This window comes from Seriola dumerili, unplaced genomic scaffold (assembly GCF_002260705.1).
Source record: "Seriola dumerili isolate Sdu_G_001 unplaced genomic scaffold, Sdu_1.0 BDQW01000533.1, whole genome shotgun sequence".
Lineage (NCBI taxonomy): Eukaryota > Metazoa > Chordata > Actinopteri > Carangiformes > Carangidae > Seriola > Seriola dumerili.
The window spans coordinates 1,038,186-1,108,907 of NW_019174788.1; the positions used below are offsets into that span (position 1 = coordinate 1,038,186).

At 40.4% G+C, this 70,722-nt stretch overlaps 4 protein-coding genes across 8 annotated transcripts; all 4 read left to right on the top strand.

The window, feature by feature from the left end:
* The first annotated feature begins 3,399 nt into the window (after positions 1 to 3,399).
* csf3r (colony stimulating factor 3 receptor) lies at positions 3,400 to 13,251 on the top strand. Of its 2 annotated transcripts, none has more exons than XM_022764362.1 (17): positions 3,400 to 3,549; positions 5,660 to 5,764; positions 6,615 to 6,689; positions 7,352 to 7,648; positions 8,108 to 8,240; positions 8,381 to 8,547; positions 9,252 to 9,421; positions 9,583 to 9,733; positions 10,026 to 10,108; positions 10,232 to 10,439; positions 10,527 to 10,715; positions 10,948 to 11,049; positions 11,293 to 11,439; positions 11,529 to 11,669; positions 11,781 to 11,877; positions 11,965 to 12,043; positions 12,541 to 13,251. In XM_022764362.1, exons 3-17 carry the CDS (start codon positions 6,626 to 6,628, stop codon positions 13,021 to 13,023), a joined length of 2,511 nt encoding a protein of 836 aa, XP_022620083.1. In that variant the 5' UTR covers positions 3,400 to 3,549; positions 5,660 to 5,764; positions 6,615 to 6,625; the 3' UTR covers positions 13,024 to 13,251. The 2 variants fall into 2 exon arrangements, with proteins under 2 accessions (XP_022620083.1, XP_022620084.1); XM_022764363.1 differs by having other exon boundaries at positions 7,512 to 7,648.
* Positions 13,252 to 15,169: 1,918 nt separating this feature from the next.
* Positions 15,170 to 20,432, top strand: mrps15 (mitochondrial ribosomal protein S15). Its single transcript, XM_022764336.1, has 8 exons — positions 15,170 to 15,419; positions 18,390 to 18,458; positions 18,550 to 18,625; positions 18,751 to 18,799; positions 18,979 to 19,063; positions 19,175 to 19,233; positions 19,746 to 19,937; positions 20,050 to 20,432. The coding sequence occupies exons 1-8, from the start codon at positions 15,287 to 15,289 to the stop codon at positions 20,143 to 20,145; spliced, it is 759 nt and encodes a 252-aa protein (XP_022620057.1). The 5' UTR covers positions 15,170 to 15,286; the 3' UTR covers positions 20,146 to 20,432.
* A 2,863-nt stretch (positions 20,433 to 23,295) lies between these two features.
* Positions 23,296 to 31,309, top strand: oscp1 (organic solute carrier partner 1). 3 transcript variants are annotated; one of them, XM_022764319.1, is made up of 11 exons: positions 23,296 to 24,252; positions 25,082 to 25,123; positions 25,761 to 25,915; positions 26,337 to 26,504; positions 27,212 to 27,292; positions 27,415 to 27,518; positions 27,897 to 28,025; positions 28,698 to 28,767; positions 29,001 to 29,140; positions 29,279 to 29,342; positions 30,226 to 31,309. In XM_022764319.1, exons 1-11 carry the CDS (start codon positions 24,141 to 24,143, stop codon positions 30,334 to 30,336), a joined length of 1,176 nt encoding a protein of 391 aa, XP_022620040.1. In that variant the 5' UTR covers positions 23,296 to 24,140; the 3' UTR covers positions 30,337 to 31,309. The 3 variants fall into 3 exon arrangements, with proteins under 3 accessions (XP_022620040.1, XP_022620041.1, XP_022620042.1); XM_022764320.1 differs by lacking the exon at positions 25,082 to 25,123; XM_022764321.1 differs by lacking the exons at positions 23,296 to 24,252; positions 25,082 to 25,123 and adding an exon at positions 25,392 to 25,398.
* Positions 31,310 to 33,566: 2,257 nt separating this feature from the next.
* Positions 33,567 to 51,039, top strand: stk40 (serine/threonine kinase 40). 2 transcript variants are annotated; one of them, XM_022764263.1, is made up of 11 exons: positions 33,567 to 33,772; positions 37,278 to 37,404; positions 37,900 to 37,985; positions 38,637 to 38,780; positions 39,862 to 40,086; positions 40,377 to 40,429; positions 44,402 to 44,517; positions 46,001 to 46,145; positions 46,622 to 46,741; positions 46,993 to 47,077; positions 47,327 to 51,039. In XM_022764263.1, exons 2-11 carry the CDS (start codon positions 37,287 to 37,289, stop codon positions 47,543 to 47,545), a joined length of 1,311 nt encoding a protein of 436 aa, XP_022619984.1. In that variant the 5' UTR covers positions 33,567 to 33,772; positions 37,278 to 37,286; the 3' UTR covers positions 47,546 to 51,039. The 2 variants fall into 2 exon arrangements, with proteins under 2 accessions (XP_022619984.1, XP_022619985.1); XM_022764264.1 differs by having other exon boundaries at positions 47,255 to 47,414.
* Positions 51,040 to 70,722: the final 19,683 nt, after the last annotated feature.

Here is a 70,722-nt window from a genome sequence, read left to right on the forward strand (position 1 = left end):
CCTCTTGGTAGAAGCAGAAGAAGTGAAGTGCAAGAGGCCATACTCCTTGGTGTACAACAGCTCAGGGGTATGTAGACGTATTAAGCATCATCCAGTGTGAAAGTTAAATATGACCAATGATTGTGATTATAACTGAATCAGAATCGATCTCAAATGCCAAGTACCATGAGTGCACAGGGAAACTAACTGATGCAGACACTTTACAAAAGAGATTCAAAGCAACATTGACAAAATTCTCTCATATTTTCATACATTTGTGTGAAATAAATGCATATGTCTGGACACCGTTCAGTACATATACGAACAGCCTCCATACATGTTATTACTGTTAGGATTATAACAGCGATAAAGGGAACACATAAACACATAAGATAAACACATACACCTTCCACATTGCCACTTTTTAGGACATATGGTTCCTCCATCTGGGAGTTCTGATAGTGTGGGCAGCTGGTACAGCACACACGCTGCAGGCTACATGTCCGTTTCAGAAGTAGATATACATTTTTAGCCATGTGAGCTGTTGCGGCTCAAGGGATTCACTTGTCTGTCTGTCTGTCTGTCTGTCTGTCTGTCTGTCAGATGGTTCACCACTTTGGTCCCGACTGAGATGTCTCAACAACACCTGACTTGCTTCCTCCCTGACATGTTTGGTTTTAAGTAAAAACATCTCCCCAACTATCACACGGATAGCCACATTGGTAGGCCACACACATTCATGTCCCTCTCAGTATGAATTGTACAAACACTGTTGTGTGGCGCTTTTTGATTTTTCTGCCACTAATGACATTCTCATCAGCCTCAGCTGTGTTTTGTGTTTAGTGCTAATCTGCAAATTTTAGCATGTTGAGTAGCTAAATACAGATTAACATCATTATATCTGCTAAACATCTGCATGTTAGCATTGTAATTGTGACATTAGCATTGTAATGCTGAGAGCAGCATTATTTAGCTCAAGTTCAGCCAGCTAGTACAGCCTCTCAGAGCCGCTAGTATGGCTGTAGACTCTTGTTTAAAGTGTTTATATAGAGTTTGAACAAAAAAAAAGAAAATCGTAACTCAAGGTCCACTTACTATTTTCTCCTTTGCTTTCAACCGCATTGCTTTTTCAGCAATATATAATTCCCTCAGTTGTCCTGGAGATGGATGATTTCAAGGTTTGAAATAGATAAAATCAAGTAAATGGACACATTTGTCATGATGTTGTTCATACCTTTTTAATACCTATTAATTCTACTATAATTTTTACTTTACATGCTAGTCCTGAAACTACATGACCCAGTTTTAACAGGCTGTTGTATAAATTCTTTGTTTGTTCGTTTGTGTGTAAATTTTATAAGTGGTTCATTGAAGTGTACATTCGAAGATAAACACTGGTCCAGTAGCTGGCCTTGCATCAGTACTGACATTTCAATTGCACATAGATATCTGTGAGTCATAGCGCTGTGGTTATAGGGCTGATTTCACAACACTTTCAGGCACTATGAGAAAAATATGGTTTATCCAGGATACAGTGTATTCATTTTGATGTAGTAGGGTTGAGTGGAGTAGTGGGAATGGCAATTGTTCAACAAAAGGGTGCAGTTAAAGAGTTGGCCCTAAATATTTTTAGATGTGAATGTAGGCATCCATGATTAGCAGAAGCCATAATTACTGCAGTTGTGATTGCAGTTAACTACTGTAATTTTCTGTATAACATTAGATAGATATGAGAGGTTATTTCCAGCAGTGACTAATTTGGGGTTAGTCACATCTCTAATGCGAATAAGAATCTAAAGAGGAGACAGCGTTATATTAAGTACAGAACAAGAACCGTAATCAAACCTAGTAAAGCTTCATCAGTTCAACTTAGCTTCGGGGCCCTCAGCTAATTTTACTGCTCACTGAAACGTAGCATGTAATACCCAGTGGATGGAAAACACTTTGTTCATTACTGCTGATTAGGAAAAAAGATCAAGCAAAATATGTCAATGCATGATAACCAGTTAATATATTTTTAATTGGTGCTTGCTTTTTCCCTTTCTCCTGTTGCTACCTATTCAGAAACCTACTACTGTGCACCTCTTGATTAACAGTTAGCTTCCATTATCTGTTTGAGGGCAGCAGAGTGACCAGGCAGGGATACAGCTGTTAGATTAAAAGTTGAGTGGGTGAGCTCACTGACTCGCCTCGCACACCATTTGAATGGAAGCCTCAGCCAGAGAATCATTTTACAATTTAATAAGCTAATAAACGTGATATGGCAAGTAGTTTCAAGTGCCCTTGGGGGGTCAAAGCACAGTTTACAATCCCATTTAAAGGCTTGTCCTATTACCGTGCTGACAAAGGCTTGGACAGGCGCAGAGAGGGAGATGACTGCTTTTTGAGGCAGTCTCTGTGATACGGCAGATCTGCTACTTCAAACGTCACACTCAACACAGAGGGGTCAGGCCGAACTAGACTTATCGCATTCCTCTGGGCAGTTCCCTGGAGTCATAATGTAGGGCATTTGACAGCCGCCATATTAACACCTTGTGGGGAAGGATGATCCAATGAAGTATAAATTCCTCTGTACTCTCATACAAGCAACGATCAGTAATCTGTAGATCAAGGACTGGTCTTATTACTCCATCAGCAATCACAATCACTGTCCTACAAAGCCAAAATCTAACTGTATATTTGGTCAAAACTGACTGTTTGACATCTGTTTTACCATGAATATAAAATATATTTTCATATATAAAATTTTGAGCTTGAATATTGAGACTTTGAGTTTTGCATTTTGCACTTTGAGTGCTCTCCAGCTATCCTTAACTATCATACTCACTGCTAACCTTATAGCTAAAGCTAATTCAATTTTTTTTTTAACACCAATTTATTCACCACTTCTACTATAATTGAAAGATCTTTTTCTGATGATCCAGAATCTTAAACTGGGTTTGAATATACCACTTAAATAAGGCAATAACAAAATGTAACTGTAATGGAGAAAAACAAAAAAAGCCATCAGATACACTGGTCCTGCTAAAAGCAAAAAGTTCATGCTAACTAGCCAAGATTAGATACACTTTACATTTCCCAAAAATAAATTGGCTAAGAAACCCTAAAACTTCAAACCCATTTTTTTTTTCTCAATTTTGCAATTTTATTGTTTCTGTAGTTACAGCTGTGAGCCTTTGTGAGGCAAAATACCTGTAGAAGGTGACAGTAAATAAATATCACCTAAAGAATTATGGAATTTCATCCAGATTTTTTTTTTTTTTTTTTTTTTTACCTGAACTATTCAGCTATCTTCTTTCGAGAAAACCCTGAATTCAAACGACTCATGTTTCTCTCCTGTAGCTGGGCCCCATCAGTCATGTGTTCCTTCCTGGAAAATAGTGAAGTTTCACAAATTCAAAACAAGGATGTTGCCGCTGGTGGTGCTGCTGCTGTTGCTGCTGTTGCTGCTTGGCTAACACACACATATGTCCTCCAATCTGAACTTCTTTGAGCCACACCGTTTCATTTGGTGCTATCAGGGCTGATGAGAGCCACTCGTCCTTCTGGGTCTGCTGCAGCTGCTGTGTGGTGAGTGGCAGCCCTCTATGATGGCTCTCCTTTATCTTCACATCAAGCTATTTGCTGCTCCTTTCATTTGGATACTTGGGCAGATTGAAAAAGGAAACTTTGCAAAACTTATTTCTCGATGACACTGGTTCAGGTTGGAGAGTTGTATCCTGATCCAGCTGAAGGACTGATCAACTTAATTTAATTTAAAGCGCTCGCTTAATCTGATTGAATAGCCATTCTCTATTTTACTTGTGCCATTTATCATCCTTTGTAGTTTCCTGTCAAATGATGCCAGTGTTTTCTTTTTTTAACAATCATGAAATACTAAAGCAGAGGATCCTCAGATAATTAGGATTTAAAAGATAAGACAATCCTTTTTTAAAAAAAGGATACTTTATGTTTAATGGTAAAAAAAAAGAAAAAAAAAGAAGAAGTGTCACATTAAAACTTACTAACTTACTAAAAGCATTTTGGATTTACAAAAAAAAAATAAATAAATGTGTTAGCTTGATTTTTATGCAGAGTGATTTCGTTTTTTTCGTTTTTTTTCTGCTGTTTTGTTGTTGTGAAATTCTTCTTCACATTGTCACTATAGAAGTAATATTAGCATGTTAAGGTACTGAAAACATGTTTATGCTCTAGCCGTCCATTTAAAAAGCGGATGTGAAACAGATTTCTTTCCTCCTCTTCAGATGTTGGGAGTTTTACAACTGCTGACACAAAAGGTCACTGTGTCTTAGCTTCAAGGAACTGTTCTTTCATTGAAAACTGTCTTTATACAAACAAATTTAGCGTTCTTTTACACTTTTTAAAAGGCTTCTTTAAACACACAGTGTATAGTGTGAGAAATATGACCAAAAAAAGGGGAAACCATGGCAAGTTTGTCATTGCGCTCTGTGTCAAGGATATTGCCAAATCCTGATAGTGGGTGTTTTGTAACCCCAAACGGGAAAGGAAACAGTGGCTATAGCAAAATACATGTACTGTATGTCTTTTCACATGGTGACATGACTCACTGAGACAAGAAAAATGAATCTAGACAACATGTTTATATCAATATATCTGGAACATGTTTGGCCAATACACTGAAAATGGCCACTCTTAATTCACACAGTCTTTATTTTAAGCAAGCCAAATTTTGTCTGTTGACAAAATGCACTCCAAATTTATTCTCCCAGTTGCCTTTTGTCCGAGCCACAGGCAATTACCTATTAGTAGTAAGCAGAAACTGCAACAAAAAAAAAAAAGGACAGCAAGGGAAAATGGAAGCCTTTATGCACACCGCTGATAAGAAACAAGCAGAAATTCCATTTCCCCCACATCGCTAAACGCAGACTTCACCAAATAGTTGGCTATTGTGGACTGAGGGCAGCAATCCGTCTGTGAGTTTGAGTGATAGTTACAAATTATTTAAGTAATACCTCCTCGTCTCATGGGTTCACTTGCAATTCGACAGTCCAGACATAAAATTTCTGCTCAAAAGTGGAAGGTTGTTCTATACCAGAAATAAGCTGAATTGAACTCTCAAGAGTCTGTTGACAATACGAATTTAGATGTGGCCCACATGTTTTAGCCTGAGGAATACATAACGTCCTTTAGGTTCTTCAGTTTCTCATCAGCATCAGAAAAGGAGACCAAGATCACAGGAAGTTTCTTTCTCATTGCTGGGGTCTCACTTACTGACTCTGTGCTCAAATGTGCTGCTGCTGAGAAGCAGGAACTAGCAGTTTTTTTTGTTTTTTTGCTTGATAAATCACTGCAATGATTCATAAATCTTACAAAAAACAACTTGTTTTCATATGGATGTAATGATGTAATATATACATGTATATGTAATATATTGCAAAAAGTTGTATAGCCACATGTGCGTATGTGTGGTCCATTATGAGATATGCTGTTACATGTGAAATCTTCCTTTTCACATGTAATGTCTTGCTTGTGAAATACCTAAAAACCACATGTTCCCATATGTGAAATTTTCGCTTTGTGTTCCACATGTCAAACGCTTTTGCTTTTTGTTGTTCGCACAACATCGTCCATTAATTTTCTGTTGCTCAACTCACCAGTGAATTGTTCCAGCTCTACTTCAGACTATTAACTGCTACTTCTTTCCTCTTGTGCGACACAGAGAGACACAGTCGAGCCGTGAAGGCATGTCTTTGTCCTGTTGGCGTCGCTTTGTTAACCAGCGACCAGAGTCCAGTGAATTTTAAACGTTCATGCTTGTGTAATGGTGAGTATTCCAAAAACAACACAGACCTCAAAATTCATTTCAACTTCCCTCACACCTGTGTACTTGCAATTTGATGGTTCCACCTTATTCTCAAATTTAAGAAGCAGGTTGTTGACTTTATGTCAGACGTACAATATGCCAGAAGATTGCCTCCATCTGCTTAGCTTACAAGCTCCCATCTTCTAATCATTATACATGACCAGTCAGCTATAGAGCGCATGCCCAACAAGGATGATTACCTTCTAACAACTGGCAGTTACAATGTTCCTGTCTGTTCAGAGGTTTTATCCCTGTAATAGAAAAGTATAAGAGGAAAGATTCACTGTGCATGAACAGCATACTTATTTATTCTGTCTGCAGAGAATTTAAATTTCATTTTGTCACAAGTAGGGAAGCAACATCCTTTGTGTAATCATGCTACATAATTGTGGACCCAAGCTGCCATGAATGTTGATTTTTTTTTATTATTATTATTATTATTCATGAGTGTGTCACGTATCATTGTATGTGTTTGTTGTGATTCTGCTCTGCAAATAGCTCACACAGGCAGCACTGCAGATTTTTCTTCACTGTTTCAGGGAAGCAGCGAATGCATTCTCCAGGTGTCTGTTTATACTGAGATATTATACATTATGGAGATCACATACTTGCTCACATCAGCCCGTCATACCAAGCAGTTGAAACATTGCGCTGATGATGTCTTTTGAAACGAGAGACGTTATCACTCTCAATTCCTCCTTCACACAATGTAGCGTGTCGCTGGGAAGGAACAGCAATTGAAATATTTTTTTGATAGGGCATGAAAGTTTGTAATTTAAGAATAATGCATTTAATTTTTGCTCCCTAACAGGTTATATCAACATGATATCCATATGGATGTCAGTGATTGTCATGCTGGTGGCATTTGTGAATGGAGCGAGGAATGGTGAGTGTTGCTCTCAGGATGAAATAACAAATCTAAATGGAAATACCCAAGCAGCGGTTACAAGGACAATTGTTATTACACCTGCTCTTCCTCTGACTTGGATTCTATCAAACTTCAATATAAAGCTGTTGAATTGTTCATAACAGTAATAATTTATAAAAGGCATTTACCAGAGGTGGGAGACTTGAGTCACATGACTTGACTCAAGTCAGACAAATATGAGAACTTCAGACTTGCTTGACTAACACAGATAAAAGACTGAACTTGACTTTGACTTGGTATTCATGACTTTATGACTTAAGACAGAGGACTCGAAAGGACTTTTAATTAAAGATTTGCATATTTGTAGATATTTTTTGAGGTAAATTAGTGCCACATTTTAATAGTAATAACTGGAATTGCACTCAGTAGAGTGCATACCTCCGCCAAGGCCAAAAAATCCTACACATTAAGGTAGGTGATGAAAAAAAAAACTTGTTTACTTGACTTACAGCAGTGATTCGACTTGACTTGCTTGATTGTCACCACAGTAACTTGGGGCCTTGTTTGAAACTTGACGGTTAAGACTTGAGATTTGCTGCTGACTTGCACTCCCGCCTCTGGCATTTACAGTTTAGACCATCTTCAACATGGCACCTTCAAATGAATTTTCTCATTGTCAGAGGATGTCATACAACCATGTGCGAACATCCGGACGTCCAGCTCAGTGGTGCCTTTGGGGTCACCTGTCACAGCCACCTGTGTCATCAGAGAAGACTGCCTTCCCGTCAGTGGACAAGCTGTTCATATAGAGTGGCGCCTTGACGATCGCTTTATTCCCAGCAGCCCTGTGGCCAGCGAGAGCGGCGGGATTTCTGAGGTTGTTATACCAAGCTTCAATCACACCAGGGCTTTCCTCACCTGCTGTTTACAGGCCTCTCCCGTTCAAGTAGCAGGAGGAGTGGAGATCAGAGCTGGATGTGAGAAAGATTTCTTCTTTCACATGTTTGTTCATTGCTGATCAAATTAAGCTGCCTGTATCGCTAGTGAACAAACAAAACAGAAAAAATTGGGAACATGTAAATTTTTTGTTTTTGAGGGACACACAGTTAATTGTTGAGTTGAGGTAAACATAAGAAAAAAAAACATTGTATCAGAGATTGTATCAAAAAGAAGCCGCACTGTTTAATTTGGAATAATTCTACTCTTAATTGGCATTCTTTACCCAGATATACAGTGTATTACAGAAACTGCATTTGCAAAAAAAAATATAATACAAAAACATGCATAGAATCAAAAGATTTTTAGTTTTATCTACATTTATTTGTAAGAGACCAAGTACAAAAAATGGGGATGTAGAAATACAGGAATATGAATACCACCTTCCTTAACAACTCCATTGAAGAAAAACATGTTCACCTTGTTTTTTCCATCTATAGATCCACCAGAATCACCAAAAAACCTCAGCTGTCAGACAAACCTCACTACCTCTAACACCCTGACCTGTAGCTGGGACGCTGGGCAGCTGGAGACGCACCTCCTCACACAGTACACCCTCCACACCAAGATATGGTAATATTCAGGAATACACTGAGACAATTACCAGAAAGCACACATCATTTTGGTGTCATGGATGTTTAAAGTGTCATTTACAAAATATGTCTTCGAGGTTGCACAACTGTGTTTCCCTAAATAGGATTTCTTCATTTCAGGGATTCAAACAGGAACTATACTTACAAGCTACCAACAGGAGTCCACCATTATACCATCCCTCGTTCTGACTTTGTCCTGTTCTCTGAAATGGAAATATATGTGGAGGCGGTGAATGAACTTGGAGAGGCAGTTTCAGTACCCATCATTTTGGAACCTGTCAGTGCAAGTGAGAATTGTAGAATATTTATTTATTGAATCTTTTCACAGATTTGTATATTGCATGCAAGCAGTAACCTCCATCGAAATGTCAAAGAGGTGATCACTGAAAAACCCAAAAGGTTGTTCAACAACACTTGGAGGTATTTTCAGAATCCTCAAAAGACACTTCTAACCATCTGGATGAACAAAAATATTCCATCTGTTGCATATAAAAAAAATATTTGTAACCCAACTTGCAACATATATTCATGTGTATTTCCTTTTCTAAAACATAAAACTAGTATTTTGCATGAAAATATAAAATAACATTTTTATAGAGAAAAATGTAACAGAAAAGAAAGCGTGCTGATTTTATATACCTTTGTTCTCATGTCGTACAAATTGAATAAGAAGATCTGTCGCTTCCAGCAACCATCTTTCTTTGGGTTAAAAATCTTTTTTCAGTTGACAGAATATTTTTTCATCCAGATGGTTAGAAGTGTCTCTGGGGACTCTGGAAATACCTTCGGAACAGCTGTAAGTGCTGTTGAATGACCTTTTGGATTTTTCAAAGTTTCCACAGGTATTTATTTTTTGGAAAAACTGATTAGTAGATAGTAATACATAAAACAGGCCAAATCTAATGTAAAAATGCTCAGATTAGAACTAAACTAAAAGTTTCCAAAATCCAAATTACATGGAGTAATTGCTTTGTTGACTGTTTTATTTCAGCCAAGTTTGACCCACCAAAGATTCTAAAGGTTGAAGCTGTGCCCAAAAGGTACGGCTGCCTAAAGCTGAGCTGGAGCTTATCGCATCACCAGGCCTGGATACGTAACTTCCGCCTGAACCTGGAGGTCCAATTTAAGACTGCTGACAGTAGTCAATGGAGTGAGCAACCAGTGAGTGCAAATCAATCCGGTGTCGATATCAACTGAAGGCTCAGTTGATTAACTTTGGATGCAGTAGCTATAAGCACCCATATGGTACTAGTATAAACTCTCATAATGTGTGTGCCTGGAGTCATATATGTATGGTTTGTGTGCTCTTGGATGTATGTTAGATCCTGGTGAGCCGGATTAAACCAACCAGACCTGTGGACCAGTGTCGCCTGCTCCATGGGACTCAGTATTTTGCCCAGATTAGAGTCAGATACCAGCAGAGTCCCTGGAGTGAATGGAGCAGCAGCCAGTCTGGAGTCACCTTGGAGAGTGGTAGGCGTCAGATCAATTCAGAGTGACACAATCAGTCACTCTAACATTTTCCAATCTATTGCCTTTTCTTCCATTTTCTGCTCTTTTCAATATATGCTAATGTCATGTTCTACATCACCCATTGCTTTGCTCTATAGCCCAAGCTGAATTGATGTATTGAGTTTTTCCACACACTCTGGCAGTGAATCCATAGACCTGTCTTGTATGGAAAAGTTTTACTTTCTAAAGAGTGAGGAAAGAAATGCAGGCTTTTGACGAGATGCGAAGCTGACAGCCGTCTCTTTGTTTTCAGCTCCCACTGGACGCCTAGACTCGTGGGTGAAACTATCGGGGGATCACATGCACAAACAAATCAACATACACTTGTTTTGGAAGGTGCACACATCACACACGCTGCTTGACACCTGTCACAAGTTGATGGTATTTTCTGTTACAGCTCTGGTTGAGTCCATGAGGTCTGCCTTTAAAATGTCTTCTCACTTTTTTTTTCTGTTTTAGCCATCAAAACAATTCCGCCCCAACAGCCGAAATGTGTCATATATCGTCTCAGTGCAAAAACTGCCAGGTGTAAAGGGAAAGGTGTGCTCTTCAATGGGGAATTACTGTACTTTCCAACTTCCCAGGAAAGCAAAGAAAGTGTATCTGAGTGCTGTAAATGCAGCAGGGAAATCCTCCCCCAATGAAGTTCGGATTTACCAACCCAAAGGTAAAACTGACATTTTTGAATGTGCTTCAACTGGTTTAGAAATAGTATCATGTAATTTTCCCGTAATATGTTTTTTGTGCTTGTAAGCTCTTAAGGTGATATCAGACATCACAGCTACTCCTCGCGATGACCGAGCCCTTCTGGTCCAGTGGAAAAGCGTGGATACATCAAGCATCATTGGTTATGTGGTTGAATGGAGACCTTTGTTAAAAACAGACCTCTCCCTCACCCGGTTCGAATTTGCAAACAGAAACGAATCCAGCATCATTATAACAGGTACGTTTTATAGTATTTGTATTGCAGGTTTCAAAGTCCATGTGCTCCTTATTTTACCCACCTTTTATTTGGTTTTCCTACTCTGGAGCTCATCCTTTACAACAAAAATTCAAACAATCACTCCTACACTCACATCCTAAGATCCTCCTTTTCCTGTGCACGACCTGCCTGTACACACTGTTTGGAGTTTATGAGCACAGATCCACTCTAACTTCTTCACCCTCATCAATAGGAAGCTTTGAGCCCTACAAGCCCTATGGAATCTCTGTGTATCCCAGGTTTAAGGATGGGATAGGCCTTCCTCAGACTGTTAATGCCTACTCAAGACAAAAGGGTAAGTCACCAAAGATACCAAGAGAAATCACACAAAGAGCAAGCAGGGGTGTGAGAGTCAGGCTGCCTCAACTTTGAAAAAGTGAGAGAAGAGTTTGCCACATGAGTAAAAACTATATGTATTATGATGTCTATCAGAGACATCTCATATGTGATGGAATAATGCCCTCTTGTGGATATAAATGAATTACGTAGTCACTGTAACTGTAATAATCACTCAGAATGAATATATTTCTTTTTAAAGCTCCATCCGTGGTTCCGAAAATACGGATTAAAAAGACTTGGAAGTCACATATTGAGCTTACCTGGGATGAAATACCATTAGACCAAAGAAATGGGATTATCCAGGGCTACAAAGTCTTCTACTGGGATGAGAAGGGTCCCATTAATGGTAGGTGAAACATCTAAATGATGCTTTTCTTTCTTTTCTTTTCTTTTTTTGTGAACGTGGTGCTATCTGATGTCTGACTTCTCTTTCAGTTGTGAGTGCTCACCCAAAAGAGAGAAGGGTGGTCCTGAAAGACCTCAACACTGTGTCTCTGTACGAAGCTTTCATGATGGTTAGCACGTTCGGTGGGAGCATCAATGGGTCAACAATTCATTTCGAAATAGAGCCATTTGGTTGGTATCATTATTATTTTCCAATGGCTTTCTAGAAACATTGCTGGGGGAAAAAGGAGTGTATTCTCATATCAGATATTTAATTGATAACATGTATTTCTCTCTTCTCAGATGCCGTTACTGTTGTGATGATTGTAATCGCGTCTGGTGTTGGAATGTCATTGTTGGTCATTTTCATAGTCATGACTTGTTTCTCCAACCACAAGAGGTGAGATCATTGCCGTACTGCATTAAGGTGTGAAGCTGCAATGTCCTTTATTCTCAACAAATTTCTTTTCTGTTGTTCTATTTCCAGGCTGAAGGGACGCTTTTGGCCAGATGTTCCTGATCCAGCTAACAGCAGCATCAAGAGATGGACATCAGAGTCAACACAGGTGCAGAAAATTAACCTGTGCAAGATAAAATGGTTTTATGCAACAAGGCCCTAATTTGCACTACTCTGTATTTTTAATGGATAACGTTATTCTGTGTCATATGAACAGTGTTGCTAGTAGTGACAAACCCACCAAGAGTTATCACCTGACTCTGCGGTTACCTTCAGTTCTGTGGAGCTTCCTTTTACATCCTGTAACTGTAATGTTTTGGTTCAGTCTCACTGCTCTCATCAGCCTCATTTCTAGCTGCAACAGGCAGCTGCTTTCAGCAAAAAGGCTCTGATACTTCCAGTGCACACTCCCTGCCCAGCACCAAATGGCAGACAGCACGCCATTACTCCACTATATCTCAACGTATAAAATAGTTGTTTGCTGCTATATTATTGTTTAAAGTCTAATTTTACAGAATCTTTAACTAGCAGACTGTATATTCCTGAAAATGTCAGGTAATATATGAGATGTAAAACACTGATGACTAATTCATTTTCCATTGGTAGGATACACATCCTTCCTGGGACAATGATGAGCCCAATCCAATATACCTGTCCCACCTCAGCTTCCTTGACCTCCCAATGAAACTAAGCAAACAAGAGGATGATCTTTGGTTAAACAGTGCAGAGGACACCAGTGACCTGGGAGATTCCATTTGTGGTTCACCGTTCATCCCTGGATACTCTGGTTCAAACAGCTACTCTGTTCCTTATGCCACTGTGATCTTCTCCGGCCCATGCAGAAGCCCTCCACCCAAAGAGCCTCATGTCTACCTCCGCTCTGAGTCCACACAGCCGCTCCTGGAGGCTCAAGAATCCTTCAGTCCAAAGTGCTACCATAATATGGCAACTGATGGGATGCCGAGGGAGCAGTGTTTTTTTGGACCGTGCGATGACTGTATAGCAGAAGAAGGGGCAGACCCAGTCGTTCTTTGGGATGACTTCCCTTTTCTACAAGCATTAGCCTTGAATGATACTCAGAATGACTAAAAGTTCTTCCCTGATTATAAGAATAACTGCTTTGCAAGATTTTCATGTAGATCTGAGTTTGTGATAAGTTGATCCAGCGTAGCACACAGCTGTAAATACATACTAGGTATGCTAGGTTTGATGCTAAAAATCATGTTGATATTTAATGATTATAATGTCCATTTTTTATCTGTACCAAACTTTGTATAAATGATATTGTTGTGTGTTATAAACTCATCAAGCACTTAATAAGAAACAGCAGTGCTACTGCTTATTCATTCAGCAGTGCAGTGCATAAAATCATCATCATCTTCAGTTAGCATTCACATCAAACATCAGAATGTGGAAACAAAATCTTTGTGACTTTGACCATAGGATGCTTGTTGTTGTGCCAGACAGGCTGGACAGAATGGTGTGAAAAACACCAGTAAGTGGCAGTTGTGAAAACAGAAACACCTTGTTCATGAGAGAGGTCAGAGGAGAATGTCCAGACTGGTTGGAGCTGACAGAAAAGCTACGGTAACTCAGATAATCTCTCTTTACAGCTGTGGTGGACAGAAGAAGTATTTCAGAATGCACAACACGTTGAACCTTGAGTCCAAATGGGCTACAACAGAAGACCATGTCAGGTTTCACTCCTGTCTGCCAAGAACAGAAATCTGAGGCCGCAGTGGGAACAGACTCATCGAAAATGGACGGCCGAAGACTGAAAAAACGTGGCCTGGTCAGATGAATCTCAATTTCTGCTGAGGCAGCAGATGGTAGGGTCAGAATTTAATGTCAACAGCATAAATCCATGGACCCAACCTGCCTTGTGTCAGTAGTCTAGGCTTGTATGAGGAATGTTTTCTTAAGAAACACCGTATCTGAGTATTGTTTCTGACCATGTCGTCTTAAACTGGTTTGAAGAACATGACAATGAGTTCAGTGAACTTAAGTGGCCTCGGCAGTCACCACATCTGAATCCAATTGAAGACTTTTTAGATGTGGTAGAATAAATTGTGGGATGAAATCATATACACATGCAGCAGAATCTCAAAGTAATGCTTCCAACATCTTGTGGAATCCACAAAAGTACTTTTATGCTAGAAAGACATGGTCTAAACAGTTTCTTTGAATAAAAAATATTAAACCCTATGAAGACAGAAAGATGTTTTTCCCACTGACTGATGATTCACCACTTTACCTCGACATTTGATGTTTACCAACCATTCTTATCCAAAATGTTGTTCTCTGTAGCGAATGGATGTGATTTAAAATGGAAGCAGAGTAGCCTACAGTTTCCAAAACACAGTGAAGTAAACTAAAATCATCAATCAACAAAGCAACCTTATTAAACCCGGGGTGATTTCAGGTAAACTGAGGCCCTTTTTGGCAAATGGTTTCTAGACTAAATAAATCCAACTAAGGTTTTGTTGTTTTTGTGGGTTTGTTTTTTCATTGAAATGGGTCTAAAAAGTATCAACTTTATCCTGACTTAGGATAACTCTGAGGTTAACTCTGAGGTTAGTGAGACACTTAATTTTATGACTATATTTGCTCATTCATTTCAGTGAAGCCCAAACAGCTTTATAAATCAATTTAGTTGTAAAAGATGGAGGAAATGGATGTTACACTGCATAAAGGGATTAACATTCATTCAATTAGAAACTGGGAAGTTTTATTTATTATTATAAGATCATAAGATTTTTTGAAACCTCCACCCTTGAATATATTCTGCTTTTGACTGTAATTTAGAAATATATAACATAGCTACCAGAGCAATTTGGTATTGTAAATGTCCATATTCATATTAATATGGACAGATACAATACTATTTAGTTTATTTACAATAATATATAAACCATTACTGTTGAGTATTTTTGATTAATTCCCTTATTGTTCGTGTTTTTTACACTAGCTAAAACACATCATTCAACCTTAAACCTACTTGTTTCTAATTAAAGCCACTACAAACCTTCTCAAATACAGTAAATAGAATGATTTAGTTGTTTAACTAACAATCTATAATGCTAAAAATAAATTAAAAGTGAACAAGGAGGCTACAAATCTAAATTCACAGTTGTTTTTGTGAGAGAAATCGAAACTGATCGCTCTAATTTAACCCATCGATGTGTTCTGGGATCGTTATCTTAGCCTAGGACAAACATTCCTCCGTCCTCACTCGGCTAGTTTGGTCTAGTAAAAATGGCGAACCTCATGTAGGGGTCGAATACAACTACCTGTCACATTTCCTTCACTTTCAGTGAATTTATTTTCTACCTTGTTAGCTCTCCTGTGAGCCATGTTCACAAACATAGCTCTGCGGTCCGTCCTGAAATCCTCAACTGGTGTTTTGCGAGAGCTGTCCTCTGCTACGCCAGTGAAACCGTGGACATGCAACTCGGCTTTATTAACGGGACCGAGAGTCAGCTGCGGTAAGTCCGAGCGAGCTAGAAGGAAAAACACACGGAACCGGAGCAGATTTGTGGAGCAAACAGCTGGCTAATGTATCTCAATACACCAGGTTGTTTACTGCTATTCTGTCGACACTTTAGCTAGGGCACCATCAGTCACCTAATATCAACAGTAGTGGGCACTGCAGAGAGCTGCAGTGGCGAAAAGCGCCTCACTACTTGTGAAACAACATTCAAGGCAGCACTTCTAAATTAAAATGCTTAATAGTGTATGACTTTCATTGAGGCACATTCAATAATTGTGTATATTGTGAGATTTTTTTCCTTCCGAGTGCCAGTTTTCATTCTTAACCTAGCTTAAACTAAACATATAACAACAAACATGTAGCCAGTGTTTGACGCGTGATCTTGCTTGTACTCCTTGAGTCATGCAGTTTAAACTTGTAGATGAGTTGTATTATCGTCCTGTAAACATGCTTCCCTCACTTCGAAGCTTGCTTTGGAGACAACATGCCCTTCATGCTAACTAGCAGAAAAGCTTCTCCACGGGCAGGAAAGTAAAAAAAAAAAAAATCAAAATGGTTGTAGCTCGAGATTATATAGATTAATTACCCTAAAAATGCCCATAGTCACTCAATTTAATTAAACTAAACTGAAATTAAACTTATACTATTGAGAAAAGTGAATGTTATGGAAACAAGGCCTTAAAATTTCAAGGTCTTGATTTTAACAGACAAAAGTTGTCAGTATTTACTCTTGCCTTCCATAGACAGTGATGTAAACTGTAAAATGTCTTTAATCCGATTATAGGTAGTTGGGAGACATTGCACGCCTGTAAACTACAAGTGGTATTAGTGCAACAGTGGGTTGTGTCCACTGTTCAACCCATAACAATGCAAACTGAAAGAGGCTAGAATTTGAGGTCAAACTAAAAAAAAAAGACATTGTTATAGGTGGGCTGCTTTTAGTAACAGTACTGTTAAAGAGGTCTGACAAACAGCATTTATAATGTAAAAAGGAAACGGCCAAATCATCTGCGTTGCAGGTTAATTGCTCAAAAAACAAAACAGCCCACCTCAAACCCATCTCTGCTGCAGAGCTTGCATTGATGTTTTGGTTGCTTCAAAGTCCCTTCTCACTCAATGCTTGTGTGTGGTTACCTACCGCTCAGTGTTCCTTTGTCTGGTTAATCTAATGCAACATCTAGCTTTATTATGATCATATCAAGTGCATCTACAGCAGCTATAGTTTCATTTCCCCCTCAAGTCTACTACAATGCCAAAACCTATTTTCCCATTGTGACACCTTATTTTTGTCATCTTGACGGTCATCGATGTATCTGAACTCCATTAACAGGCTCGACTGTCAACCAGTTGGTTTCCTTTTGCTGACCACTTCTTGCCACAACTCTGTGACAAGTTCAGAGAAGTCAGGGGTCATAGAGTCAATAAATAAATCATTTTGCTATACATATGCTAATTATGACGACATTTCACACAAATGTCTAATAGGATAAAAATGATGAAGTGATTAATTTTATATCCAAAAGGTCAAAGGTCATCTTTTGCATAATTGGAGAAAAGTTTACATTTTATGTAATTTTGACAAATGGGCAGAGAGCACTGAGACACCAGAACAGGTTCAGTGCACCATGATGTTAATTTTACATGTATCTGGATTTCTGATGTAGGGGTCAACCACCAGTATTTCACAGGAAACAACATCATTTGGTGTTTTATGATATTGAAAACCACAGTCTTCTCATCATCTGATATGTGCCTGGTTGTGTTATCAGAGGGGGGGGAGTTGCCAAGTTTTACATATTATCTTGTTTGTGTTCTGAGTCCTGCAGCTTAAACTAGATCAGTTATCAGCCTGTAAAAAAAATCTCACACAACAGAGTAGAAATGCTTCTCTCACTAAGAAGCTTGTAATGCAAACAATATCCCCTTCATGCTAAGTAGCATGCAATAAAATATATTCTGATGCTGCGTTTGGTAACTAGCAGAAAGGCCTTCCACATGCAGGAGTGATCACACTTAAAGGGTCTTTTAGAGCTTACTTTCAACAGAATTAAAAGAGGGCTCTGTACAAAGAACATGGAACTCCTCAGACATACTTTTGTCATCCTTGGTATGCATTAATTCACAACTTGAAGGGCTGGTGAACATGTCGCTATACACAGTTAATGTTAGAATCTTGCTATATATGAATATATGAAACTCAGTTACAAAGAGCAAGGCTATCTTTTTTTCCTTTTAGATCAGCTTTGATCCTACTTGCAATGATGTCAAATTTAAGATAAAAATCAGATTTTTAGAATAGATCAGGATGTCTACAAAGGGTATTAACATCTTGGTTTATGTAAACATGAGATAACTATGTTTGCATTTATGGTCCGGGTCCTAAAAATGGGCTGTTTGCCTAATTAATTGGACTTAATAAAAAGAGATATAAACCCACCACTTTATTTCATCACATGTAAACTATATTTGGCTTTTTTTGAACAAAAAGATGTGTGGTTTAAAAGGGAAAAGGCTGATCATCAGACCATACTCCATTATTGAATTGCCCTTCAGCTATTGTGCTTCTTATTAAGTGTTGTTGCGGTAGTCTTGACATACAAACCAGCTTGTGACACTCATGCATCTTTGTTGAAACTGTCACTGATGCCTTGAGTCATCCCTGTAGTAGCAGTAGCAGTAGTAGTAGTTCCTTTGCCTTATTTGAAGTTTCCGTATAGTTGAGTCATGTTTGACTGGCAATCGCTAATCGTTCACTGAGTAATGTTTTTGTGTCTGGCCAGTGTCATGTATTAGTTTGTCCTGCAACATTGGAACACATTGCAGTTTTTCTTATGGATTCCCCTGTTCTTCAGGCAGCTGTTGTGCGTCTTCTGAGCTCATATTAGCCGTCATCAAGTTGTGTTTGGTTGTTTCCATCATTCTGTCCACTCACTACACATTTATTATTTTTCTCCTCTCTCTTCAGTTCCAGGGAGCTTTGCCATTCCACTAGCAGTGAGACATTATGCTCGGGGTGCAAAGAAAAAGAAGACAGGTATCTTATGAGGCTGCTTCGACACTAATTTCACCATATTCCAACACTTTTTAAATGTTCATCTTTCAACCAAATCTTTTGTTTCTTCCAGGCCCTCCAAGCCAGCTCAGCGATCTTCCTCCAACAATGCTGAGGATGGATTATGCGGCTGTACCCCTCGCTCAAACGTACATATATACCTTACCTTCCATAAAATGAGTTAAAAAAAAAAAAGTATATTTATGATTCATTATATTGATATATTTATTACATGAATCCACTACTTTTCTAACAAGGTTTTTTCTGTTAACAGGACTGATGATCTTGTCAAAAGACTTCTTTCATTGGAGTTAGCGTGTCATGTAAGTTGTCGTGTCTCAACAGATTGCCTTGCCATGTTTTTATTCTGTTTTCTTTTTCTCCAGTAATTTTGATGCTATTAATTGATTTTTTTTTTTTTTTTGAAATGTACACTCACATGCCTCTTTGAAAAAGTAGAGTCATAAACAGGTAATTGATTACTGTGTGTTCATGTCCTCAGAGTGACAAGCTACAGCTGAAAAAGGAGCAACTGGTTGCAAAAGTCCAGAGGGATGAGAATGACCGAGACTCCGTGGAAGTCCGGGGTGAGTTCCTTTGCTTCAGTGTTGTACAAAATGTTCTCACTGAAGTACAAAGAGAGGATCTAGCCTATTTTAATTGTATGCTGATTCCCCTTTTATTGTCTTTCCCTTCAGTGGCTAGTTTGACAGCAAGAATCCGAAACTATCAGGAGCACTTGCAGAAACATCACAAGGTGAGCGAGGGAGTAGAGTCGGCATCATTTTAGCATCATTTTTCTCCCTTGCATTCTAAGCGGCGAAACTTGTTCTATGGGCAGTCTTTATAAAAAAAAAAAAAAAATCTTTTGTTGACGTAACATGTATTATTGGTGTTGACTTGCACCACTAAAACTGTTCACGTATATGTCCCCACATTTCCTCTCTGCCTTCCTCTGGTGTCATGCGTGCATGAACTACAGGATATCCTGTATATACTCCCCCACATGAAATAAAAACATGCGTAGCACAGTCATGGTTGGAAATTTCCATGTTACATCATACATTGAACATTTTTGTTAAAACTGACATAGATAGGGAATAGAGGTTATGTAACCTTTTGGACTGTTTCTCTCTTAGATTTGTAATTAAGCATCTCCTCATAAGCAGAAATTTTGCTTCACTTGAGGTCCTCATTTCTTCCTATTTGAGCCTCTTTGCATCATATTTGATTTCCAACTCCAATCATTCATGTTTTTTTTCATTCCAGGACAAAGCTAACAAGAGGCGGATGCTCATGGCCATTGACCGAAGAAAAAAGCTTTTGAAACACCTTAGGTTGGTTCGCTATGATGCCTTTGAGAGAGTGTGTGAGCAGCTGGGCATCACTTACACTTTCCCCCCAGAGTACTACAGACGGGCCACCCGTCGCTGGGTGGCCAAGAAGGCGCTCTGCATTAAGGTAGCAAAGAAATGACCCTGTTATTCTAGTGTGGTGATGAACATGTTGAATGTGTTGGGTATTGTGAAGGTGTTGTGCCTCCTCTGACACTTTTTCGTGTGTCTTTTCACAGGTCTTCAAAGAGGTGCAGAAGCAGAAAGCAGAGAAGAGACTACAGATGAAGCAAAGTATAGCCTCCACGGGGACAGAGGCAGCCAAGGCCCAATAAAAGACAACATATACTGTATATTACAACGCTTGATTCTACATGTTTGTCTTGACCAGTGTCTTTACTTTTACACCTTTAGATGTGGTAATGCGGCATTCTGATAACCAACTCCCTTTTTTCACATGGTACCATCATAAAATATTATTTGTTTTTGCTTTCAGGTTGATGTCAGAGTTGTCTGAAAATGTCAGAATTAAATTGAATAAAGTGACCTAGAAAGTGATGTTAAAATGAGCTTTGAAATTTTGTTTGTGCTGAAATATATTGCCATCAATTAAAGATGTATCTGCACAAAACAAGTGAACTGGCCATTGCTCATTTGTGCAAAGTGTTTCCTTAAGTAGCTAACTCAACTAGATTGTACACAGATCTGTCAAAAGCAAACTTCCTGTAGTTTTATCAAAAACTACTAAAAGTTAGATATGTCTCCAGAAAGATGTTGCATAATATTAGATATTAAGTAACCACAGTATTAATACTAAACTTCTCATTGTTTCAGTACTGTTTAGGCATTTCTCTGCAGGCTTTGTGCAAAATTATTTAAATCTGCATTCTGCTCACACTCACTCACTCACACATGACAGTATGATGCTTGAGGCGAAGTGCATAAGGTGAAAAGGCTATTAAATACAACACAGGAGCCAGAAACAATAACAGGAACAGCTGTACAATATGATGAATCCACTGCAAAATTCCTGCAATGAGTAAAACATTTGTCACATAGAGAGATGTTGATGAAACTGGTCGTTTTAGAGGCTGTACAGGTGGGGTTGCTGTCTTATATTTCAATGTTTCTCTTAATTTGTCCAAATACTAAAAGGTTCTCACTTCATCATCACCATAAGTTATGGCCTCAGAAATAAACCTCATGGTCAACATTTCATATCCAATATGCTGGATGACAAAATAAATTCCAGAGATATCACCATCACTACGCAAATTTCCATTAATCTATCAAATCATTTCAGATCTTAGTTTTGGAATACTAACAAATGAAACCATGTGTGAGTGTAACAAGGCCAAACATATGAACATCTCCGTTCCCTGACAGGGTTTTAATTAATTATTTTTTAAAAAAAGTTCTTGGAGTCTTGTGCTGATTCAAATCTTGAGTAAATGCAACCCTTCCTTTACAAACTGCAGTGGTGACACAGGTTGACTAAAACCTCAAGCCAAGTGACAAAAAGGACGTGATGCATTTGCGGGAGTTCTGTTAAAGTGTGGTCTACAAGACGCTTGAATGCTGCATGAGTTCTCTGAACTGTTCTGATCACATGTGAGATTAAAAAACCATTGAAATCCAACAACCTAACAGACACACCTGTACCAATGATCTGTTGCTGTTCTGTTTTATACCCAAGATTATTCTCTTTTAAGGTCCAAGGTTGCCAGTGAATTACCACAGATCTTTCTCATCTTCAAACACAGCAGTTTGTTAGCAAAACAGCTTTTCACAGCTCAAGCTCGTCACAGTTTCCTGTGTGGTGTGCAGTTTGTCAGTTTGATCAGGAGGAGTGCAGACTGACAGATTCTTCTGGTAAGTGACACCTCTCTTTCCTCTCAGCAGATTAACGTTAGAATTCACTATTAATTTACTTTAAATGATACTCATTCAATCTCAAATACTATATTTGTACTTGTATTTTAAAAGTTGTGCATTCACATTAAACTCCTTTTGACAGCATTGATATAAGATAACATGGACCCTTGCATGTTCTTTTGTACTTCGGGTCGATCATTAGCTTCATATTCATTTTACATCCCTTTGTATGTAATAGTTTGTATTCATGGCTCATAGTATGACCATTTATACTTTACTATGGTGACATTTACCAGTCAAGATGGTTAATAATACTTTTTATATACCAGTATTATGATCTAGTTCAGACCTAATTAATTTTAGACCATGTACAGACAAACAACCCCTAAAGGAGAAACTCTAAAATGATGTAAACAATGTTATTCTTGAAATATTTAACATTTTTCAAGTCAAGTCTTTCAAGACTGAAATACAAATATCGTAGCAAAATATTTTCTGAGCAACCTTAGTGGATGAGAAGCTGAAGTGTTGCACACTGACTGTGTTGAGGAAGACTTCCAAGTCCATGAAATGTCTGTTGATAAATTACGTGCTTTGAAAGGAGGCTTCATTAATACTGACTGAGATGTGGAGTCTGAATAACACATGGAATCTGTATTAGGCTTAGAGCATGACGTCTCATACTCTGGAAATTAATAGCATCATATATAAGTGGATATGACCAAATGTGAAACAGCTGTGGTAGATGGAAAGATTGGTTGAGTTCATTTCTCCCACAGCTTTTCTACACTTTTACTCTGTTCCAGTCCTAACAGCTCAATTTGTTCTCAATTAAGCAGCTTAATCAAAACCAACCAGCCGATCCAGCAATCCAAAATGTCAAACCCAGTGATCACCCATCAGCCAGGAGCAGGCAGCTTCGGGACAAATGTCCAAACAGGAGAGTGGAGCACAGGCTTGTGCTCCTGCTGTAGTGACTGCTTAATCTGTGAGTAAAATTCAAGATGCTTCATTTTGACATTATTTTATTTTTGTCATACATGTCAGACACATTTTGGCATCACTTAACTTTTTTTCTGAGACACTAAAAACATTTTGCTTCACATATTCACAATGTAATTTATTTTGTGCAGGTGCTCTTGGTTTCTTCTGTCCAATTGCTTTGAGCTGCTACACAGCAAATAAGTATGGAGAAAACTGCTGCTTGGGTTGTGTGCCAGGAGGCTTAACAGCCATGAGGACTCATATGAGACTGACCTATGGTATTCAGGTATGTCACTTATATGAACAATTTAGTTATTATATATTCCAAACTTGTCAGAAGCCTTTTTCTCATGCTTTGGCTAGTGCCACTGAATGACTGTTAACTTGGCTCTTGTGAAAGACTTGATAAACTTTAGAAATAGTGGGTGCTCCCTGAAATTACGAAATCTCAATTGCAGCAATGTCCTAACTAAGGGTTGACATCTTATGTTGTGATTTTTTTTTTGCAATCTTTTAACCACAGGGAACAGTATGCAACGACGCCTTGATGACTTTTTTCTGTGGACTTTGCGAGGTGTGCAGGATGGCACGAGAAATCCGCATCAGGAACGGAGAGATTTCACAGTAAAAAGACATGAAGGATTCAGGCCCACTCTGTACAGTATCTTCTATTTGTTATTGATGTCCTGCTATTGTGGAAGTAATTTGTTTATTTCTGTAACTTTCATGCAGATAAAACATATCGAGCAGCTAATGAAATGCAATTTAATGTATGAAAAGTCAATTTTACCTTTAGCCTTATACTGTGTTACTCTGCTGAAGTGTAAATAAATTGCATTATTCATTCACTTACATCATTATTAACTGTGTTTAAGCATAAAACATTTCTACAACATTGTCAATAAAAATGTGATTTTTTTTTTCATGTTGTTATTACAGGTTATGGCCTCAGTGTGGACCAAAGTTGAGAGCAGTTAAACCAAAGAGTGATTTATCTATCTGTCATTGTTTTATTTTAAGGGTTTTGGAGGCTTAAATGGGTGAAAGTGCCCAGTATTTTACAGGAACAAACACAAAATATGAAACATTTACATTTGTGTGAATTTGGAGTAGTGTAGGTTGGGAACCACTACTCTAAACTAAGTGTTGCAGAATTTTGTTCTGAAATGAATTATTCAGATTGTATTTTTAGCTGTGGTTTTCAGTTTGGGATTTTGGATTATATTGCGTGTGCACTGGATGCTCAATTTAATTCACACTATGGTTAAACAGCAGCTTTCACATCCGCCTGACCCCTCCCTTTTTCAGTACGTTATAACGCACAGCCCTCCGATTGGCTGTTTTCTTCGTGGCCTGGCAACCAGAAGAGGCTTTACCAAACAGATAGATACCCCATCGGCAAGCATTCGAGCTAGCTACAATCGTTAGCTACCGCTGTTATCTGTAGACATTCGGCCGTCCAAATACCATCATGTCTTCAAGGACTCTGCCGCTGCTCTTCATCAACCTCGGTGGGGAGATGCTGTACATCTTGGACCAGCGGCTTCGAGCTCAGAATATCCCTGCTGACAAAGCTAAGAAAGGTAGCTAGCTTAGTAGCTATCCAGCTAACAACACAAATGTCACCCTGCAGTGAAGCGTTAACGTTATAACTGCACATTCAGTAAAGCTGGTTTGTCCGTTTACAGGACGGTGTATTCACAAGTGTCGGTGATTCAGATAAAGTCATATAAAGTCAAGTCAAGAGTTGAAGTTAATCAGTCGATTGGCTGTAGTTTGTAAATCCACATATTTTGATAAAATCATAACTAACATAGACAACAGTTTCTGTTGCAAGAGACCATGAAATTAGGAGCCCACTGTAGATTTCACTCTGTAATTCCCAGTGGTCCATTGTCAGTGAACTTCTCTATCTATATTCCCAAAATTACATGAAATGAATCATAGTCACATACACATACAGTATGTGTGCAGTACGGTGCAAACGTTTTAGAGCACTAAAAGTAAAGTAAGGATGCTCTCAGAGATAATGCAATGAATAGTATTTATTTATCAGTTTACATCATACAAAGTGGAGTGACCGGAAAAATTTTGCTGTAGCCAACCAGCAGCACCAGATCTGTTTGGTCTGGTCTGGTTTTTTTTTGTTGTTGTTGCTGAAGATAATTTTATAACCCTGGATGTGTGTTTGGTGTTCTTGTCTTGCTGCAGATACATTTGGGACTGATCAGATGTCACCCTGATGGTATTGCATGATGGATTAGAAATTGAACATCTAAAGTGCCAAAAAAAAGCTTTTGCACAGTACTGTTCGACTCATTAAATGCCTCATTTGAGCCTCATTTGACCACATTGAATGAAGTTGTTTTCAGAGCATCATTGCATTTATCTATCTCCTTTTAATTCACAAAGTTTCCTCAATAGCTGGCTGGATAGAGGAGGACAGAAAGAGAGGTATTATTCCAGAGCTTCAGTATAGTTATGCACCAATGCATTAGTAGCTCTTCACTCTGCTTTGGCTATGATAAATACACAACAGATGAAATCTCATATGCATAGATCAGCTGTCAAACAATGTACTGTGGTTGTCTGTAAGTGTACATTTCACTTGTTTTTCTGCATATTTCAAGAAGTTCATCTGGGGTCACCACACTGTCTGTCTCTGCTCTGATAGCAGTGTTGTACTTGTCACAGCTCCTTTTTTCAGTTGAACTTTGGCTTGCTTATGGGTAAGTAGCACTACAGAAAATACGACCCAAGCTCACCTTTGAGGTGATAAAAAGTATGTGAAATGTTTGGAAAATGTGATTGTGATAATTTTTGTCAGTTGCAATGGTAATTGACAAAAAGGCTAAGGGGAGTTTAAACACTGCAATTTTCCTACCTGGCTGCAGGCCTGCTACCAAGTAGGATACATGCTGATGGCTTTCCATGCTGCTGCTTTGTTAGGGCCTTTGGGATTAGGCGTTGGATGAAATGGTTTTGGCCAACATGTAGTATAGAATGCTCATCTGCCTGCTTCCGAGCCTACATTTGTCCAACCTTAGTTAACTTTTTGTGGACATTTCTGTTGTGCTGTTTGCCTCATTAGTTATGAATGACATCATCACCACCATGTTCAACAAAAAGTTCCTGGAGGAGCTTTTCAAGCCACAGGAGCTTTACTCCAAGAAGGCCCTGCGGACTGTGTTCGATAGGCTGGCCCATGCCTCCATAATGAGACTCAATCAAGCTAGCATGGACAAGGTAGAGTGATGTTGGCCTACAGCTGTATACTGTTTTATAACCTGCACATTTTGAATTCTTTCAATTCTGTTCCCTTTTTCCTTTAATTTGAATTTCCGCTTCATCGCACAAACTTTATCCACATACTAACTGTCCATCAACCATCAACCACACAGTGATCCCAGTTTGTCTTATAGGTTCATCAGTATACACACTAGAATTGTATTTCAAAATCTAACATGCTTTGCATCTACATGACATAAATCAACACATCAATCAATACTTTATATTTATATAACAAGTGTATAGCAGTAGTAGCGTATATAATGTATATTTCTCATATACTGGATGTGGCTCCCTCTGCTGTTTATTATGCAACAGAATCAGTTGCTGGTTTTTAATGCATGAGTCAACCAAGTGATGCATGTCTTCCTCTTTACAGCTCTATGACTTGATGACCATGGCATTCAAGTACCAGGTACTCCTGTGTCCCCGGCCAAAGGACATCCTCCTAGTGTCCTTCAACCACATGGATGCAATCAAGGACTTTGTGAAAGACACTCCCAGCATTCTCAGTCAGGTTGATGAGACATACCGACAGCTCATAGAGGTACGAAACGTGTGACTTTACCCTTTTTACAGGAATGGGTAGCAACATCACACATTGTCTATAGGTGGTTTCTGCAGTGTGCTGCAAGTTGTTTGAGGTTTTGGCCGTTAGTGAACTAGGTCATATGTTGAAAGAGGAAAAATGCAAAAAGGTACCAAAACTTGTCAAATAATACAAAGAGAAATAAAGTAGAGGGGGAAATAACTTCAAATGTAAAAACAGGAATACTTTTATTATAGTTTTACACATGCATACTCAACTGTATATCATGAACTGGCTTAACACTAACATATCTGGTGATACATTGCGAGTCATTGCTTCTCCTCGGGCAGGATTAAAGACACTGCCATGTAGTACAACTTGCCTGGCCAAGAATAGGAAACACATGTCAGGGTTTGTCACACAACAGAAAACAGTATCCAGGTCCACCTGTATTACCAGTCAAAATAAGGTAGATGAAGTAAACCATCCAATCGAACAACAAACTGATACCAAGGCAACAACAGAAGAATTCAATATCAGCATTTTAAGGGGCAGTGACTTATACCACTAACAGAAATGGAGGTTTGACTGAATATACAGCTGCTAGTACATGGAGAGTGTGTTTCTGTTTCCGTTCAGTTCATCTCCAACTCTGAAGTACACACCTTTTCTCCTCTTTTTCTCTTCAGATATTTTTAATTTTGACTTTCATTTTCACTTTTTAGATGTATACACCCTTGTCTAGTGGTGACTTCCAGCTGATTAGACAAACTCTTCTAATCTTCTTCCAAGACATGCATATAAGGGTAAGTCCATTTAACAGTTAACATTTAATAATGGAGAGGGTATTAATTAGAAGATACTGGGTTTTTTTGTTTTGTTTCATTCTCCTCACAAGCTTTTTGCTGTGTGTCTTCTTCTGTGCCAGGTGTCTATTTTCCTGAAGGACAAAGTACAGAACTCTAATGGCCGCTTTGTACTTCCCACCAGTGGTCCTGTGCCTCATGGAACACAAGTTCCTGGGCTGATAAGGTAGCACTGTAATCTTCACTCTAAAGAATGATGGAGATAGTGAGAATAAACAAGTGGCTTTGTGGAGGAAAAAAATGTACCTTTGGTCTTTAATGTTTGCCTTTTTGTCTTTCATACACTTTCTTTTCTGATTGTTCCCAGACACTGTAATCTGATGTTAAGTAGGCCTATCTGCAGCTAATTGCATTACAGAGGTTTTGTTGAACAAGTCTTTGCATTCTAATTTTAGATGTGATGTATGTTTAGCTGGGATCAAATTACTTAAGGATCGTATGTCCACAGTGAAACATTTAATACATAACAGACAACTAAAGGGTTCCACTAAATGGAACTACTTTCATCAGAGAAATTTTGTGTTTTTGTGTCTGGTATTTCCAGGATGTTTAGCTGCACTGGTGAAGAGGTGAACAGGCTGCAGTTCAACAATGGAGGAAGCTACACCTCTGCCACCCGGGAAGGATCTTTTGAGATATTTGGAGACAGGGTCACCAAACTAGGCACAAACATGTACGACTTTATGGTCCTTAAGCAATGGGTCAGTGGGACAGTGGGTTTATGACTCCATCATTCAGGTCATGAGATATTTAGAGGTACTAAGTCAAAGGCATCTGGACAATGTGCCACCAGTCACCCAAGATGTTTGATCATTCTCTAAAGTTTATCTTGGCATTTTATGCCTATATTGACAGTTGACAGTTGAGAGATGTCAGGAAATTAGGGGAGAGATGACATGCATCAAAGGTACCTGAGCGGATGTGAGATACTGCAGTTCATGGTTGTCTCCTTAATCCCCAGGTCACCAGGGAACCCTGGGTTTTATCACTTCTACTGACTGTTGGGGACTCTTACACATGGTTTTACATTAAATGTTTACATATATCATCAAGGTAGGAACAATATAATCTAAAGTTTAAATGCCTAGGACTCCCTACCACTCTGTAGAACTGATGGAGTCTCTAGGGTGAGTGGCATCTGTGTATAAGATTAAACCAGCCAGTTCATTAGCCCTTGACTTAGCTTCTAATTTATACAGTGATATCTGAGATACAGTATTAACACAGAATGTACTGACATCATGCAAAAGAACCATTTAAATGAAGCATTTATACTTTTGTTGTTTATATTTGACACTGTGTTGCATGGGCATAAATGTTGTCTCTTTTTCATCTTTTCATTCAGGTACAGTGTTAGCCGTCCTGTGGAAACCCACATGTCAGGAACGTCAAAAAATTCTGCTCAGCACACGAAGGTGAAACTGGTTTACTTTGAGCACTGTAAACATGCATACATTTTAAAGATTGACTCCAACAGGCTTGACCTCTGTACTGTGTCCACAATACATAACACACAGGAATTTGTTGAGGTGACCCTGGTCCAGAACCATATTCTACTTCGTGGTGCACCATCAACAGGAGCAGGATCTTATTAGCAACATGTTTAGCACAAATATACTGAAGTAAACAATCCACTGTGTGTCAACAGGTCAATGCTGCTCCCAACCCTCTGGCCAAAGAGGAGCTGAATCTGTTGGCCAAGTTAATGGGAGGGTTAGAAGTTCAGAAACCAGGAAACGCAGACAGCGGTTTCCGAGTCAACCTCTTTGCCACCGATGAGGAAGAAGAGTGAGTCCCCTTATTTGTGTGTGTACTGTCAATGCGTTATATGGCATCAAATGAAACTGCTACTTTTCCTTGTTTAAAAAAGATTTAACTTGTTTTAATTGTTTGCTAAGCTAACATTGTGACTCTCCTTTATCACAGAGAAGCATTAATATCAAGACCAGATGAGCTTTCATATGGAGTAATAAACATCCAAGCAACAAAGGTAAAGCTTATCTACTCACAAACTGTTTGTTTCAGAAGAAAGGAATTGGATATCTAGTATATGTGTTGTTAAAATCAAAATTTTACTGCACATTAAGTGACAAAACGTCCAACCATACATCTGTCATCTAAGGGCAAGTGCGGACTGCAAGACTGCTTAACCCACAAGAAATTTTTTGTCCCTGACTGTTGTCATGTTGATGTGAGGGTGAATAAACGACGCAACTGATCTCAGATGAGGTGTATTCATTACAAGATTCAACAAAAACAGGCGAGAAGTCAATCGTCACAAATGATGCCAGGTTTCCTTACGCCTGGCTAGAAATGGAGCTTGACAAGGGCTTGAGTTCAGTGAGCCTCTCCTCCATCTCTTGTGTCCACGCAGAACACTAATCCCCATCTTTACCCTCTTTGTAGCCATGATGGTTGTTTTGTTTTGGACGGTCCGCTTCCCTTCTCACAGCCTTGTTTCCTTGTGTGCTCTGATTGGATTACTGCTCTATGAATTAAAAGGTGCCCCAACTACAAGCGCATCTTCTTTTTTGGCTATGATTAAATTTCGCGCTTTTTTCGCGGTTTTTATCTCAGATCTGAGAAATTTCTCTGGGACAGGCAAATTGTGGCAAAAATCTTGTAGTCTGCACTAACATGTCAGCCTCACAACTAGTTGGGTGTCTTTTAGCCTTGATAAACAACCGCCATTATTTGCCCCCTTGGCCATATGTTGCTTATCTTAATGATGGGCTTAAGGTTACATTGTACAGTCAATGAACAGATATGTGAGGCTTTTCCAGTCAAACAGGATTTACTCTAATGAGGTGTAAATGCCTGTGCCCACTCCAACACTGTGATTGGTGGATAACATTGTCTTTCTGGACCAACAGGGCAATGCTGAGCTGGCCAAGATCATGGGAGAGTTCACAGAGTCTGGAGACCAATCTCCCAGTGCTAGCAGCAAAGGAGACGACCTTCTGGCCATGATGGATGGTCTGTGACATGTCACCCAGACAGAAATGCCCAGGGGGTGGGGCACAATGCATTGTCAGCAGTCCGCTCTACTGTAGACCAGTCTGTTGTCTGTACCTGCACAAACACTGCAGCAACCTCACATGCAGCCGGAGAACCTTCTTCCTTTGGGTGCTTTTCAAATGCAGATGTGAGCAGGTGTTTCCATTGGTTGTCAAATGACCAACTGCAAATTTGCATAGTTAACAAAAAAGAATGTGTCATGAACCAAGCTTTGAGTTGTAATACACTGTAATAGTATGTTTGCTGTAAACTGAGAAGAGTTTCAGTGCATCAAAATACACAGTAGACCTATATCAGTGTGTTGAATATACAGTATGTGTGTGGTGATAGCAAAACATCTGTTTGTTTAATGTCAAGATGTTGCATTTTTAAAATCTAATTCAGACTGCGCAGCTGTACGCAAAATACACATTTGATTTCACACAAGGTCATTCTCTTGAATGTCAGTAATACATCACAGTTTTAGAGGATTTTCAGGTTTGTTGTCCATAATTTTTTTTTGTTTATTACACAATGCTAAGAGGGAGTTTGTTAACTTCTTCTATATTCTAATTAACAAGTGAGTAAATGATACTGTGGGGAAATCAGAGGAAACCCAAGTGCTCTTTATGTCATGATTCAAATTCTCTCAGAGCTTTATTTTGGTAAGAAATGTGTTTATCTGATATCTGTACTACCTTAGAACAGTATGAGGAGCAACAGTATGAGCAAGACATTTTCCACGACCATGTGATGTCCCTGAATGTTGAGATATGTCCCAGAAATGTGCTCATTGTTGAGTGCATAATTATAATAGAGATGGATGCAATATAAGAGATTGTCTAATATGTAAATATGTTTATTGCATACTGAATTTATTTCATTGTATCATTTTTGTGTATAGGGAAGTGCACATTGCTGAAATTGTTGAACGTGCAATGTAGGATTTTTAATAAATAGTTGAACAATTTTTTTATTCTGTTTTCACACATATAGTATGAACTGTATCATCGGCTTGGGTACTGATGCAATAGAGTGTTAATAATGGCATGAATCTTGTAACAGCTTGTTGTAGTTGATAAGATGTAACAGTAGGGGGAGCTGTCAAACCTTTCTAAAATGATGTACCGCATGTGGTCTGTCCCAACTGACTACCACACATTGATATAGCAGTCACACTTGTGAAAAATGCACTAAAGGTCAAAGGCCAAGGTTTACTTAGTTTTTCTCCAGTTCACATTTGGTAGTTCAGGACTCTGACATGTAAATAAACAAATGTGATGTTTGAGTATATTTATTTATATCATGTATTTAACCACCAAACCAGATTATAAAAAAACTGCTTGAATATCATCCACAATTAGACTCCCCTGATACTCCCACAGATCTACAATGAGAATTGCTATAGCAACAGCTATCTGTACCCACAATATTTGTGTGCAGTCTGCTTGCGAGTCAAAGTGAGACTGATAGTCTGCACTCCCCCAGTCAACCACACTCACATGCACACACACACAAACACGGTGCATACCATGCAGGTAAAACATGCTGAGACATTTCTCTGAATTGATCTAGGGGAGGAGGTTTCTGGTGAGGTCTTCCCAATAATCTTGGCAAAGGAGAGACAAGAAACACTATGTGCCTTGAGGGTACAGCCAACCTGCAAAACAAACAGAAACCAGAGCTCATGCCACTCATCCCGTAAGACTGTGCACTGAAGTCGACAGAGCTCAAAAGAAAACAGTCTTTTACCAAACAGATTTGCAAAATTGCCTACATATTCCATTACTTGTAATTTTCCTGAAGTGGCATATTAAAAAATATAAGGTTGATTTCTAAGATAATGAGCAATAGTTGCTTATTTTAAAAAATCTCTTTCAATGTTTAAAAAGTGCTACAAAACTTGCTCTGTTATGGCCACTGGAAATATTACAAATAAATAAATTTACAAACATGAAAGATTTTAAAGTCCAGTCAGCCTTAGTTTCCCTAAACACACCAAAAGAGCCTCTGAAACATGTTTCTCTCACAGACCCTGCATTTTGAGTTATGATTCAGTTTCCCCTTTAAAAACTGTGGGCAGGACACTGTAAAGCCGCAGGCTGACAAATGTTTCATGTGGCCGGGGGCATATGCTCTGCTGAGTCAAGGCAGGAAGACTAGTGCAACTTGAATAACCCTCTGCCATTTAGCCTCTGCGTCTGTCACACCTGCCCACTGGTTTGAAACTGGTAGCTGTGGGTGGAATTTAAGGTTAATCCGGGAGTCTAAATTGAGAACACAAGTGGGCTTTACTAAATGTTGATGTCATTCAAAACTATACTTGCTGAGTAAATGAGTAAGGAATTTACTTTTTACTGAGCTGAATTGGTGGTTGTGTTAGCAATAACATCCTGACAAATTGCAATTTCAAGTTTCAAATGTTGAAAATTGTAAGCATTTATCAGGTGAAATACCGATTGCCTCAGTGATACACAGTTTCACTGAGTCATATGGTTAACCTAAATGAAGTGCAATATGTGTCTAATTAAAAACAACCACAGTGTAGAGGCCAGTATGAAGCAAGAATATTAAGTCAGCTCTCTCTATGTATACAATACCATTAACTAGAAACAGGTAAATTTAATGGATTCCCTGAACAGAAAAGCCTTCACTTAGGTGATATGGAGGGCACCTCCATGTAATGTTTTACTGCTCTTCATATATAAATTAGCTATACTTTCTAGTAGAAGTTTTTTCATTTCTGATTACATATTCTGGTCAGATGATTATAAAAAAAACTTGTGTTTGAGGAAGCTTTGTAGCAGATTTCATCTGTGGAGCTAAAGAAGAAAGAAGAAATACTTTTTTTTCAGTGTAATGTAATGTTAATGCAAAAGTTATATTCTTTTCTGACCAGTAAAGTCCTTACCCTTATGTGGAATGGGTAATTGTATGCATATGGCATAATAAGTAACAAACCAACTATGCTATTATGATATTATATGTCCACGCTGACATTTACAAACACAGTAAACTTTATTGTATGTGTTACATATTTCCCGCACAGACAACTATGATGTAATGTTGTTTCATTAAGCAACTTTTGTTGTCCAAAGAATTTCATCATCAGTGCGCAGCCATTTACTTGGAAAAGGCAGACAGGTGTTGTCATTGGCCGATCGCAGCTGTCAATCAAATAAGTGTGTGCGTCATTTCCGTTGTCAGGTGGCGCTGTCGCTGTGGAAAGATGCGATCAGCGAAGAGCGGAGGCTTATCCTTAATTGCTCATTTCGGTAACAGAGGCTAAACAACCCGAAACCAACCCTCTGTGGTCTCCCTTGTTTAAGCGAGAACCTCCGCATATCCACCATAGCGTTTACCCAAGAAATGTCCATGTTGTAAGGAGACAACGCAGACTTTACCCGGCGGTTTCGGCTCGAGGTAAGCGCGGTGGCGACTACGTTGCTATCTAGCTTTCTGGCACGGCTAGCCAGCTGTAATGTTGCCTACTTTGTTTAAATGGCCTCACGACTGCTGTGTAGCCTCCAGCCTTGTCTTACCTAACGCAGCTCGCCAGTGGTCATATCATGAACTCTCTGGCACATGAAGATAGACGTTAAAGTTGTCGTAACCTAGCTAAGGACTGCTCTCTGTAGTTTGCACCGAAAGCCCAACTCCTTGTTGTGTTGTGTGTCCCTTTGTGTGGCCGGTGTGCCTGAAGCTGTGGCAGTGTCTTTAGCCGAGGAATTCAGTGAGCTTTGTTGTCGTACTAAGTTTGTATGTGCACTCAAGCTTAGTTTTGTTACCCTGCGTTAATGTACATCGTGAAAAAACACAAATGTGAACGTTTGTGTTTATTTAAATAAGCACCTTGATCAGACGTTGCTTACAATAACGCACGCCGGGTAAAGAGGTTTAATGTGTGTTTTAAAACGTCTCAGGGCGATCAAATAGTAATTGTTGTGGGCAAATCACATTAGCACCTGGTTAGTCGAGTTATTAGTAGCTCGTCGAGTGGTTTTGCACAAGTTAGAAGGCATAACGTCAGCGTTTTACTCTACGACTCGTCTCGTTTACAGTGCTCGCTGCCAGAACTGAGCGGTGTCCAGACCTTGTGGTCGCAAAATGGCACCAAACACTGTGTGACAGTCTCTGTGCATTTGTAATTACTTTCGTCAAGTGATCTCCAGTGTGACCTTGTGTCCACAGCCTTGTTCGGTCAAGGGCGTCGTTATTGTAATAGTCAACAGCTGCAATTATAGGTAGGACGGTGTGTATGAGCTTACATGATTGATTGACATTTCAGTCAAGCAGCAGGATTCAAGCTTGTATGACCTTCGAGTTGCTTTACCTCTTTGTGCTGACTTTTATGTCCGATCTATTTGTGGATTTATTGATTTGGATCATACCATCTCACTGGCTTTACTTTGTAATCCACTGATATGTTTACAATCTGCTCTAGTGTCTTTTTGCTTTTTTGTCCACCTTGATACTACCTTGATTTTGCAATTAAGTTGTTCTTGCAGAGCCAGACAAGTGGCTTGGAGTCTTGGTGGGTGGATCTTGAGACACCTACGTGGTTGTTTTGTTCTGATACTATTTAAGGAGCCCACATTTCCCGTGGGCACCGGCAGCGTGTCTCTCCTCCTTTTGTGTGATATGATTCAGAGGCTGTATCTGTTCTTGTCCTCCCTCTGGTACAGTCAGAGGCAGTTAGAGGCAGTCTTGCTTGCCAGATCACTGGCTGTGCAGAGAGGCATAGCAGTGTCAAAAAAGGATAGCTGTGTGCTGTCATTGCACTGATGTCATTTAGGTCAGTGTGCATTAGTTGGTTGCATTGACCTTTGCTTTTTAGATGTGTTGGGGGTTGGCTCCACAGCACTTCAGCTGGTGTTTAGTAGGTAGATGAATAGCCTTGGGCCCATTTGCTGTGTATTGTGTAGCAGTTTCTGTCCATGAGTCAGTTTAGTGTTATAAGTCCAAGGTGCATAGATTAGTATACATTTTTAAACTCTGACTATATGGCTGCAGAGAAAGGAAATGCATGTAAGGTGCAATCACAGATAACCTTGTTAAAAATTTGGGAAATGGCCATAAATGGAAGACCTGTTAGTTTTTGTTTCTTCTGCTTATTTTACTCAATCCAGCAGTCTTTCTTGCACTCAGACAACAATTGAAAACACATTTATCTGGCAGCACTAGAAGCAGTATGTACATTGTTGATTCTGCCAGCCACTTTGGCCACTGGATGAAAAAACTTTAAATAATTTCCTGCTCAGGAACCTCATGAATTGCAATAGCTGATTATCCCCTGGTTTGCGTGCTCTAGAGAAAGATGCTCTCTTACTATTGGCAGCATGACTTGGTGTCACTCTGGCTTGTGCCATAAATGCTCTCAGAAAACCTCAGCTCATCAGACTCAGTGGGTGATGACTAGTGGAGATAGAGACAGATGGGCGAGAGACATGATGATGACACTGTCTGCTGTCTGGGATCACAAAAAGCCTCATGGAAGTGAGAATTCATACCAGCCCATACTGACTGCCAACTGTCCTGCCTCCTCTCTGCCCAAAAACGCCAACTGGCGAGTGGCACACGATTAGTTTTGAAACAGGAAGATGATTTAATTCATTAGAAAAACTAATTTTCTCTAGTTTGTTTCACTTGCAAGACTAGTTATGTATTATGTTTTTTGGCATTTGTCAGCCCTCTATTCGTTCGCTAGTTCTCAGTTTATGAGGTGCTGTGGATTTTATTGGTCTGAGTCACTTCTGTTGTGTAGTTTGCTGAAATATGCACACCGCTGCTATCAGTCAGTGGCATTTTTACAACAGATATGTCACTTTGTGTTGTCTTTCTTGTGGACCTAAGTTCCATGAGGTATTTTTATTTATTTATTTTTTATTTTTCTTCAGTTGACATGGTGTACATGTCAGAGGCTTGGGAGCACATTTCGCTCTTATCAGCGTTATCACCTGGACAACTTAAGCATTTCTGACCAATGGAAACTCAGAATGACTGTAGGATGAATCATTCCTCTCAGTGTAAGGCACTACTTCCCTGTTACGAGAAACAAATGAGGTTTCATCACATAGGAACTCAGTATCAGTAAACAAAGCATACCTCTTGCTCTCTGAATTCTGGGAGGTAGATCTGCTGTGGCAGTTAAAGTAGTTTGTGTAATGATGATGTGTCACACTGTGTCACTGGTTCTTCTGGCATGTGAATCTAGTTCCTTATCATAATGTCAGGGCTTGGCTTATTTTTTTTTTTGTTGTTTCAGCCTTGTTCGAACATGCATGTCCTTTCAGAGGAAGGTCTGCACAGATAAGCCGGCTGTACAGATTTTGAGATAAAACGTGCAGATTAAGAGCGGAAGGATTTTCTAAACCCCTGTCCAGTGCAGCAGGAAAAGCAAAAGATGGAAATGTGGTTCAGTGCTGAGATGTAAATTTTAAAAAAGCCTCTGTTTAAAGAATTTGTGTGTTTGTGCAATGCAATTATGTGGAAGCGTTTACCATTTAAATTGCAGATTGTGGCACATTCGCATTTCTGTTGGGGAGATTGAATCTGAGGTGTTACCCTTGACGCCAGCAGCCATCACTCTGAATGGAGCCGTAATGGCCTCACATTCACACTGAGGTGTTGGTAAATGTGTGGGAGGGATATTTAAAATAGTCTGGGAGGAGCTGCCCTGAAGTTTACCTCCTTTCACTTCTGTTCACTAATCAGTGTACTCTCTACCAGACTGTAGGACTACTGTCTAAGCTCTGGGTGAAGTCTTTATTTTTAAATAGGCTATTTATAAAACCATTGTTTGGTTACAAATTACCAAGTTATTTTTGTCATCAGCTGAGAGTTGGCTTCCTGGCTGTCACATGTATGCACTTACCCTTTAACTTGACTATCTTTATCCTGTGTACTAATCTGATTTATTCTCCCATAGAGCTCCAGTATGTCCAAGCGGCGCTCATCGGAGAGGGGGGCTGGAGAGACATCAGGCAGGGCCAGCAAGCTGCAATGTCCTGGGATATCCGGCAGTAACGCCAAGAGAGCCGGCCCCTTCATCCTTGGTGAGGAAGCTATTAGTATTTTCTCAAGCCCCAATAGTATAGAAATAGTAGCCTGTGTGGCTGAGATTGCATCTAGTGTGCATTTTTTGTGAATGTGTAGCTGTTACATGTGTGCAGGAAATCAGTGAATGGTAGCTAGTTGTGAGTGTATGTGTGAGAGTCGTGGGGTGTCTCTGTGTATATGCACGCCTGGGACAAGAATGTGAAGAATTTTGCTGATCCCCATGACATTGGCCAGAAAGGTCTGAGTCTGTGCTGGAACAGGGTTATTTCCTCCCTCTGGAAAATGTATTTCTCTCCCATGCTCCGTCTTTTATGTTTTCTACTACACAACTCCTCCACTATTTGCAATGCAGAGTGCCAAAGAAAACATTACACCAGGGGTGTTAATGGGTACATGCACATGCAGCCTTTAATGAGTTGCAGTGAGAGCACACACTCTGGCATGTAGCCTGCCTTTTGGTCATGCAGCTGTTCCTTTTCTTTTTCTTGCAGGGCCTCGCTTGGGCAACTCACCAGTGCCCAGCATAGTGCAATGTCTGGCCAGAAAGGACGGCACAGATGACTTCTATCAGCTCAAAGTAAGTCTTATATTTCTCTCTTACATAAACACAGTGAGTTAAACATAGATATGAATAAAAACCTGAGCATATCTTTAAAAACAAAGCTAAGATGTTCCAGCAGACACCTGAACCTTTGACCCTGCTTTGGTGGTGTTCACTTTATGGCCCCCTCTTTCAGTGTGATGCAAACAACAAAACCTCAGCTGGGCAATCTGTTTATAGGGGCTATCTGATGTCTGTTAGACAAGGGAAGGCTAGTAGAAAAGGTGGGGGCACAAGGAAGGGAGAAAGGTAACGCCCCACCTGGAATGTCAAATTTAACCCCCATGACCATGTAGTGAATCGGTTCGTGACCCTCCCCTCATACCCATGGCTACAGCGCCTCAGTGTCTGCTGCACAACTTGTGTACTTCACATTAATATATGAGCCACTGTTTCAAAGCTGCAGTCCCTCTTTGCTATCTCCATTCCGCAGATTTTAACGTCTTCTTAAATACTAAGTAGATATAACTTAATGTCGTGGCTTAATTCATTAAAAGATTTAGAGTCAGGACTGAAGATTAGCTGCATACTAAATTGTTAAGGCTCTCTTTCCGCTGTCTGATCCTGTATGAGCTCTTGTCTTGTGACCTCTAATGTTTGCTCTGTTCTCCTGTGTGATTACGGCAGATCCTGACACTGGAGGAGCGAGTGGACTCTGCAGGCGAGACTCAGGAGGAGAGGCAGGGGAAGATGCTGCTGCACACAGAGTACTCCCTCCTTTCTTTACTGCACAACCAGGATGGGGTCGTCCACCACCACGGCCTCTTCCAGGTAGATTAAGACCTGCACACATTTGGCAATTAAGATAGGTGCTTTGTATATAATCGGTCAAATCATTAATTTCATGGGCACAAAGTTGTTTTTTATATTTTATGGTGTATCACTCGGCACTGTGTGGGCGAGCATTCTGCATATTTCAGACTGATAAATACACCAACATCACCATGGAGAAGTATCTGTTCATTTTGGTTTATAATATGGTGTCACCATGTAAGTACAAGTAGCAGCATGTTCTTTTCAGCTCTGTAATAGCAGAGGTAAGCTTGCCATTAGTCCAGCCAGCTGCATGTATTTTCCTTATCAGGCTTGTTTCAATAGAGAAGTGGGAGTACCATTAATAGCCACATTTATCTGCAGTCGTTTTCTATTCACAGCCCCATCCATTCACAATGAGCCTCCCCTCCCTCACCTGTCTTCCCGTCTGCCTCCTCCTCTAACTTTGTTATTGTTCCATCTGCCTTCTCTCTCCCTCTTTCTGTTTTCCTTCTTTGTCTCTCTTTCACATCCTGTCTGTTCCGCTCTGCCGGTGTTCTCAGAATAGCAGCATTGAGCCATGCACTCTGATTCATTTAGGTCTGCAATATTGATTGGATTATTATAGTGCATCTCCACTGTGAGAGAACCAGTTAATAATGTACACTTTCAGAGGTGCTGACTGCATCTAAAAAAAAAAAAAAAAAACTGACAACCTGATACAGAAATCAATAAGAAGTGGTGACTCTGCTAAGACTGGAGTTGGAAGAAGAGGAATGACCTTTGTTATTCGTCCTCCACCACCCGGTGTGGAGGAGTGGAAGTGTCTTATTCACATCGGCTACATGCAGCCTGCTGATTGATAGCCTGTGCCCTTCTTCAGTCTATGTCTTTCTAAGCTGAATGAATCAGCTTGATCAGCCTGTACAGTACAGGAATCCATTCAGTTTGATGCATTCATGGATGCCTCGACTTATATTGATTGGACACTGGTGTAAAGTGCTTCTGAAATACATCAACAACTATGTCCACTTGCAAATAGAAGTGCCTTCCTGAACTGAAGATCATTTCTCACATTCCTCTTGTTGTTGTTCCCCAGGATCGAGCCTACGAAATAGTGGAGGACATGGAGGCCAACAAAGTGCGCAAGATGAAGAAGCGGATCTGTCTCGTGCTTGACTGCCTATGTGCTCATGACTTCAGCGACAAGACGGCAGATCTAATAAACCTTCAGCATTATGTCATAAAGGAGAAGCGTCTGAGCGAGCGTGAGGCTATCGTCATCTTCTATGATGTGGTGCGTGTGGTAGAGGCCCTTCATAAGGTGAGTCTAGGTTAGTGTTATGTACCCTACTTCAAGATCATACTATCCAACGAACCATGAATGCTTAGCTTTCCATTTTCATCAATGAAGAAAGCTTGGATACTACAATGTTATTGTCAAATTGCAGGAGAAATTGTTTTGTTATTGTTTACTGGTAGCACATCCTTTCTGATTACTCATTTCCCCTGTTCGTGTGCCACTCCCAGAAACAAGCTGATTGTTCTTGATACCAATGATTCACTAAAAACGATACAACCAAACATTTTTCCTTCTCTCTTTCCTGCCTGCAGAAAAACATTGTGCACAGAGACCTCAAGCTGGGAAATATGGTGCTGAACAAACGGTAAGATAAAGCTCATTCACTCTCTCTGCCTTGTCACTCAGCTAGCTGGCTAAAACCCTCTCTCATTAAACCGGGTCATGTCATTTTAGCCTGCCAGTAAGTCATTCTGTGTCCGCTCACGTGTGTGAGAGGCCTCAGCCGGCCCCAGCAGCCCATATCCAATGTGCATTTGGCTTTAAACTCAAGCAGGGGTCACATTCTCAGACCAAGAGTGAGATCAGTCGCAGCAACCTAAAGCCTAACTCTCTTGTGCCTGACTCTGGGTCCGTGCCTGTGTGTTGAGTTGAAACCGGTGATTCATTCCCGTGGCTGGATTTTTGGAAGCAAAAGGTGAACTGGATTCTGGTGCAAAAGAGGACAAAGAATATGCCACTGTTTTGTTCTCAGTGGGAGAGTTTTTGGGGTCTTGGGGGGGCGCGAGTAATGTTAAATAGCATGCAGGACCCTGTTGAGTGCACCTCAGGTCACAGAGTGCTGCAGTTCAGATAGGCCTTGCAGAATGGAAAACTACTCATCTGTAAAGCCCTGTCCAAACACTCTACATGCCGAGAGAGAGATGGTTTGCGTGTATTCAGGGGGTGAAAGCCTGTCTTTTTCATGTTGAGAGTACTACTATTTTATCTGCTATTTGCTTTTTTAATATTGATTTGTCCAAGTTTGGATAAATTGACAGATTTTGCATCAATCCTTAGGAAGGTTCTGCACACTCATTCCTGGTGACTCTCATAATAATACACAACACCAGTCTTTTCATTTTCATTTGGAAGGATGATTAACACATCTGCTTACACACACCTTCACATCCAAACATCTCATGCTTACATCACACACAAGTGAGTGTAATCATAGCGTTGTCCCACAGACTAAGAACATACTCGGACATGCAGATCATGTACGAGAAAATGGATAGAGATGTCATACGTCTTATCTTTTTACCACAGACACAATCTTCATCTCAGTCACCAGTGGCCATTGCCCCCACCACCACCTGCAGCAGCAGCAGCAGCAGCAGCAGCAGTAGTAGTAGTGGTGGTGATGAAACAGGAGAGTGTTTTGGCCAGGGGAAGAGGGTGGTGGGGAGAGCAGCAGCAGACAGGCAGAACACTCCGTCCCAGCTGGAGACAAAGGAGAGGCCTGCCAAAGGCCCCATAGCTCAGAGCTGACTCACACCGCAATGCACGTCACACACATCACACACACACACACACACACACACACACACACACACACACACACACACACACACACACACACACACAGTCATCATTTATTTACCCTCTACTCTGCTTTTTCTCTATTTTCTTTTACAACCAAATCCCTTTCCTGCCTCTGTGGTCTTTGTTTTGTCCCGTTTGTCATATCCCCTTTTTGCTTTTCACTTTTCCCTCCTCCTTTATGCATCATACTTTGCTTGCTTGCATGTTTCCTCTGACACTCCACCCTGTTTGTGTATGAATGTACAGTCAGTATGGGAAAGACATGGTCAATTTAGAGGTAGACCAATCCCCAAAATCCCCTTTCCTCACTGCTCGTCATCACTCTGGGAAATGCACCGATGCCATCAACAAGCTCAGCAGTTTATGCAAGAATAATGCGATTTCCTCTTGCAGAGCCAGCTCTTATGAAAGCAGGATGTCATAAATCAATCTGCAGGGTCATTGACGATGTATATCACAACTTTTGCTGTATTTCTAAGCTGACATAGCCATCCATAGACATACACCACAGCAAGGTGATTTTATTTATTTTTTTATTTTGTTTTGTTTTGGGTTTTTTTTTTTTTTTTTTTTTTTCAGTGTGCTCCAGTCTGTTTATATCAGCAAATTGCCTTTTTTGTATGAGGGATGAATTACCACCACTTGCTTGTCTAATGGTATTAGTCAAGCAGTAACCATGATGCAATAATATATACCTTAAAAATGAGCACAATGCTACGATAAAGCTTGGGTATTAATAAAACCCTCCAAATGATCAGTTCTGAGAAATGTTTTTTTCTGGTCTCTGTAGAGGTTGCCCTGCGTTTAACCTCCTTTCTCGTCAGCTAGTGTATTTTCAGCAAAACGTTGTGGGGAGGGAGGAGAAATCATTGGGGCATTGGGTTTCTGGTTTCCTGACTTACCCGGGGTCACGTGACCAGGAAGCAGAGATGGTGTGGTCTCTCTTCAGTCCCCAGGGACCATTGCCTCACGAGGCAAACATGCAATTTAATTTACCCAATCTCCGGTGCAAGAATAGAAACCTGGGTCGTGATGCACACAGACAAAAGGACAGACTCCTCTATAAAGGAAGCTTTTATGTTGAGGGTCCTTGAAGCATCACGCTCTGTTTCTCTGGCCCATCCTTTTGCAGATCACAAGGCCACTATATGGTTAGAGAGACTTGGATCACAAAAGCTGTTGAAGCGGCTGAATCACATAAGTAGCTGGAAATTATGTGGACTGAATGTTCTATGGGACGATTGAGATTGGAGCATTTGGTTGAAAATTGAGTGTTTGACAGGAATTGGCTCCAGACGCCGTAATGGGAGCTGTGTGTGTGTGTGTGTGTGTGTGTGTGTGTGTGTGTGTGTGTGTGATGGAGCAGGGTGTGAAAGTGAGAGAGAATAGGGGAAGCTGTTGACCTCAGGCTTTTTAGAAAGCGGATGCGGGTGAGAAGCGTGATCAAGAGAGGACCCAGGCTCTAGACCATGGCTGCTTTTGGGTGCGTTTGGTCTTTTGAGTGTGTTTTCGTGCGTGCATGTTTAGCATGGGAGTGATTGTGTGGGTGCTCTCAAAGTTGTGCGTTTGTGTACATATTTTAAATCTTCTTGAGCTTTATATATTCGTCTGCCAGCCCATCACCATGCAGGCTTAGTCATCGGGACAATTATCCCAAGCCACAGGTTGACTCATATGTTTGTCAAAGTGCGGCTTTTTTTTTTTTTTTTTCCTCTCTTCTAAAAGAACACAGTGATGTAGAACAGTCCATAGTCCTTCAGCTTTAATACTGTTAGGTTTCTCTCTGCCACAAGCAATTTTACCTTGATGACTCAGAGAAAAATTTTATAGTGCGACATTGTTTCCACAGAAACCAGATTAATCAAACATTGCTGGTAACAGCATTTGGGTCTCCTCAGACTTTGAAGCGCCAGTGTGTCTGGAGTGGTCTTAATCTCAAAAGCTAAAACTATGATGTTGGTGATAATAAACTCACTTTATGGAGAGCATTAGAGCTTACATAGTGTTTTTATAGGAAGGTACAAAAACAAGAACACAGGAGGAGATCAGAACGCAAAGTGCATTTTAGAGAAATTCATCTACAATAAATTTGTAATGCACAGTGCTTTCGAGTTTAAAGGCCCTCATGTTAAAAACATAGTAATCCTTAGCCCATGGATGTCATGCTGCAAGAGAGGTCCACACTTGACGAACAAATGCTATTTTAAAATCAGTTCTATACTTGGGCAAATGTTGTATTTTATACATTTACAAAATATGCAAGACATCTTCCTATGTTGCAACCACTTTTGCACAATCTTAGATTAAGAATTTTGTGTTGAATCAATTGAATTTTAATGAAAATATAACGTAAGGACGTGGGAGACTTTTTTTTTTTTCTAATGAGACTGGGTGTGCATGCTCTGTTTTGCATCTGGCAGTCATGAGATACTGATGTATTTTTAAGGCCAAGTGAACCGTGAGATTATTAAAACAACATGGCATGCTAGCAAGTTCTCCCTGTCTCTATCGGGCTGTGTTTACTTCACGCTTTGGGCTGTGAGTGCAGTGTTTCACATTCTGAACTTACATTTTGTTATGATGAGTAAGACTGTTTTGCTAGTATCTTCCATGGTTTCATTATGTTAAGTAGCGAATCCAGAGGGGGCTGTGTACTGGAAATACTTGAGTCATTATTTGATTTAAAAAAAAAAAAAAGAAGATTCCTGGTGTAATATTAGGTATTGATCAGGTCTGTGTGCATGTGTGCTTACAGGACTCACCGAATCACTATTACCAACTTCTGCCTGGGAAAACACCTGGTGAGCGAGGACGACCTGCTGAAAGACCAGAGAGGAAGTCCGGCCTACATCAGCCCTGATGTATTAAGTGGTAAGTGGAAAAAAACAAAGGACAACAAACAAGGTGCTTTTCAAACAGTCTGAATAGTGCTGAAAATCTGGTTTCTGACATTTAACCCTGACGGGTGTGCATCACCCAGTTTTTGTCACTTTCAAAAACTGGCAAGCCAACAGTCGCACCTTATTTTTGCAGCAATTGACCATCTGTGTACAGGTGTGGAAACCTTCCTCACTGCATTAGATTTGCTACTGTCCACTGTTGAAAGTGAAATAGTGAAACAAAATTGTTGTATGTATTTCCCAGAATGACACAACATTGTAATTAGACAAGTGACCCATGTTGGTATGTGTCCAGATGGGATCCTTGGATTCTTTTGTAGGCTGTTGCATAACGTTTAGCAGTCAGTCTTGTGTTTGATTTTCCGGTTATTAGGCAACAAGAAAGAGGTTATGTTGCAATCTCGGACTGACAAAAGCCAGGAATAGCTCTTCTCTTTCTGTTTTTGTTTGTGTTATCATGGTGATGTTGCATTTTCTCATGGTATGTGTCTGCAGAGGAGGCTACTTTCCTCTTTGTGTGAAACACTTTGTCTGAAAAAAGCGGAAATCCATTTTTATTGTTCAGCCTCACAATGCTCATTTGTCAAAGCAAATGTGCAAATCAGAGCATTACACACCAGTCATGTTGATGCTTGAGCATGCACTTCTGTGGTAGACCCCCAGTTTTATCCATTTTCACTTATTTCCAGAGCAACATCCTGGACAGTGGACAAGATTGAGAATAACAAAAATCGCTCACCTCCAGCCACTCAAACTGTAGATAAAACCGGGGCGTGTATATCAGCATAACGTGACAGGCACACAATTAAACAGAGCTTCAGTGACTCACACACTGATGACTCACTGAAGGGAAACTACTCCCATCTATCCCCTTCCCCTCCCATCCCGTGTGTGTGTGTGTGTGTGTGTGTGTGTGTGTGTGTGTGTGTGTGTGTGTGTGTGTGTGTGTGTGCGTGTGTGTGTGTGTGTGTGTGTGTGTGTGTGTGTGTGTGTGTGTGTGTGTGTGTGTGTGTGTGTGTGTGACACAAGCTTTAACATAATTGCCTGCTGCTGTTGCTGCTGCCTGCCTGCCTGTAACAACACTGCCTATGGTCATGCACAGCCATGATGCTCCACCCTCACCAGTTCCAGTTTATTCATCAGTGATCCACAGCTCAGGGTTAATTATAAAAACAGTTCTCCCATTTCAAAAGTCAGCAGTGTGTGGGAAATTTCTAGGAAAAATAATGGAGTCATTGCTTGTGTTTGTGTTTGCTCATCTCGTTAATCATTAGACCTTGTGACTTGACAGGAATTGAACTTGTTAAAAGGTTGATCACCCCTGAGTAACACAGGGCATTGCACTGAACAAATAGTTGATTTCAACCTCTATTGCTTAGATGCTTATTCACTTAAAAATAGCAACATGTTTTGATATCAAACACAAATCCTGATCTGCTCTTTCCTGTCTCCAGGTCGGCCATATCGTGGTAAACCCAGTGACATGTGGGCTCTTGGTGTGGTACTGTTCACCATGTTGTATGGCCAGTTCCCCTTTTATGACAGCATACCTCAAGAGCTCTTCCGCAAGATCAAGGCTGCCGAGTACTCTATTCCAGAGTGAGTACTTGTCCTGTCCATGTGACATTTGGTGAAGTATTCAAAACAATACAATTAGCTCTCACAACAGTCATACCATAGTAAATGGTATGTGTGTGCTGTTTATTTATCATTAAACAAAACAATCATTTATTCTCTATTCATCCTTCCATATTTCCGCAACACGGAATGAAATGAACTGTAACTGCTGTTATACTAACAGGGAGTTTTCCCGCCTCAAGATTTCCCCCTCAAGCGAAATGAATCACATCAAAACAGGCTCTATAGATCTTCAGTACAACACAATAAAAAAATATATCTGAAAAATATCTTTTTAATGCAAAATATTTACTGAGAAATTATCACATTTTCATGTTCAGTTTGGACATAAAACAATGGTCGTATAATCTTTCTAATGGCGTTAAAGCCTTGTGACTTACAGTAGTCACATTTTACTAATAAAACTGTCCCTTCCTGTTCCCTCCACCTCCTCCCAGGGATGGTCGCGTGTCAGAGAACACAGTGTGCCTAATCCGAAAGCTGTTGGTGCTGGACCCTCAGCAGAGGCTGACTGCAGGAGAGGTGCTGGAGTCGCTTAGTGCCATCATTGCCTCATGGTAATTGCGCCCCCTGCTGGCTTTTAGAAAAAAATATTGTCGTCTTTATTTTTGAAGAGTTTAGAGATAATTGTAATGAATAACAAATGGATTGTGAAATTTCTACTACTAGCTGCAATCAGTTTCTGCTGGTTGGCTTTGCATTTATAATTTGATTTCGTAGGCTCTTGAATTGTGTGCACATACAAGTATGTTGCTGTTGGCCAACAGCTCAGTGATCAGTGTTAATCATCATCCTTTCCTAATCTCAGGCAAACTGTTTCATCGTTGAGTGGCCCTCTGCAGGTGGTGCCAGATATTGATGACCAGATCAATCACCCAGAACATCTGCAAGAGGTAAATTATTAAATTACACATTCCACATTCACAGGTCTGAATATGGAACCTGTCGAATTAATCCATAGGGGCTAAAATAGATGTACTTAAGATACAGAATTCACACTTGATAATAGCAAAGTGCAATCATATGTAACAATGGAAATGTTCATGTGGTTTTACTGTTTACATTCTCAGATACACTAGGAGTAAATTTCATTCATCCCAGATGCTGCAGAACAATGAACAGAATACATTGTCTTCCCTCAGGCCAAGGTGATAGAAGAGTCTTCACAGTATGAGTTTGAGAACTACATGCGCCAGCAGCTCCTGTTGGCTGAAGAAAAGAACACTATTCATGAGGCTAAGAGCTTTCTCACCAAGCGCCAGTTTGGCAACATCCCACCTGTAAGGCGTCTCGGCCATGACGCTCAGCCTGTCAGCCCACTAGATGCTGCCATTCTGGCACAACGTTTCCTCCGGAAGTAGTTCCCAACCACCTTTCCCAGCCTCTCTGGTCTCCCCAGGGAGTAAGGAGACCTGCAGAGTCCAGAGAGGATGGAGGAGAGGATATGTCCCGAAGCTGAACTTGCATACATGGGGCCGAGCCTGAACGAAGGTATAGACGGCCCAATTCGTAGGTGGGCTTTGGGCAAGCTAGGTGGAGCAGTCACGAGGAGGGCACTAGAACAAACTGCCAACCCAGAACTTCACTCCTCATATCTGGATCCTCTAGTGAAATATGGAGAGGCCTGGAGGAAGATCTGAACCAAAGGTTCTTTGCCCTCAGGTCACCCACAGTCAGATCTCACTGTGCAATAAACCTGATGGCACAGTCACACATGGGGCTAACACGAGGCTCTGCCTCGAGTGTTGAAGAGACTATTTAACCCCATATTCCTCCTCCTTCTTTGAGATCCCCCTACTGTAACACTTTACCCATCAACTCTGGATCCCCTGAGCAATACAGGACCAGAATCATGTAGCAACCCTTTCTCTTCCCAGTGGTTAATGGTATTGCCTCAAGTAAGATCACCTGATCACAGCCGTCACCTCTCTTACCTCCATTCCACCCTCCTCCTCTCACTCCCTTCTCTTCCTCTCTGTTTTCCTGTATCAAAAGTGATCCAGACCGCTCCTGTCTGTAACTCTGACTTCAAATCAATCTACCTCTCTGTCTCTCTTCTCTGTTGGTAAACCATGCTCACTGTTCTGAGACAAGGGATTGTAACAAAGGAGTCTTGATGCCACCAGTGACATAAAGCATTAATGTTTTCTGTCAGTGATAATGCTTTGAAACCTTTTCAGTGGTTTCGAAAAATCTGAATAAGCTTTTTATCATATTTACCACAATAAGTAGCATTTTATCCCTACCTTTGCTTTGAAGATATTGAATATCAAAGTACAAGCATCCTTTGATATTCACAGAATGCATTGTCTCCTGCTTTTGCTCACCCCTGTGGAAATCTATTTTTAGCATCTAGGCAGCTAGTGTGAGGTACCTGGAAGTCACAATGCCAAGAACTGAATGGGAATAACTGTTGGATCCTCCATGCCAAGGTATATTGATGGTAACGCTTCCTCAGTGCCATTATAGTGAAGATCAGGCACTGTCATGTTTCTATTGCCAAAAAAAACATGTCTTAAAATTATTCTTAGCCAAGGAAACTGGTACCCACAGCCTCATTCAGAATCAAATGGCTTCCAGGTATTCCAACTTCCCTGTTTCTCTTTATCAAGACAGATCATGGGACAAGTGTTTTTCAGTATGAATGTGAACTGTCATTCTGTGCTTTGATATGTCTGCAGTATCCATGAGTGTGTATGTGTGTTTTTTCAGGCCAGGCGTAATAAGAGTCTGCGGAGCTGTCGAGCTGTTAACCTCTGACAGTCACAGACCCTTTAAGCTATCCTCCAATCTTTGTGTTCTGTTATCTGGCCTGCCTCATTGGCAGACACTGTGAAAACCAGAGCAGGCTTTGCGAAGATGGGGCTTGACAAAATGTTTTAGCGGTGGTCATGAATGCTTTCTTAAGATTGGAAAATATCACATATCTATTGCCATTCCGAAGCCCTCTCTCCAGTTCAACTTGTACATGCTTGTATTATCTCATTTCATAGGCTCTATGAGAGACTAGCTGGTGGCTGGTAATCGATACTGTAATATTTCACAGAGAAATGAAAATATATACTCATAGGGTTTAAGTTTAGTTGCTGGGTCTTCTTGGCTGTTGGTGCATTCTTCTCTTTTATCAAAGTGTTTCTTCAAACCATGGCAAAGCTACTAACCAGTGACTGTTAGGCATCTGTACACAGCAACTTGCCTTTGCGTATTGGTACCTGCTTCAGGCTCTCTAGATTTCTTCCTATTTATATTCAATCTGATTGCATGAACATAGGCTCTGGAATATTTTCAAATGTCTTTCAGTCTACTTTTTTCTTGTAATTTCATGTTGATTTATTTATTCACTAGTGTAGACTCCTCCTCCTGCCCCCTCCCCCAAAAAACACTGGGGCTTGTCTCACAGACATAGATCATACTCAGGCAAAAAGCTTCTTTGTAAATTAAAAAATCTTTAAAGTTCCTTAGACTAAAACTGGGTGTAACTTATGTCAGTGAAACTGGCCCCAAATCTCTTTGCTCTCACAGCTTTAAGAAGTGTTGTTAGCTCCAACATTGACTCAACTTTAACAATCTCATTTTGATCCTTCCAGCCACATTAATAACGAGTAGCATCTTTGTGTTTTTTTTCCTTTTTGGACTCCTGAATCATTTTCTTGCCATTTTGCCACTAAGTCTGTGGTCAACTTAAGCTACACTAATAACGAGACTGACTTTTGCATAGTTCTATTTTTTACAGAATACAAAATGATACTCGCACGTTATCTTGATTCGCGGGAGGGTTTTTGTAGTGTTTTTGTTTTTTTTCCTGTCATTACCCCATATCCCCCAGTCAAGGCTGCACTCTCTGGTCAGTATGTAAATAATGTACCATCTTGACTGCGCCAGTCATATTGTATGTAGTTCCACCCAGTGAGATACCAACTCTGTTTCAACACATACCGATTGACGTGCATTATAGGCCACGTTGGCCATCAACCACCACATCCGGAGGCTAAAATAATATATAAAGAGAGCTATTGGCTTTCTCCCAACTCAATGTGAATTCCATGGGTATACAGCAGTATTGTAGTAGTCTAGGTTGTTCATCAGAGAAGGGTGTTTCATGAACACCGTAGCCATTGCTGAATGCTGACATTAAGTGATCGTCTGTGGAAATGTCTTATGCCATCTTCCATGATGCCCAACTACAGATTAGTAACTAGAGGTTCAATAGACCTTTGATGTAGATGTTATTATCTGTCCCCCCCTTAATCAAAAAGTGTTTCACTTTCTAGCTAGTGGATTGTACCACATTTAATGTTTGTTTTTTACAGAGTCGTCTTGGTAGACTGCAACGTGGACTGAAAAGCATGGAAATAGTGTGAGGTTAAACTCTGTGTAAAACATGTGACTGTTGCATGATTTTGAACTTGCAAGGTGTGCCAGAGCAATGGATGCAGAAGCTGAAGATAATTTACTCATTTGGGTCCTAAAAGCTAAAATCCAGAGCGAGAATTCCACATTATATACCCCCCGATTGGATGAGTAGTATTAGTTTTCAGAAAGTTCAGTTATGACTATGATTTTTTTTTTTTTTTGATTTTTTTTTTTTTCACACACCCTGGTTCCAAAGTTATTAAGACGTCAGTATATAATCAATATATTACTGACTGTTTCAACTGGAAACTTAGTGTAGGATATGAAATGTGGTGTAGTTTAAACCCAATGGGATAATGTGTTGTAAGCTGCTTGGTCGGACATGGGCATCTAGATACAGAAAACTGCGTAATTGTACAGATGAAAACGCGTTTGTATAAAAAACATATTTTTCTACTTCATCAGATCTCTACATGCATGTCAGCAATAAACTTTGATATGGAAACATTCAACTTTGTCATGTCTTTGTATTCTCGTACTTCCTTCCATTACCACCGGGTGGAGCACTTTCTTAAAAAATGAAACTAAAGTGAGCACCAGGAGGAGTGTATTTAATGTTGGCACTTTTTAAGGACACAATACTGAATGTTCTTCTTTGTTGGTTTCCACATATTTCTCTACCAGATGTGGACAATACAATCTACAGAAGATGTTCAGTTACTGTGCCAACCATCTGCATGTGCTTCAGGCTTCAGAGGGTGAAACCTGTGTTAAGAATGAACAGAATATAGAATAATCGACTCTCTGTGCGTCTAAACCGCCTCAGTCTTGCGGTGAGTCGGGTTTTGGACCAGACCGTGGTAGACGTGCTCAAACAGGAAGGCTCCTGCTGACTCTGACAGCACCACGGGACCCTGTGGGCTGCTCTCCTGATTTCCCTCACATCACCTCAGGCCTTTGAACACAAACACACACACCCCTCTTCAGCAGGGCATTAATTCCATTAGAAACCATGTCATGCCTGCCAAAAAATACACACAGATACACATGGAAATCTCATTTTATGCAAGCCTGACAGACATTGGATTAAATCTGTGATAATGGCATGTGCAAATGTTGTATGAACAGTCACTATGAAACACTGAAGAATTTTTTATAAAAAAAAGATACATCTGTATCATGTTTTTTGTACGTCCACATTTTACTAGGGTGATTTAAGTGCGCCCAGTGGCTCCCACTGACGTCAAAGTTAAATCTTTTGCCTACTACATACAGACCAGTTTTAGTCAATAAGTAGCCACCAAAGGCAAAAATGCTGCACTGGCTCAGTCAAAAGAATAATTTAATACTGACTAACCTTTCCCACCCTTCTGTGTCTCAACTGGGTCTCTCCTCTGGGTCATTACACCCCTCTCCCAGCATGTCAAGCTAAGTAGAAAAGTCCAGCAATCTCAAGGGTCAAAGTTCCACTGATGCTTTGTCACCATAAACTACAACCAGCTGGTCTTGAGGAGGTCCATCCTGGATCCATGTGTGTTTCAAACAAACGATTGTTAAGACATATGCAATGTTCTTGCTTAATTACCTTAGAGAGCATTACGTATTCAGTTTCACTGGAAAAGGGCTGGATTTATCCAGCTGGACATGGATGACAACGGATAAACAATCCACATTTCCAGATGTGTGTATGTAACAGTATTGTCATGGCTCTGTGTGTGTGTGTGTGTGTTTGTGTGTGTACTTTACTGGCAGCAGTGTATTTCATTGTTAAAAATGTGTTTGCAATAATTGATTTAAGTGCACAGCTACTTTTATATCTTTAGGTGTTAATGTCTGTCGGAGCATGTGAATGTGTGTTGTGTGCTGTACCCTGCATAGGCTTTATATGGCCTCTTGGACACAAAAAACAAAATATATGACTATTTACAACATCAAACAATGTTCTCACAGCTGCCTTAAGACAGGACAAATGAAATCAGATGATCTATGCCTCAGAGCGTTAAACATCAGATGTCAAGCAGTTTAGTGGTAGCCGGTGGAAGTTCCCGCTTCTGAACATGTGGCTCTGCTGGCTAATTATCAAACATCGTCTAGCACCGTCTAATTTCTACTGTTTATATTCTTCTTACTGTCTCAATCGAGAATCAAAGCAAAAGAAAAGAACTTCCTGTTCTCAGTGGCAAAAACATTTAATTTCCAAAGGCCCTTAGGGATTGTAATGACCATTAAACTCCACAAAATGAAAGTGTTGGACGTGGCAAAGTAGTGATACGCTATTTTTAGAGCCTCAAAGGAAACTGCTTTCATTATAATCATTAGAATCAAAAGTGTTTATTCCCTTGAGAGTGTTAAAGTGCTCAGTGAGTTTAGTGAGAGTGTTCCTGTTACATTATGAGATATCTTTTAGGCAAAGTTGACATTCTGGCCTGTGAAGGGAAACTAGTGCTCAAAGTAGAAACAGTTCATCTTCTGAGGAGCACCCCTCAGCTCACAGTAGCGTACTACCAGAACGAAAAGCTACATTTGTAAAACTAATATCCAGCATACTGTGTCCTATTTGAAGGAACAGATCGCTGAATAAGCATTTTCACTTGTTTCCAGCTGATACTGTTTAAGACTCATAAAGGAGAGGAGAAGATGAGATTAGCAGCATTACCATTTTCTTCAATTCTCATTTTTGCTGGCCAGCCTTCATGGCCACGTAACAGACCTCAAAACATGTGCATAAGGTCCCCATATGAGTAGCAAGGATGGAAAACATCTGCTAAAGGTTTTTCTTTACTTTATTTTAAGTTACTTTGTTTTTGTCTCGCTCCTCACATTTGAGTGTTGAAATAGATAATAAAACGGATGAACAAGCACCATTACATAGTACTATCAGCCGCACAGTGAGCAGTTATGACCACAAAACACGTTAACTGTATTAATTGTCCAAATATCTTTGTTTTATCCTATTCATTTATTTTGCAGTTCAGTTAATTGCTGTCACATGCTGCAATGTTCTCAAACTAATACTGTGTGACTTTGAATTCAGTGCTCAAGGTCTATAACCTTAACATGATCCTTACATTGGAGACAATAAAACAAACGAGGCAACAAAACCACCAGCCCTCATATTCTGCCCACATTAGAGAAACACAACCTAATTCAGTAACAGACAGCGACTTGTGTGATGTGGCTGTAAATCTGGTGTCAGCACAAGCAAAGACTTTGTTGTGGCACTGTGCACATGGTGTGTGTGTGTGCCCTACAGCAATACATTCAGGGAACCGAACAGGACACTTACCAAATCTAGCACATATATATACAGTATATATATATATACTAACTGTTTTCCTCAGCACATATTTCTTTAAAATCATAAAACATACAATGCGTCAAGCTTTCATGTGAAAACCAATTCATCGACTTCTTTCTATAGCCTTTCTTTCTGAACGTTAGATGATTAGATAACCATTTTCTTTGCTTTGTGTTAAATACAGCTGAAACGACAGGGAGGAAACAGCTAGCATTATAGCTAACGTAGCCGTGTCTCCCTGTTATTTCTTCATGCTAAGCTAACTGGCTGCTGCCTGCAGCTACATATTTATCATACGGAGGAGAGCTCCCTATCTTACTTACTACAAAAAGTGAATATATGTGTTTTACAAAAGGCTTTAGATACTACTTTTTATTTTCCTGTTGCAGTTGTTTTTTTGTCATCAACATCCACCAGTCTGATATATTGTGTGGGTATGAATCTTGACCAGAAAGTTTTATTACTAAAACTTCATGCAGACCCTCAGGCATAACCCCTCCTCACTCATAATCACCTGAGCCCCATCAGTGTATTGCAGAAGATTGTTTACAGCTGCTGTGTCTCTCTGTGGCCTTGCCCTGAAACGCTTGACATCTATATTCTGTTATTCGTGTTTAGTGTGTTTGCATTTGACGTGATGCAGAAGGGTTGTTCTGGTCCATCCGGTTCTTGCATATTTTGCCTACACATGGCTCGAGTCTATTGTACTGGTGCATAAGTCTCGAGAGGAAGACGCTGAGAAGAGCCAGACCCGATGATGGGGGAGCATTATGGAGTGAGAAATGAAAGTTTGCTCATATATGTCTTCTTTTTTTTTTTTGTTGCTACTTTGCTACTTTTGCTTTTACTTTTTTTTAAATTTTTTTATATAAACTGCTCTTCTTCAGCGACATACTGAGCAAAGTATCTGACTGATTTCCCTCTTCTCCTTCTACCTTTCTTCACCTCCTCAACCCATCTGTCAGGAGCTGAGTGGGAAATCCAAAATGGCGCAAGAATGAGTGTGTCATTTTCAAACTGCCCGCTAACTCTGAACATCTGGTCCTACGGGGAGGAGGGCGACCCTGTCAATGGGAGCCCTTGTCTCCCCTGTCAACACCATGAGAACAGCCCGCCACAAGGTGAACAAGGAGGCAAGTGTGTGTTTAAAATGTGTGTTTGTGTACATGTGTGTGCGTGTGTATGGACCAACGATGGTCATGCTGGAGTGATGTTTAACAGGCATCGTTAAGACTCATGCAAACTGTGTATTTGTGGAAGAGCTACTGTAGTTTGAATGAATGAATGATTTTTCTTCAATCTCGCCTGAAAACAAGCGCCTGAATTTGATTCGATTATCACAGGAAATAGACACAATACACTATGTGTATAATGTATTCTAAAATCTTACCTGAAACATTCATGAAAGAAAAAAAAAAACATAAACATGAACATGAACGCGCACTGCGTGGATTCTGCTTCTGATCTGTAAAGTTTCACTCATGTCTATTGGGATGCAAATGTTGCTTTTTTAAAAATCCCTTCCTGATCTTGTTGTTGTGTATTGCTCCACATGCACCTTGATGTCGTATTAATTCAGTGGCCATTTATCGCTGCCACTGATGAAGGTCCTGTGGCAAAAGGTGTACTGAAGATGATTCTTCTCAGAGAGTCAGCAAGTGTCCGAGTCAATTTCATTACTGGCGCATCCCGATTGGCCCGGTGAAGGAGCAACAGTACACGCTCATGTGTGACCTGGAGAAGAACCTGGTCTAAAAGATGCTAAACAGACCTTTCAGTTGCCTCTATGATGACTCCCATCAAATATAATAATACCTGATTGAGAGTAGTCTGATTGTATGATTAGTGTAAATTTGGGTCAGCATTTAGTGAGATGAGCTACTTCTCTGTGTGACCCGGCCTGGTGACATGAAGAATTGTTTTACTCATTTTTATGACAGAATCAGATCCAGGCCTCTGGGACATGTTCATAAAGGAAAGTATCTTTGTCCCATATGTATGATATCTTTGTTGTCATTTTGCTTTACCTGCCTTCCAAATAAAAAAAAATAAAAAAAATACTCTCACACGCCAATCCCCCACTGAGCAGTTGTGAGTAGAGGTAATGTCGGCTTGGGAAAAAGAACCCGTTCTCCATCGCCGGTGATTACGACTCTTTCAGCTGTCCCCACTCAGCGCAGTCAGCAGAGAGAAACCTGCAGAAAACTCTGCTAATGGTAATGCTGTGGAAAAACTCAGCTGTCTGTCTGCACCTCTCCGTCCCTGATGATGCTCAGGCTCACGCCACATTCTCCCTCAGACGTACAGATATAAACAGTACGGACACATACTTACAGTAAATCACATACTGTACTTTACTGGAATAGTACGGAGAAATGTTTCTATTTGGTTTGGACAGACATGAGGACTATGATTTACGGCTACGCTTTAAATCCATAACATCTTTTGGAAACAAACCTTTTTTTCACATTTAAAACCAAGTGTTTCTTTTTAAATCTACTATTTAGTTTTCCTTGTTTTCTCTCCCTGAACCTTAAGTTTTTGTTCATGTTTCATCTGCATTATAGAATAGACTGTGAAATGTAATATCATGTCAGGACCCTCTCAAAAACAAAATGATGCAGCTCTAGGGGCCCGTTTTCCTGCAAACAATAAAATCTGTACAAAAAACCAGCTGTTTCTTTTAGGTTTGTTAACATTCATGGCACATACAGACATATGCAGCTGTTGACCAGAGCACAGAGGAGCTTTCAACAAAAAAAACATGGCTATGCTTTTGCCTTAGGCTTTGTAATTTAACTTTTACACACTGCTTTCAGCACCTTTATAAACTGCTCTTTTCACCCCAGCACCACAATGTTAAGTCTGCCGTTACTTCAAAATACTTCAAAAAATACCTGGGGCCTTCTCATGTTACTGCAATTCACACTAAAACTAAGACAATTCAATACGGTACATGAAACGCTGAGTTTTGGCATCAGTTGTGTGGGTGTTCAACAGCTGAATCATTTACAGAAATCAAATGATTTCACTTGACATGTGAGAGTGTTGAGGAAAATCAAGCCCACCAGCAAGAAAATACAAGGCCTTATGCTCATCATTTTGCCGGGAAAGATACCAGATTTACCAAAACGCTGAATAAATTCTGACTCTCACATCCTCCTCCTCTTCTTTTCGACATCCGCCCACTCCTTCATCCTGTGTCTGTTGGTAGCAAACAGCCCTTGGATTTCCTCTTTCTGCCCCCTTCAAAAGGCAGTTTTGGTGTGGGTGGTCGAGACACGTCTCTTTCTTTTTGTGTGTGCTGTAAATATTTTCTCCAATCAAAGAGTCAAACTTCAGAGCTCAGCCCTAATCTCTGGAAGTCCATCACTAAGACACACATCAAAGCACAGGATGAAGCAGATGGGTTAAGAGAGAGAGGGAGAGAGTGCAAATCTCTTCCTCTTAGTATAGTGTTTGTAGTGAGAAGGACTTTCTGATATAATTTCTGCAACTCACAGATACACAAATAAGGATTACGCCATATGGGATCAAATTTCTCTGCACACAAAGCCTTAAAACGAGACTGTGACTTCTGAAAAATGAAATATCCCAGTTTGTTGTTCGTACAAGTGAAGACCTAAATTCATAATCCTAAATTTAAAACACTTTTGGTTTTGTCACTACACCATTGTTTGTAGCAGATCATCAAGATGCCTGATGTTGACGTCTTTAAAACAACTGACTTCAGAGAATCTGAAGGAAAATTCAAAGGACCACTATCAGGAAAATTCAAAGGACCACTATTTTGTAATTACTTCCACTGTGTTTTTTGTTCAGCTAAAGTGAACAGACTCAGAGGTTTCCAAAGTCTGACACTGTGGGCCCCCTCTCAGACAGACTTGAGACCACTGTGCTCTTTCCAACACCCCCCTGTCTACTCTGTCTAACAAAATGTTGATGGTTCAAATATTCACAGGTTTTGTTACTCTGATCATTCTTTGTATTAATAAGATATGGGGGATAATCATGCTCTAAGTTTTAGAACTACAGCTCCCACAATGGTTTGGGGGCATGTAAACAGGAAGTTTGATGTTGCCATGTGTATTAGTATGAGAGCTGCGACTCAAGCCCCTGAAGACAACAATTCTTTGCAACATGTATTTGTTGACATTTCGAAATATTGGCCCCATGAAGTGTATGCCGAATTAGCTATTAGCACTTCCTGTTCGCATTGTATCCATGGAAGTATAGACAGCTGTCTGGATTACTATGATACTGAAGAACTTTTTTAAAATGTGATAAATCTCAGGCGAGTTCTGCAGTTATAAGGAGCATTTTTGCTACGATTTCTAAGCGGATTTATGGACGTGCATTCGCGATGGACATCAGAGATAATGATATCACCGGAAAGTGTAAGTCACGCTGAATCTGAAAATATGTGTATCATGTATGGGTCTTAAGACATGAGTGATTTATTACCCAGATAAAGAGCAATGCATTTTATTTTAAAAGTAGCTTTGCATAAGTGCCTGTTGTTGTCCTGTCCACCTCACAAACAGTGCTTCACCTCTCTGGCTCCTACAGACAGTGTTGTTTTTTCTCTTTTCATGGGGTTTATTGACAATAACAAAAATAATGGCATTATATCAATGTATGGATTCAGATCTGATGACTGGTGCCTGAAAGACTGGGGAGGCCATTGAGCAGTTAACTCATTGTCATGGTCATGAAACCAGTTTGAGACTTGCTTTTGCTTTGTGACATGACGCATCATCACGATGGAAGTCGCCAGTAGAAGATGATAAATTGTGGCCATAAAGGGACGCACATGCTCAGTAACAATACTCAGATAGGCTGTAGCATTCAAACCATGATTGATTGGTATTAAGGGGCCCAAAGCGCGCCAAGAAAACATTTCCCACACCATTACACCACCACCAGCAGCCTTGAATGTTGACACAAGGGAGGCTGGGTCAGTGTATTCAGATTTCTGTTCTTGGCTGACAGGAGTGAAACCTGATGTGGTCTTCTGCTGTTGTAGCCCATCCACGTCCGGGTTCGCCAAGTTGTTCAGATGATTTTGTGCTCACCACATAAAGAATGGTTATCTGAGTTACTGTAGCCTTTGTGTCATCTCCAACCAGTCTGGTCATTCTCCCCTGGATGTTTTTTGTTCTTTCCACCATTCTGAGTAAAAAACTCCACAGGCTGTTTCAGATATACTCACACCAGCTCGTCTGGTATCAAGACCCCCCCATTCTGATGCTTGATGTGAACTTTAACTGACGCTCCCGACCTGTATCTGCGTGATTTTATGCATTGCATTGCTGCCATATGATTATCTGATTGGCTAATTGCATGAATTAGCAGGTGTAGAGATGTTCCTAACAAAGTGCACAAGAAGTGGGTGTTAAAGAATACATCTAAAAATACATTTAAAAATCTACAACTCCACAGCATGAGTTTGAAAAGCTGTCAGAAGTAATTGAAAGTATACATGAATTGTTTGAAAGAAGATAAAACTTGGCATCATCCCTTAATTCAAACCTTGCGAAGTGTGTCAATCTTTAATTTGGGCCATTATTTTATTCTTTGTTTGGAATGTGTACTTATATTTTCAGATTTTAGATTACAAACTAGTGCGTTTTGTAAGAAAACAAAAGAAAACAGGGGACATTCCAGAACAGGAAGCAACAACCCACCTACAACAGCAACAGAGATTTTCTTTTTTTACTTACTGTTTCTGTTTCTTTCTTAGCCACCACTCTTCCCACAGAAGGGCAAACAGAGCTGGAGGTAGTCATTACAGGCTTCCCAGGGTAATGCTTGACTGACTGCTCAGGTCTATTCTCGCTCAGTCAGAGTAAAGTGGGGTGCACGGCGGTTCTTATAGTAGACAGTGGGTGACAAACATTCATATAGGATGTAATTCTTGCGGTTATCTTCAACCCCAATGAGGCGTGGGTGGAGTGCCACTTGCTTAAAACCAAACCAAGATTTCCCAAGTGGTGCCAGGCACCCATGGAGAAGAAACAAGTCTGGACCAAACTCTGGCTACATGCTGGCCCAGATGTGAATTCCTTAAGGGTTTGGTTTGGGATTCTTCCCATCCTGACTGCTGGCTTGCTTTACAGTTCTATATATTTGTGTGAAGCTGTAACAGTTGTAGCAGCAGGATGTAGGACACGGGACTGAAGTGTCAGAGGTCTCGTCATCAGCACAGATAATGTCCATGTTTGGAGGTGCACTGATACCTGAACTTGCTGCTTCTTACTCAGCTGACTGGGTGTTTTGGTCATGTGGTTGCTGTCATGGCAGGTCAGCAACTTTCCAAGCAGCAGTTTTGTAGCGTGTTAATGTTCTGTGCAAAGCAGCTGCTTTATCTGAGGATGTAATAAAATGTAATGTTTTCCATCAAGTTTTGCTAACAGCCGTTTATCTTCATTGCATAATTACCACGCTGTTATCAAACAGTTATGTTAATACTTCCCTCACATGCATCAAGCGGTGTTTCATGTGTAGTATTCATAAAAATCACACCCTGTCTCTGCTCGCTGAAAATCATTTAACATTTTGACAGAAATAGATGACAGCATGAATTACTGAACACACAGGGTGTGTACTTTGGCTCTGTTTAGATTTAGAAAATTAAGACCTGCTCTTTTCAAGCCTTTTCTTTTTTTCCTTCTTCTTTTTTTTTTATAAACAGGCCCTGCCTTTTGCTCACTCGCAGTGGCTGAAATTCCTGACAGGCTATCATTTCCCCCGAGAAAATGAATGCATTTGAGAAATGTGGCAGCAAAGCTATATCATTTTATTTTCTCTGGAAGTGACGCAGAGTGTTCTGTGTGAAGCGCACTGAAATAACATGGATAAAGGAACAGTTTCAGAAGCCTGAATATTACACAGATAACATCTCTTCCTGCGTTAATTGAATTCAGAGAAAACGAGCCATTGCAGCGCTGGGAACACTTTAAACTTTTCAGTGCCCTTTTGTGTGTGCTTGATATGGATGCAATCATTTCTATGTTGTAACTATTAATTTGATGTCACCATATGGTCCCTTACAGTTAGGAAGTAAGTGCACTGAACAAATAAGTTCCAAACTTCCCTCAAGTTAAACTAAGATAAGAAAGAAATAACTTTTTTTTAAGCTAAAGAAGAATAATTAGCCAGGGTAGTCATGGCCTCAGATCTAAGCTTTAACTTCTTGAAAATATATAAAGGCCTTAGGCTCAACTACTGCAATGGTGTCCTCACAGGTCTCTAAAAAGTTGCCAGGACAGCTGCTAGAGACCAAGACCGAGGAACACATCACTCAAATTCTCAGATCTCTGCGCTGGTTTCCCGTGTGTCAAAGAACTGATGTTAAATAGCAGTTAAATAACGTTGGTTCTGATTTCTGACCTGCTGCTATTTATCCAGACCCCTCGTATCATCTGGGACAGGTTTGTTTACCATCCCCAGAGTGAAAACTAAACCTGGTGAAGCAGAATTTGGTTTCTATGCTCCACATGTCTGGAACAAACGCTCAGAAAACTTAAGGTCTGTTCCAACTCTTGGTTCATTTAAATCAAGATGTCGAGACCTAAAAGGTTTCTGTTTGCACTGTAGTTTCTGTTTTCCTAATTTAGTCTGTTCCAATCTATTTTAGCTACTTTCCATCTTCTATTTTACTTTACTTTTTTTAAATCCTTCACATTTTTATTTCTTTTTTATGACACCTTGTGTGTCTCCTTCTTATGTCTTAACACTTTGGATGCCTTTCTTTTGAAAGGTAAATAACATTGCCTTTCTTGCCTTTGCAATGAAACACATACTGAGCTGTCTCTCCACACAGTCATGATGAAACCTGGAGTCCCATAACAGTAACTTCTTTTTCATCTGTGGGAATATTTTGCAACAAAGCCCAGATTGCATTTTTGCCTCAGTGTTCTTGTTGTAAATGAATCCCTGCACTGTAAAACCGGCTTCAAGAGGGCCTTGACCGGTATTTATTAGGCTCCAGCCGATCCCACTCCTCCATCGTCTGCACACTCGCCACCTCAGCAGCAGGTTAAGAGACTTTTATTCCAAACACCTGGTCCATCAGGAGCAGCAGCAGGGATTCAGGCGGCGGGCAGGACCAGGGGAGATTAACGTCCAGGGAGAGTGGTGAAGGTTCAGTTACAGAGTGAGGAGGAAAGGCATAACTCAGGAGGCGAGTGTGTGAGGGACCAGCAACATCAACAACAAAGTTTGTAGCTGAGTGTGTAGTTTTGCCCAGTGTTTAGGTGCGAGTAGTCCGTGCTAATATGGTATTTTTATCTGCTTAAATCCCTCTTTCAGCGTGTTTATATTCACAGAGTGAAAGGTGTGTCGGCAAGTCAGAAAACTTTTTTTTCCAACTTTGACAAGGTGTCAGCCATGTTTATGCTCCAATGTGGATTAAAACTGGCATAACAATGTGTGGTTTAGAGTTCAAGGCATCAAGCTGTGTTTATTGTTCCCACTGCACACTTGCATGCATCATCTCTCTCTCTCACTCTTACACACACACACACACACACACATACACACACACACACACACACACACACACACACACACACACAAACTGCCCCATAGCTTCCAGTGAATACTTTGTGAGCTTGTAATAGTTTATTTTCTCCTCTCCTATGTCCTGGGGTGAACTCAGCAGTCGAGCTCTCCAGATTACATGTCTGGCCTCGCTGAGCCTGCAGGCTAAACATTACCCCCCGTACTGTACTGTCCAACCAAACAGAGCCGCTGGTTCTATTTCTGGATGCTGAAAAGGAGTCGAAGATGAGTCAACCTGAGCTAAGAATGCTGCAAAAGCACATTCGCTGTTGACCAATAAGAACTTCAACGTTGATTTTGAATTTGCGTAAGAAATATTTTTAACGAGGAGAACACTGAAAAGCTGAACAAGCAACTGGAATAAAAAAAAAAAAAAATCCTCACGTGCTGTATTAAATGTCTTTATATCTAATTAACATTCATTGTAGAAACCTAATGAGATGGAACTGTTTGATTTGGAATCCACAAAGAGGAAGCTTCAGTGTACAGTCAGTACTTTTAGACGTCTGAGGCACGTTTCACTCCATCCATTTAATTTCCTGTCAATACACCGGCCACGTCCTCACGTTACAGTTAATGCTGCAGCTCCTCAGATTGGATCCAGCAGACGTCTGACCTAAACGCGATGGCAGGAGAGTACATGCTGTGAGAGAGGTGAATTGTCTGTGGGGGGCGGGGGCGGGGGGTGGGGGGGTGGGGGGGTCTCGTAGTCTTGTCTTGCTTGCACTGCAGTCAGACACCACAGCTGCAGCCCTGGAATTTCATTCTCTCGGAGGAGATGTTTATTATGTTTCACCCAATGGAGCAAAAAATGAGATATCCTTGGAGCGAGCGTGGATGGTGCGAAGATGAAAACTTCATGAAGGGATTTCAGCATTCTTCATAAATCTATTACACATCAGTCCGATGGAAAAGGTCAACAATTAAACACTTGAACAACTATCTAAATAATATTTCAAAGCTCGCTAGCTTTTTTTTTTTTTTTCTTTTAACTACAAGATCTAGAGGATACGACAGCACTTGTGCAGCTTTTGCATGTGAGCAAAGCATTTTGGCTGCTTCCCAAATTGCAGGTCACTCATTTCATCAGTGATAAGCATCACACTATGCTGTGGCTGCATAAACTCTGGGGGCTTGAACAGGAAACTGATGTATGAAGTCTTGGCTTTTTTTTTTTTTTTCTACCAAGCATGCAGCCTCACTGTAAACACCCTGACACTGCACGAGCTGATTACTAGTGAGGCAGATGGTTTCCACCCCAAGGGAGTCATGTTTTTGCATTCCCCTGCACACACTTTTCATATGAGCAGGGGTTCACTTGCTGTACTTCCTGAATCCTGGTGTGTTGATGTAGTGTGTGTGCGCTCTGTCAAAAAATAATAGCTGTGAAAAGCATTCAGCAGAAGTTGTCAAGGTGCGTTTTTGTTCATGCTTCATGCAGTGCTGTGTCTGTAGAGATCCCCAGAGCTTTACCCTGAGCAATTTGTACATCTCATAAACCACCTAGATTCAAATTTGAGCCTTGAAGATTAGTCTCTACATTGGATATCCCCCATGAATATATTATCTTACTCTGACCTTTCTGTGCCACAGACTGCTGCTGTCATGCTAAGAACAAATGGCTCATAAACTCAGCAGCTCTACATCTTGAATGGCAGTAATATATTTGCGGCTGCATCTGAAGGAAAAGATATCTTAAAGTAAAGGGGTGCTTTGATACGGGTTGGCTGTGCACAAAAAGATTAGATTTGTCCCGTTCATGTCAGGTCTTGCTCCAGCTCCACGTTTGGAGGAATAAATCATTAAGCGCTTTAGATGTTGACTCGATGAGATGCAAGACAAGATGCTGACAGACGAAAATCTTTGGGAGCCCCTGTGCTCTGACATGCAGCCAGTGTCTTGCGAGCAAACAAATTTCCTGCTGTTCTTTTATTTCCGCTCAAAGAATGGAAAGTCACACATAACTGCAGGCCAGAGAAGTTTTCTGTGAACCGAGCGTGAAAGGACATCTGCTTTCCCCCAAAACCCACGGGTCTCGAAAACAGAACTTGTGACAAACTTGTTCTGGCACAATTACAAACTGTTCATTCACTTTTTTTTGACACCATTTTGCTGCACCGACTGTGCAATGGTGTCAAAGTGCTTGTTTTGCCAATGAAAAGCAGCTCCGCTTGTTATCACAAGTGTCAGTGTGTGTTGACTATAACTGCAGGGGTTTGTTCCGGTAAAGAGGTAAATGACCAGCAGGCCACAGCAGTGACCACAGTCCACAGATGGATGCCTCTAACCCGAAACTGTTGATTTAGTCAACCATGAGTCAACAGTTCCTAGCAGAGGGGGATGACAGGATGGAGGGACAGAGCAAAGGAAGTGTTGTGGTGTTGAACGATTACATGGGGCTTAAGCTTCTGGGGTGGGGGGCAAACAGGAAGCGGATGCCTGTGTGATTCAGTGGCAAAAATGTGAGCGGTGTGTACTAACTGATGAGGGTGTGGACTGCTGTAATTATTGTGTTGGTGGGTTTTTGTGTGTATGTGAGATCGTGATGGGGGTGTGCATGTGCACATATGCTGGCTTTTTCCATTTTCCATTTAGAGGAATACTCCCCTATCTATCTTTTTATACACAAAAATCTATCATATGGGTAACGAATGTGCAGCCTGCAGGCTTGAAAGGCAGCTCTGAAAAGTTTATCATTTCATCTCTTATCATTTACTCAGTAGCCTATAGCCTATTTAGATAAGGGTAAAAGCTTCACGCCAGGCCCTAAACCTCACTTAAATTGTCTATTTATCACATTCAGAATGTATATGACATATTATGAGTTTAAGTCTCATAACTTAAAATGATGAGATAACTCTGTCATTCATTTAAAGGAGCTATTTGTAGGTTTTGCTATTGCTTCATAGCCAGCGTTAGCATTAACAGCTGTTAACTTACCGGTCTAGAAGAAACGTTGTGAGTTCAGCATCAAACTTCATTTCTTTACTCACCGAGAGTTGTCTCCAGCGGTGTAAAGCAACACCACTGTTAACTCGTCTCCATCATGTCTATCACTTTTCTTCTATTGAAGTTAGCATGCTAACCAGCTAGGCCCCGGCTCTTCTTGTCATTTTCCGATAGCGACTCACTGTAGCATCCAGTGTAGATGTAGCGCTGCTCAGAGGGCGTATTAAAACCTCTTGTATTATAAGGAGGAGGATGGTCGAAGCAGAGAAAACTTACAAACAGCCCTTTGGTGATTTTGACATTATAACAACTAATGAACAAATACAACAAACTATTCAGTTAACCTTGAAATTTTTTTACGGCAGTCTTATCACTTCATTTTTTGTTCAAACAGCTCAGTTGTTGTTTTGTTTTTATTACAGTGTAATCATTTTCCATAGAAACTTGTTAAAAACCTCAAGCAGTATAATCCTTCTCCTTAATGGGTTGTATGCTCCAGATAAACCTTGGTATCACCAATAAATTGCACAGCAAAGCTTTGGAGCTACGGAGAGTCAATAGTATGTCATGACAGTAGTGTATTTGATATATTGCAGAGGAACCACGAGCTCCCAGAACACATTGAAGATAAGGATGAGTGGTTGAGAGGAGGATTATGCTGCAGAAAGTTTTGATGGAAGTTTTAACGTGCTTTTGCTGTGATTCTGGGTCATTATTGAAAAATATAATAGGTGTGTAACTATGCTGACTACTGCTGCAAAGGAGCAAGCTACGTACAACATAAAGCCTGCAGGCAGTAAGCACTTGACACTAATTAGTTTTTTTTTGGAGTATATCTTTTTATGAATACAAAAATGGACCTTTGCAAAGACACTACTTCATCCTCCTTTAACATCTGCTCTCTCTCTCTCTCTTCTGTCTCCATGGCCTGTTGGGTCCTGTCCTCAGAATGTGCTGTCAAGTAAACCTGCACTCTTCTGACTCTCAGCGGTGTTGACTTCCAACCTGGCTCAGCTCTGCAGTCCCCATCAGCAGCTGTGTGTGCAACCGTGTTATTATCTCAATTACACTCCTCCAGCTCACTCCTCCAGGCTCCACCTTAATAAGAGGGAGAAAAAAAAAAAGCAGCATCTAATGGCTCTGGCCTGCATCATTCAGACACAAAATTCATGCCTACATTTGCCTTTATGTGCAGTTTTTCTACCCATCTTTATTCTACAATAGCATGTGTGCACCGTAAGAAACAGTGTGTGTGTGTGTGTGTGTGTGTGTGTGTATGTATGTGTGTGTGTTTGGTATTTTCATAATCATTGTAGCCCCTTCAATGTTAGACCCTTAACTGTGGGATGCGCAAGAATGGAAACAGATTGTTTGTTGACATCTTATTGATGCAAGTTTCTATGTCATTACGTGCCAGCGTTTGAGAGCGCTGTGCACCCAAGGCTGTACAAGTGCTTGTGGTTTACAGCAAAAAGCTGGCCCGCTCCACATCTCTGCTGGATGTTTCATTGCAGCTTGTTCTGAGCGGTCATGAATACAAGTGAGGGCTTGTATTTTTAGTTCATGTCTGTGGGATAGTTCAAGCTCAATTCTAAAAAGTCTATCTATTATTGTGTTTGTGTGTGTGTGTGTGTGTGTGTGTGTATAGTGCATACTGGGATAGGAGTGGCTGTTTTTATAAAGGGGATGACAGTGAGGCTTGGCATCCTTTGGGAAACTTGTGGTTCCAGGATGTATGTCATGGAAGCTCAGGCTTGTAGGGGAAAGGGTTGTGTGGATTTATTTGGCATGTGATTGGCAGGACGACTCCCAGGAGGGTGACTATTGGCCAGAGGGAGAGACTAGCAGAGAGAATGAGGGTAGAAATATTGTCTGTTTTCATAGTGGCAAATCTCACTGCCATCGTTTTGCCTACTGTGTTGAACTGATTGACCTCCTTGTGTACAAAAAAAAGAAAGTCCCTTTCTCTTTACAAGAAAAACAAAATCAGTCATTAGAAGTCTGTTTGTGCAATTTGTTCTGCATCATCATGAGACCATCACAGCTTCACGGACTTTTGCCAGAATGAATTCATGACATGCTTACATGCCCTCAGAGTCTTGAGGAACGTTTTAACTCTTAAACAAGTGACTCTTGAACAAAACCGAACAAGTTTTTTCTCTTTTTCAGATAATTAACCCTAAGTAACCCTAACCCTAAGCCTGCTCTTCCAATGGGGCCCATAAAATACAAAATCCGTTGAAGATTGTGTTTAATAAAGTAGGAAATACAAATAGTGTGACTGGTTACCTCCTTTAAAATGAGTGTAATCATGGATGAAGAAAAGCTACAGTAACAGAAACCTTATACTTTATAAAGCTGTTGTATCATCCAATATGATTTAAGTGTACACTGAAGTGTTTTGAAACTTTTGTTGAAACTAAAGTGTTTTCTCCTTGTCCACTGCAGACCTGAAACAGTTAAATATTCTAAATAGGCTGCAATTGCAGTCTTGTAAGTCGGCCCAAATTGTTTATGTGTAAACCAAATTGGTGCCTCTGAAACGCCCTGAGGCATCTACACTGCAGTTTGTGTGGCACTCAAAAGTGTTCAGGTTCCTGGGCATCAGCGAGGATGGGAGGGTGACGGCTTGTGGAGGGTGCAGATGCATTATTTCATTTTTATTTATTTGTTTTGTTGAAAGCTGATGCCTCAGGTGGTTTTGCCATGTGGGGGAATTGGGGTCATTGTCCCATCCTGACCAGAGAATTCAGTGAACAATGTCAACATACTGTTCGTGTTATTCTGAGAAGACAAATTTGCATGTATGACTCCCATATGTGATCTGATCTTACATGAAAAACACAAGGCCAAAGGACATCAGGAGGCTGAACTCTTGTCCGTTTTTCTTTTTGTCCCTGTTTTTGTTGCATGACTGTTAGATTTGTCATTGTGTTTCTGTTTTTCTTAAGAGGTCATCTATCAAAGTGTGTGGAAAGTGTCTGTTTTGAAATGCTGGAGATCTACGAGGAGGCAATGCAGAGCTGGAGGCCAGATCAAGGGTGGTGACGGGGTTACAGATGGTCAGCTGGGGCAAAGAGAAGCAGAACATTTTGAACATGGCGGCCAAAACACAACACTGTCATTTTGACACTCAACAGCTGCTCTCTCTTTTCCTCTTTGTCTCTCAATCTATCTGTGTATGAATGTGTAGGACAGACAAGCAAACTGGCTCCAGCCTGCTCTGGGACCGATGCTTTTATCAAACCATAATCACTACTCTTGCTGTTTTTAGTGTCAGCCTCAAGTTTGATACTGTGTCAGTGTTAGTGGCCGTGGTTATGCCGCATATTCTCTGCTGTTCTGTAACAACAGCTGTAATCTTCTAAACGTGCTGGCTGCAATTTTCCTGCCTTGGCAGCTCAACTTTCCATCCGTAGAGCTACTGAAAAGCATCATGTGTCGTATGAAATGTCAAAAAATATAGTTTTCTGTTTTTCTGAATACTTTTTTGTTCAAGTATTTTCTATCATCACCACTGGACGTTTTCATAATCTTCAACAAGGAGGATATGTGTCAGCTTTGACATCCACAACTCACACAAATTAGTCGTTGATCTCTTTATGGCATAATGGTTCTTTGTTAGAAAGTGTGTAAAAAAAAAAATGTTGTTTTTTTTATCTTCAAATGAAACCATATAGCGAATGGTTTTCGAAGAGTTCCAGTGTTTTCACCCTCCATCTCAAAATACAGTGAAAACTAGTGTTTCAGTGACCGAGCATCCCCAATCAACTTTCAGCAAATTTCATGAAGGTAGCCATAAACACAGTGCGACATTGTTCATGCTTATTTTGGGGTATATACTTAAATTTTTTTTACAGTTCCCTGTAAAAGAAAGCCCATGATTATGACTCATGTGTAAACAGATGGGGATTTTTTGGTGTTGCTAGGAGTGGTGCTGCTGGCGAAAGTGGACAGAAGTGGAAATAATTATTCATTATCTCGGCCTGCAGCTGACCGGTTTTCTCTTCGGTGGATGTGACTCTCTCTGCGCTCCAGGCAGGCGGACAGTGAATTAATGTGACTGGCTGTTAATAAACCTGTTGTTTGGCTCCTAATCCAAGCTTATACAGGAATCTGCTGCAGGGCTTCACCACTATATCCTCTATATCCAACACTTCAAGGCTGTCGGAGGAAGTTGGTCAGTTACATAGTTTCCACGTAGAACATACTTGCATACACACAAAGAGCTATTCTTACATATGCAAAGGGCGATGGGTTTACAGTGTAAAAGAGCTGTTTCAGTTGTGGCCTCCTGCGCGTGCTTGGTAAAGTTGTACAGATGTGCACAGCTGCAGCAATAGAAACATTGTTTAAGTGGTATGCCTGTTGCATTTATGTTACATTCAACAAAACTCTGAGAGGAGTGTAGTCACCCTGCTTGTACTTAATGTACAGAAAACCATGCTCTTAGATTGAGGCTGAAGGCTTTTTTTTTTTTGACAAAGTCAGGGGATCACAGTGTGTAGGTTTTATCCTCTGGGGACCATGAATGAACAATATTTCATGGCAGTCTGCCCAGCAGTTGTTGAGATATTTTACTCTGGACCAAAGCGGTGGACCAACCGACCAACAGACATTTCTACGTGCAAAGAAAGAATATTGTATTCCAACATTTTCAGCTCCACAAGCAAATAATAGCAAAGAGCACAAGACTGCAGATTTTCAGAAATGATTCATCTTAATATGCACTACAACATTCTTTTATGACAACGAAAACCTGACACTGTATTGTATTTTGCAAGGAATGCTTTCACCATTTTAAATAAATGAAACATGACTCTTTTGATTTAATTTAATAGCATCTAACTTGACACCATCAGATCATCAATATGATAAGCTGAGTAGGAGGAATGTGAGAGCTTCAGCTAATGTGCTTGGATCCTCTTTTGGCAACTCACTGTCACAAAATGAAGCGAAATAGAGTGGAAGAGCTGGAGAGGAGGTAGGGAGAGAGGGAAACTATGTAACCGAGTAGGCAGGGAGGACCACGTTGAGTTGCCAAGGTGTTGAGATGTTTATGTAATCTCACCCCTCAACTTCTCTTCAACTTTTGCAACCCCTCAGTTCCCCCTCCACTCGTTTAATCTCTGTCAGCCCTTCTGCGTCGAGTGACAGAGAGAGGGCCGGGGGCGAGGGTGAACACTAGGGCCTTATTGTAGCCCTGGTGGTGGCGGGACCACTGCCCGCTCTGTGGATGGACTGCTTCTCTACAACCCCGGATCATTTCCTGTCCCAGGCTTCCCGCCTAACACCAAACAGACCTCTCCCTCAGTCTCTTTTTTATTCAGGACTACATGGGTGTGCCGGAAGTGAGGTATCACACCCTTTTCT

What these genes read in the sequence shown, in the direction of transcription:
- csf3r (XM_022764362.1), top strand. Translation starts at nt 6,626, where the DNA reads ATGATATCCATATGGATGTCAGTGATTGTCATGCTGGTGGCATTTGTG. An exon ending in TCGGATTTACCAACCCAAAG is followed by an intron (nt 10,440 to 10,526) that starts GTAAAACTGACA and finishes TGTGCTTGTAAG; the next exon opens with CTCTTAAGGTGATATCAGAC. An exon ending in ATCCAGCATCATTATAACAG is followed by an intron (nt 10,716 to 10,947) that starts GTACGTTTTATA and finishes CCTCATCAATAG; the next exon opens with GAAGCTTTGAGCCCTACAAG.
- mrps15 (XM_022764336.1), top strand. Translation starts at nt 15,287, where the DNA reads ATGTTCACAAACATAGCTCTGCGGTCCGTCCTGAAATCCTCAACTGGT. An exon ending in AGACTCCGTGGAAGTCCGGG is followed by an intron (nt 19,064 to 19,174) that starts GTGAGTTCCTTT and finishes CTTTCCCTTCAG; the next exon opens with TGGCTAGTTTGACAGCAAGA. An exon ending in AGAAGGCGCTCTGCATTAAG is followed by an intron (nt 19,938 to 20,049) that starts GTAGCAAAGAAA and finishes GTCTTTTCACAG; the next exon opens with GTCTTCAAAGAGGTGCAGAA.
- oscp1 (XM_022764319.1), top strand. Translation starts at nt 24,141, where the DNA reads ATGTCTTCAAGGACTCTGCCGCTGCTCTTCATCAACCTCGGTGGGGAG. An exon ending in AGAGGAGGACAGAAAGAGAG is followed by an intron (nt 25,124 to 25,760) that starts GTATTATTCCAG and finishes TTGCCTCATTAG; the next exon opens with TTATGAATGACATCATCACC. An exon ending in GCCACCGATGAGGAAGAAGA is followed by an intron (nt 29,141 to 29,278) that starts GTGAGTCCCCTT and finishes CCTTTATCACAG; the next exon opens with AGAAGCATTAATATCAAGAC.
- stk40 (XM_022764263.1), top strand. Translation starts at nt 37,287, where the DNA reads ATGTCCAAGCGGCGCTCATCGGAGAGGGGGGCTGGAGAGACATCAGGC. An exon ending in ATGACTTCTATCAGCTCAAA is followed by an intron (nt 37,986 to 38,636) that starts GTAAGTCTTATA and finishes TGATTACGGCAG; the next exon opens with ATCCTGACACTGGAGGAGCG. An exon ending in GCCGAGTACTCTATTCCAGA is followed by an intron (nt 46,146 to 46,621) that starts GTGAGTACTTGT and finishes ACCTCCTCCCAG; the next exon opens with GGATGGTCGCGTGTCAGAGA.